The sequence below is a fragment of the Diaphorina citri genome, unplaced genomic scaffold, assembly GCF_000475195.1.
Source record: "Diaphorina citri unplaced genomic scaffold, Diaci psyllid genome assembly version 1.1 scaffold19, whole genome shotgun sequence".
In the NCBI taxonomy this organism is placed as follows: Eukaryota; Metazoa; Arthropoda; class Insecta; order Hemiptera; family Psyllidae; genus Diaphorina; species Diaphorina citri.
The window spans coordinates 5,327-73,041 of NW_007377457.1; the positions used below are offsets into that span (position 1 = coordinate 5,327).

At 37.7% G+C, this 67,715-nt stretch overlaps 3 protein-coding genes across 3 annotated transcripts; all 3 read left to right on the forward strand.

The window, feature by feature from the left end:
- Positions 1-22,944: 22,944 nt before the first annotated feature.
- On the forward strand, positions 22,945-24,508 carry LOC103508006 (nuclear receptor 2C2-associated protein). Its single transcript, XM_008472536.3, has 3 exons — positions 22,945-23,246; positions 23,721-23,811; positions 23,926-24,508. Exons 1-3 carry the CDS (start codon positions 23,209-23,211, stop codon positions 24,199-24,201), a joined length of 405 nt encoding a protein of 134 aa, XP_008470758.1. The 5' UTR covers positions 22,945-23,208; the 3' UTR covers positions 24,202-24,508.
- On the forward strand, positions 24,491-47,381 carry LOC103508252 (voltage-dependent calcium channel subunit alpha-2/delta-4-like). The gene is made up of 13 exons (XM_008472787.1): positions 24,491-24,497; positions 24,781-24,912; positions 25,256-25,551; positions 29,761-29,874; positions 30,413-30,626; positions 31,207-31,343; positions 31,626-31,766; positions 32,262-32,348; positions 45,448-45,546; positions 46,265-46,345; positions 46,627-46,701; positions 46,956-47,060; positions 47,259-47,381. Exons 1-13 carry the CDS (start codon positions 24,491-24,493, stop codon positions 47,379-47,381), a joined length of 1,611 nt encoding a protein of 536 aa, XP_008471009.1.
- On the forward strand, positions 37,141-44,230 carry LOC103508016. Its single transcript, XM_008472546.2, has 5 exons — positions 37,141-37,242; positions 38,220-38,350; positions 39,753-39,878; positions 42,834-42,956; positions 44,091-44,230. The coding sequence occupies exons 2-4, from the start codon at positions 38,243-38,245 to the stop codon at positions 42,945-42,947; spliced, it is 348 nt and encodes a 115-aa protein (XP_008470768.1). The 5' UTR covers positions 37,141-37,242; positions 38,220-38,242; the 3' UTR covers positions 42,948-42,956; positions 44,091-44,230.
- Positions 47,382-67,715: the final 20,334 nt, after the last annotated feature.

A 67,715-nucleotide genomic window follows, 5' to 3' on the forward strand; every position in this document is an offset into this window, starting at 1 on the left:
ATTTGGGTTTAGGCTCTAGGGACCTCAAAACGTGTTTTGGCACTAAAAACTGACCATCGAAAATTTGACCCGATTACATTTAGAGGTCAAGAGCATGATGGATCACGTCCTAATACCTAAGGCCTGGTCCCATTGACCTTTTGGGGCCGCTCGGGGGCCCTTTTTCAGGGAAGTTCTAAATAAGTAAGTACGTAAGTAGATAAGTAGTTCAATCTAGTTCATAAAGAGTGGAAAATGAAAATTAAATAAAACGGTAACCAAAAACCAATATTGGTTAACAACAACATCGAAACGAGGTCCTCTTGTAAAGTTTTGTAGAATCCTTCTTGTGTTACTTTTGTGTGTATTGTTCTTGTTCTCTTGGGATATTTTAACACTTGACATTTCAATATACAAGTTCGGGGACCCTTTTGTTACTAATTGATGGGCGGAATGTAAATTCTGACCACAGAGCTATTAGCAGGATTATGTGGCTCTCTGAAAACGAACCCATTATCTGGAGACCCTGAGGAGTAAAAGGTCACTACGAGGAATCAAGGGACAGATTTGGTTTTTTTTTTTTTTTTTTTTTTTTTTACAACTGGTTTTTATCTGATTTCTTTTTAACAAGCCTACAACAAGACGTTTACAATAATTAACAACAAAACATACAAACCCGAGTTCATTGTAGTCTGGCGAGAAACAAAACCCCAAAGTGTCAAATTTTATTTTACAAAAGTTACAACTTGGGTACGGACAATACATATGGATTTTTTATAACTTTCTATTACCTAAGCACATTGCAATCGGATGACAGTCGTGTGATGTTCACATCAGGGTTTTTTTTTTTTCCTTTCTTTTTTTTTACTTTAGATCTTTAGAATGATGTTCAAACGCAGCAAAGTGTGAAAGGCCATTACTTCTGGTGACATGGCAAGTTTTGTTAGGATGCAGTGTGTTTCTAGTTCAACTTTCAATATTACGAAGGAAGTAGGACAATTCAGACTGTAGATCTGTGTAGGTATACGCGAAAGTATACGAAGTAGGTACGCAGAGTGTATAATTTAACACTGGTTCGATTCCCGTTCGAGGCGGATTTTATCCTAAACACATAAGGTTCGTTCTCGAAACGGCTGACTTTCTCCTATCCTGTCTTCCTCCTCTCTTCGCTTGTACCTGGTCGTACCTCTGTAAGTAGATCATCCAATTCTCCCATCTCAGTTCGACCGCATTTTAATTACAAGTTCAACATGTCAAACCAAGTGCCAATAGATAACGCAGAAAGAGTCTGCTTTCATCTCCGTAAAGGTCAGCTCAGACTGCTTAGAGCTAGAAAGACATTCTAGTCTACCTGGAAGACTTTGTCATGTATCTTTGTACATAGTTATAGATAAGTACAGCTAAGTTAAACGTGTAGTAGCTGTGAAGATATGTATATTGGATTATTATGAACATTTCTAATGAAAAAAAAAGCGGAATGGAATAGCAATAGCGTGTTTCCAGCTTCAGCTTTTAGTAAGCTGCCCATCTGATACCAAATAAAACTCCCTGAGAAATTTCTTCTTGTTCTTTAAGAAGAAGCTTCTATCCACTCACTCTCCAGCAGTTCACGAAAATCAAAGCTTGTTTTATGGAAGTCGTCTGAGTTGCATGTTTTATGTCGATATAAGTTCTATGTGTATTCTACTATGTTTTCAATTCTCATTTGTTCTGTAGAAAATCAGCGCGCAATTTCAACCCAACCATGTGCAAGGCTGCCAAGACCACCATAGTGGAAGTAGAGGAGCTAGTCAATATAGGAGATCTGGATCCGGACAGTATTCATGTGCCTGGCATCTTTGTAAATAGAATAGTCCAGTGTAGCAACTATGATAAGAGAATAGAGGTGAGAAAAAAATTCTATCCAAGTTTTATCTTTTGTTACTCCAGTGTTAGGTTAAACTCGGAAATCAATTTCGGGTGCAATCGAAGTCTAAAAAAAAATAGCTTTTAGTAAACTCTAACCCAGAAACACTTACAAATTTCATAATTAGTTTTCATAATAAAATAAAATTATATTATAATTACATTACACCAGGCCATCCCCCCCCCCGTGAGTTGAGTTTTTGCGGCCCGCCAACTCTCTACCTTGGTCTCTTGCGGCCCTTCGGGTGCCCTAAGGTTGGACAACCCTGCTGTAACTTATCGTCCCGAAATCGTATGAGGTATTACAGAGGGAACTGTAACATCAGAGGAAAAAGCCAGCCGTTCCGAGAACACACCTCAACAGTTCAGAACAGCGTATACAATTCCTTTCAGGTTTCAGTGATGGGCACTTCGGGATAGAAGTTTGGCCATTTCTCAGCACTCTGAACGATTTTTCACTCCGGCCCTGAATATCTCCAAGGTGCTCCTGATTTGTCACACAGTCTGACGCAGACAGATTCATTCTGAAGTCCGGTACTACATGGGAAGGGTCTGAGAGGTACTTATTACTACATAGAGTACATAGTTAGGGGCTCTTACTGGTTTTGAGTCGGAAATAAAGAGGCTCTGAGGTTCAGAGCTGAAGACATATTGTGGAGGCAAATTCCAAATGCGGTCTTTGTAGTTTCACTTTTCAGCGTAGCGTCGACGGATGGTGCAACCGTAGGGAGAATCCGAACAGAAATCGGGACCTCTCATAACCTGACAATGATGAAATTCTAAATACATATGTACCCAATCGAGGGTTCGGTAACTTTGTGAAGCTTTATATGACATAGCACCAAGGCAAATTCCATCGTCATACACAACAATATTAGAAGATGTGAGTATAAGTATACCTACCTATAACTTGATTCTAGAAATGTGAAATGTGTAGCAAAAGTTAGAGCTTGGATCAAGAACAAAGCATTGCCGATCTGAAAACACCCAAACCAGAATCTCCTCCTGTTGGCCTTGATCTTTGAACTTCGGAGAGTTGGCTCAACCACTTTTCCCAGAGGGTATGAATGTTCTACCTACGTAGGAGTAGGTATCTATGGATATATTGGATATGGACTGGTGCCTACTAGGTAGGTATTTATGGATCTGCTAAGTAAGATTACTGGTACCAGAAATATGCTGGGCATTTTAATCCGAGTGTAAAATTAGACCGGTTTCCAGGCAGCACGGAACTTGGGAACTTTTCTTTGTAAAAACCCCGCTCTTAATAAAACCAGATTTAAAATGGATATTTTCAATGAATGATTTGTTTTGTTAAGTTTAAACTCTAAAATCACGAACCCTGGCATAAACCAGAATCTCCTCCCGTTGGCCTTGATCTTTAAACTTCGGAGTGTTGGCTCAACCACTTTTCCCAGAGGGTATGAATGTTCTACCTACGTAGGTGGAGGTATCTATGGATATGGACTGGTACCTATACCTACTAGGTATTTATGGATCTGCTAAGTAAGTTTACTGGTGGTACCAGAAATATGCCGGGCATTTTAATCCGAGTGTAAAATTAGACCGGTTTCCAGCAAGCACGGAACTTGGGAACTTTTCTTTGTAAAAACCCTGCTCTTAATAAAACCAGATTTAAAATGGATATTTTCAATGAATGATTTGTTTTGTTAAGTTTAAACTCTAAAATCACGAACCCTGGCAACTTTTTTCTTTCTTTTATCGTACCAAATTCGAAGAGAGAAGGCAAGGATAGGAGAAAGCTAGCCGTTCTGTTTAAGATAAAGGCGGGAAATGGCGGGAATCGAACTGACACCTCGCAACTTCGTTTTGTTTAGACTCGAAACACTATGGAACCTGGTAACCTACGGCAACCCAGCATGAAACATAACAACTGTTTTTTTTTTTTTTTTTTTTTTTTTTTTTTATTTTTTCTTAATATAAATTTATTTTTATGATATAAGATAAGTACCTATACCTACCTGGTAAGTATGGTGTGTTAGGAATAGGAAGGTAGGTAGGTAGGTAAGTGTAAGTACATATAACTCTTGAATTTTACGAATATCTATTCCAATTAAGAGAATACCCACATGCGGGCTGTGGTGGCTTTACGTACAAGGTATGCACATACATACCTATCCCAATTAATAGAGTCATCCCAAAACCTAATGTAAGCCTAGTACCAAGGTAGGTACCAAGTTACCAACCTACCAAATTCCATTCTACCAATCCTCCACAATACCAGGAAGGTCATCCACTCATCAGAACCAACATCAACCACTCTCTAGAGAAATCGCCTGAAAAAACAGGCAAAATATTTACTGAGGAATATTGAAAAAAGGAACATACCTACCTAAATAAAAACAAATTATAATAATAAAAAATAACAGCCTTGAAGGACAAAGGACAAACCGTACTATAATATGTCTCATTTAGCTTGAGAATTTGTAGGGCACTACTTAACTGAGGCTCCTGTGGTAGGGTTCAAATTAAGATGAGAAAGCCCGTGATGACTCCGTCTCAAAAATTCTCAATCTAAACCAGACAGATTATAGTTCGAAATCCTATCAAGTACTTGAGTAAACCGACAATACAAACACAATGGAATCATAAATTTACGAAATTTTTACATTTCTACCGACTTGAATTTTATATTATGGTTAAACCAAATTTTGAATATTTGGATAAGGAAGAAGGAATTTGATTCACGTACAATTTCCAAATATGCAAAATGACATGCAAATTGAGAGCCAAAAATCGTGTTACAATAGCTTACCATGTCTTGTTATTGTTTGAGATCAATGCAAATTAAGAGCCAAAAGAATTGTCTTACCATGTATTGTTTGAGATGCAAATTTACAAATCGATATTCATTGTACATACCTGAGAACAGAGGAAAATCACATATAATTAGGTATAGTTTTATTAAAATGTAAAATCTTTTGTAGGTTAAAACATGCTAATAAATTAGGGTAGAATAAAGACACCGCTTTTGCAGCAGTGTGTTTTATCAGCTTTAGGTGTAACCTTTATGCTTTAGGGACATTTCCTACTAGCATGTCAGTCCCATAAAGGAAAGTCAATTAAAATCGTCTGTACCGACATGTAAACAACTGTGGATACTGGATATAACATAACAAATTACCATTTTGCCAATAACTACTGCCTGTAAATACTATCGATCATTGGGATTCTGACTGAGTTACTTTCAGAATAAATTGTAGTGACCTAGGAAGCTACTCTGTAAGACCCAACTCAAAACAGCATCTTATTCAACATTTGGTCAGCCGTAGAAAAACGGTTTACCAATGCTCATCCATCTCCAAGAATTCCTCTAACTCTAAAGGACAGGAATAAAATGCCATGAAACTTTATCCTCGGTATATAATGAGAATCAGGATAATTCTAATTTTTTATGCGAGTCACCTAAATGGAATATGAAATGATATTGTGATCAGAATAGAGTGGTCACTTTGAACTTTGGAGACAAAAGTGCCTATCAACCATCTATTCTTCTTCTTATTCATCTTCTTCGTCTCCTCCTTCTTCCTATTTTCTTCATATTATTTGCTGTCGGTTTCTTCTCAAAAATGTGCTCATCATTTTTGTATTCCAACATTTCCAACTTTGCTGGTGGGCTCCTCCATAAATGACAACAGTTTGACAAGAATCCTCAAGATATTACTTAAGGTCACAAAATATCAAGGAGGGAAAGACCATCAAATGACTCACTGGAAAACTTCACTTTTTCAAACAGTTTCGTTCGTCCTTCCTGGCTTCCTGTGAAATTTGAAAAATGGCCCTAATAGGCTGTTTTGGATCCCAAGTGACCATAGATTCCATCAAGATAGAAGAGATTGAGGAGAAGGTATGTCGGCACTAGAAGTACTTTGATATTGTAATCCTGAATCCTACATAGCATCCTAGGAAGGAATTTTAAATCACCTTGCAATACGTTAGCGTATTGGTGCGTTTTGTACACCTGAGTTTGCTGAATAGATAATTAGGTATAGTTTTATTACAATGTAAAAATTAAGGTAGAATAAAGACACCACTTTGGAAATGGTGAGTTTCGTCAGATTAAGGGGAATCTCTAGAGGACTTTTGGGACATCCCATCCCTAAAAGACTCAAGTTCTCTATGGTGACTGGCATTTTAAACCAAAACTCTATGTCAATAACCTACAATCAATAAATTAAAAAACAAAAAAAGTTGGTTAGTAGCTAAACAATTGTACAGCAACTTAGAATTTTGTCAATAACAGACTATCTTTTCTACTCGTACCCCTACCAGGTGCCCATCATTCTTACCAAGTTTCAAGTTGCGTTCAGATAAAACTTGTCATGAACTATGTAGATTGTAGTAGCTCTAGCTCTAGGAGTAACTCAAACCGCTTCTCCTTTGCTGATCAGCATTTGGTTAGCCGTAGAAAAACGGTTCATCCACCTGATGGCCTTCCATCTCCAAGAATTCCGCGAAAGAACAGGAATAAATTCCATGAATCTTTATCCTCCATATAAAATGGGAATCAGGAGAATTCTAATTTCTAATGCGATTCACCTAGACAGAATATGAAATTATATTGTGATCAGAATAGTGGTCACTTTGGACTTCGAGGACAAAAGTGCCTATCAATGATCATCCATTCTTCTTCTAATTTTTCCTCTTTTTCTTCTTCTCTGTCGGTTTCTACCCAAAAATGTGCTTGGCATTTTTGTAGAATGGAATAGAATATACCTTGTTTACCCTGGTCGAATGAGACTAAAAAGTCCCTTTACCCCAGCAGTCTAAACAAGGTCTCGTGTATTTTATGGGTTTAACATGGTACAATACATAATTAATACAGTAGACCTTGCTTAGTTATAAAAAGAAAAAAAATAATAATAATAATAATGAGAAGGAGAAATGAGAAATAAATTAGTGATGGAGGTGAGATGGATGCTATAGTGAGGTTTGAAGGGATGTACGGAGAGGACAGGTGGCCATGTCAGTCAAGTGTACACACACACACACACACACACACACACACACACACACACACACACACACACACACACACACACACACACACACACACATACACACACGTATTCCAAATTCCAGCATTTCCAACTTTGCTAGTGGGCTCCTCCACAAATTGATGACAACAGTTTGACAAGAATCCTCAACCTCATAATGTCTAGAAAATTATCAAGAAAGAAATGAAATTTGGAAAATGTCTAATAGGTATTTTTGGTTCCCAAGTGACCATAGATTCCATCAAGATAGAAGAGATTGAGGAGAAGGTATGTCGGCACTGGAGTTACTTTGATATTATAATCCTGAATCCTACCTACATAGCATCCTAGGAAGGAATTTTAAATCACCTTGCAATACGTTAGCGTATTGGTGCGTTTTGTACACCTGAGTTTGCTGAATATTTGAGCACATCTGCTGATATCTTAGAGGTCAAGAGCATGATGGATCACGTCCTAATACCTAAGGCCTGGTCCCATTGACCTTTTGGGGCCGCTCGGGGGCCCTTTTTCAGGGAAGTTCTAAATAAGTAAGTACGTAAGTAGATAAGTAGTTCAATCTAGTTCATAAAGAGTGGAAAATGAAAATTAAATAAAACGGTAACCAAAAACCAATATTGGTTAACAACAACATCGAAACGAGGTCCTCTTGTAAAGTTTTGTAGAATCCTTCTTGTGTTACTTTTGTGTGTATTGTTCTTGTTCTCTTGGGATATTTTAACACTTGACATTTCAATATACAAGTTCGGGGACCCTTTTGTTACTAATTGATGGGCGGAATGTAAATTCTGACCACAGAGCTATTAGCAGGATTATGTGGCTCTCTGAAAACGAACCCATTATCTGGAGACCCTGAGGAGTAAAAGGTCACTACGAGGAATCAAGGGACAGATTTTTTTGGTGGTTTTTTTTTTTTTTTTTTTTTTTTGGTTTTTTTTTTTTTTTTTTTTTTTTTTACAACTGGTTTTTATCTGATTTCTTTTTAACAAGCCTACAACAAGACGTTTACAATAATTAACAACAAAACATACAAACCCGAGTTCATTGTAGTCTGGCGAGAAACAAAACCCCAAAGTGTCAAATTTTATTTTACAAAAGTTACAACTTGGGTACGGACAATAAATATTATGGATTTTTTATAACTTTCTATTACCTAAGCACATTGCAATCGGATGACAGTCGTGTGATGTTCACATCAGGGTTTTTTTCCTTTCTTTCTTTCTTTTTACTTTAGATCTGTAGAATGATGTTCAAACGCAGCAAAGTGTGAAAGGCCATTACTTCTGGTGACACGGCAAGTTTTGTTAGGATGCAGAGTGTGTTTCTAGTTCAACTTTCAATATTACCTACGGAGGAAGTAGGACAATTCAGACTGTTAGGTAGATCTGTGTAGGTATACGCGAAAGTATACGAAGTAGGTACGCAGAGTGTATTTAACACTGGTTCGATTCCCGTTCGAGGCGGATTTTATCCTAAACACATAAGGTTCGTTCTCGGAACGGCTGACTTTCTCCTATCCTGTCTTCCTCTTCTCTTCGCTTGTACCTGGTCGTACCTCTGTAAGTAGATCATCCAATTCTTCCATCTCAGTTCGACCGCATTTTAATTACAAGTTCAACATGTCAAACCAAGTGCCAATAGATAACGCGGAAAGAGTCTGCTTTCATCTGCGGAAAGGTCAGCTCAGACTGCTTAGAGCTAGAAAGACATTCTAGTCTACCTGGAAGACAGTCTTGTCATGTATCTTTGTACATAGTTATAGATAAGTACAGCTAAGTTAAACGTGTAGTAGCTGTGAAGATACGTATATTGGATTATTATAAACATTTCTAATGAAAAAAAGCGGAATGGAATAGCCATAGCGTGTTTCCAGCTTCAGCTTTTAGTAAGCTGCCCATCTGATACCAAATAAAACTCCCTGTGATAATTTCTACTTGTTTTTTAAGAAGAAGCTGCTATCCACTCACTCTCCAGCAGTTCACGAAAATCAAAGCTTGTTTTATGGAAGTCGTCTGAGTTGCATGTTTTATGTCGATATAAGTTCATCCGGACACGATATATTTTATTGGCAGTCGTAATGATTAACCCTTGGTTAGAAGAGTAGTTACTACTGGTTTTAGTCTGGTTAGCTCAGTGGTTGACGGACACTCTGGCTTGCCATTCAGAAGAGCCAAAGTTCGATTCCTACAGATTGGCAAGAGATTCTACCTAAACCTCGCTATATGTGCATATGCACAATTTTATTCAAGCACTATTCGGTTTTGATTCCTACCCGAAATGACCTTCATCCTAAACAGATGAGCTTCGTTCTCGGAACGACGGGCTTTCTAATATCCTGTCCTTCTTCTCTTCGATTTCGGAACAACAAGACCACCGTTGTTACAGTTCCCTATATCATAACTCGAAAAGAAAGCCATGATCACAGGCTAAATTTTAATCCCCAAGTTCCGCCAAGGGTTAATTTGACATTCCTATCCAGTATACACAGATTTTGCACGAACTTCTTTTTCTCACACGATGAAATACTAATAAAAATCCAATAATTAAATTTATATTAGAAGTGGTAAAATAATATTCTGTTTATTAAATTATGCCACCACAGTAATAAAGGAACTATAAAATTTCTTACTTGCTGGTAGGTATTTTGACGAAGAAAATGTTTATTTTTTTATTTTATTTTTTCTTAATATAAATTTATTTTTATGATATAAGATAAGTACCTATACCTACCTGGTAAGTATGGTGTGTTAGGAATAGGAAGGTAGGTAGGTAGGTAAGTGTAAGTACATATAACTCTTGAATTTTACGAATATCTATTCCAATTAAGAGAATACCCACATGCGGGCTGTGGTGGCTTTACGTACAAGGTATGCACATACATACCTATCCCAATTAATAGAGTCATCCCAAAACCTAATGTAAGCCTAGTACCAAGGTAGGTACCAAGTTACCAACCTACCAAATTCCATTCTACCAATCCTCCACAATACCAGGAAGGTCATCCACTCATCAGAACCAACATCAACGTAGGTGTTCGGGTGACACCGGATAGCCAAAAAAACCCATCAGTAATATCCGCTTCCTTCCTCACCAAACGGAAGATACCAAAATATACCTACTATGTACTGTCAGTAGTTGTATTTGATACTTCAGTATTGACAATAAGTAGGTACTGATACCTGCCTGATAAAATGAAGTTTGGTCTATGTTTTAAGGTGTGTCCACACATAGTTGCCCGGCCATCGATCGCTGTGGAGATTCTTCTCACTGTCGGTAGACAAGCGAAATCTGTTGTCGAGGCAGTATGGACGGTTCAGTCGACATCGATCGATGGCCGGTCGACACTGTTTAGACACACCTTTAGCTCGACCATTTTTTCTTCATTTTATTTGTTTGTTTGTTTGTTTGTTTGTTTGTTTGTTTGTTTGTTTATTGCACCAAAACTCTTGAACAGTTTATTTATTTCGATCAAATTTAAAAGGTCGGTTACTTAGTTACATATTCACAAGTTCCATTTGGTTTACAACAAAACAAAGAAGACTGAACCAGTTTTATCAGAGCTCGAGGCTATTTGACACCCCAAAAATCCCAAAATGAAGATACCACCGTAGCTTCTAGGTAGGAAATCTCCACAATAAGGACAAAACCATCGATAATGTAAACCATCGATACTTTCACCCGTGAAGACTTTATAGCAGAGGAACCCAACAGAAAGCCAACAATATTGAATGTAAACAACAACAATAAATCCATCGATCTATATCCATTAGACATATTATACTCGAAATAATAAAGGCCCTAACAATTAAATGTCTAGGGAATCCATAGGGATGAATGATGGCAGAAATCGTATCATTTCTCAAGGGATTCCTCACTTTTTGTCTCACAAGAACGTTTTAATAACAGACAATAAAATAAAAACAACCCCCGAGAAACCCTAAATAATAGACAAAGCTTTAATGAAATTCCAAAATTTAAGAATACCTAATCAAACTGGTACCTCTGGAAACGGAAAACCTAGCCAGGGTAGCCAAAGAACCCAAAATCTATGAGAACCGATTGAAAGATAGGCAGGGTAAACCCTTATTAGTTCATGGCTCAGGATAGTCCTATGTCCTATATGGTTCGAGATATTAAATGAAGAATTATTCAAAAATTCAAAGCGGCGGCAAGGTCTTCTAAAATTAGAAATGATATTTTTAGGTTTGAGGAGCATGAGAACAAACACTGAAATCCCTTGTATCAGAGTTAGGAACAAGATGTCTAACATGTAGATGGAGATCATTAGGGGATAAAGGTCGTGTTTCAGCGAGGATATGATGGGTTCACCTATAAAGATAGGAGCAAAGATCTTGTCAAGAATAGATACTAACAATAGAAATAGAAGGTCCTGTGGTCTGTTCCAAGACTTCCAAGAACGACTCTGCATATGATAAATAAAAAATTAATCTTTCCGATATGAAGAATGCTATCAAAATAGGTATGCAAGGTATGGAAATGAAGAAGTAATAAAATTAAAGGATGAGCCAATTTTATCAAGGAAAATTAAATTCAAATATTGTCTGCCATCAATCAATCTCATAAGCCAAAAAATAATCTTAAATTGATTAGTTTCCAATTTCCATAGGCCTCCTGCTAGTACAGTTAGGAATTTATCAATTCCAACTGAAAAACTCCCAGAATTCAATCAAAATATTAATCTGAATAATCACCATGCTCATGGGATTCACGTAATAATTCACATAATTGAGATAATAACTGATAAAATAATTCATACTAAATAATTCACGTAATAGTGGGTTCAATACCGAGAGAGGCACGTTATTTTTAAACTCAATTACGTCCAGGTTAGGTACAACTTACCAAGTACTTACTGGAAAGTATACCTACGTAAGTATTTTCTACTGAAATCATTTTCAGCCAAGTTCAAAACGAAAAATAATTGAACCAGATTAACCCTTTAGAGTGTTCGTGTACCAGTATTGGTCATCTCACATTGGAGCGTCGATCCATCGGTTACTGACTGACTATCGCTAAGACAGGTTAGGTTGAGCAGTACATTTTTGGATGCAATTAGGAGATTAATGGCCGATCTTGCCACTGAGAGTTAACACAGTGTTAAGGGTTTTCTTTGACGTCACCCATTTGATTTACACAGGCCACTTCTTTCTTGAAATCTGGATTCACTGAAAACTCTCTGTGGAAAGATCGGGCATTACTGTTTTAGTTCAACTACAGTTACAACATGTAAGAAGCAGACCTAGTGCCCATCTTGACAACTATCAAGTTTCCTTCCCAAGCCAGATCAAAGGGTTAAGAAAAAAATAGAAAATAATAACGGTCAAGATTTTGCGGTTCTGGGCAGGCAGGTATAACTGGTAGCTAATCCTAATCCATTATAAAATTCCAAACGGTCAAAGTTGAGTAACTCCGAATAACTCCTGCCAGCGTAGACCTACCTCATAATATGAAAAATGTAACTCGACCAACTTCATATATATCATAGGATTCATACAGTTTTCACTATAAGGTACCAAATCGTGTTTCGGAGCATTGACAATATTGACATGGTCATCTCTAGGAGGTGATGTATATTATTGCATATTTGAGGTGAGGTCGAGCAGGTAAGGACTCTTGGATGGTAGCTAACCACTGCGCCAGTTTAAGGTCCCGGGTTCGCATCCCACCATTGACCAATACATTTGCACTCATATCTCCATTGCAAACATTTCAAAGGGTTGTTTTCTGGTGTTCTCAAATTGTCCCACCTCAATAGGAAGTATTGTCTCTTCTCGCCCACCTGATAAGGGACATACTTCGGGCATGGTACGACACAGACCACACGAGTCTCATATAGCACTTGTTTCATTGCTACGAGATAAAAACGGCAAATACTCATCTTTTTTTTTTAATAAGGTAAGATATCAGATACCTTTCATACCAAAGTAGTAGTAAGTAACTAAGTACTTAATTTGAGTATTCGCATCATATATGCAATGATGACATAATGCACTTGGGTTATCTCATCTCAAGTACCTACTTGATGGAATTTGCCATGCCAGATCTAGTCAGATATCTTGAAGTTCCTCTTCATTAGCAAGTTTTGAAAATAACGTCTGAGTCAGACATACGGAATGTGTCTGAGTGTCAGAATTTTATACTTGAAGTATAATTTGTATACTTTGACGGTTCGAGGAGGTAGACACTTCAGAGAGTAAAAATAAATTAATACGTGTGTTAAGTACTTAGGTACTTGTTTACCTATAGCTGCATTAGGTACACTTAGTTAAGCAGGTACCTTGGTACCTACCAATAGATTTTCTTATTATTGATTTTTGAAGTAGGTATCCTAATTATTACATAGGTATCTCGAAGGTAGGTAGTAGGTACCTACATACCTAACTGCATCTGCATACCTATGAAATAAGGTGTAGGTATGAAATAGGTACCTACCTCTACCTACGTATGAAATAGATAGGTACCTAAACCTAACTAATAAGAAGAAATAGTGATACCTACCCAGGTGAATAATTTGTTCTCAGGAAAATCACATTTCCAAGGCATCTAACACCTAAGGTGTATAATCTCAAGTTAACTACCTAAAGTTGATTTTTCTTCCAAGAGTTACTTATACTTATACTTACACTGTATGACTAAGTACCTACTAAGGATTGTATTGACGGGGATTTCGCCCTCCATTCGACGACAAGCTAAACCAGCCTCCTCACATTGACCTCATCCAGCCATGAGTGGGGGCCTGGGAAAAGCCGCAGCGATGGTCCAGATGGTCATTCGTCCGGATACCAGCCACGTGCAACGTTGTTTTAACTTCAATGATCCATTTGGAACTAGTGCTTTCAAAGTGCTATCTCCGCTGGCTGGTATTTTGAAATTTATTTTATGGTAAGTACATGTTGTGATTTCTGGGGGTGTGTTTATGAACAGGGCTGAGATGAGCTCGGACGACGTGAGATAGCTGTCCCGGCGGCAATTTTTAAAATTCATTTTATATTTATTTTTGTTTGCTTTGTAATTCGCTTGTTTGTAATATCTAATTTAAATGAAAAGTATAATATAAACGTGCAAACTAAAGATAAAAAGTAAAAAATGAATTCAGATTGTACAAGTTGCGGAAAAAAAAATCAAAAATTCGAATTTCCCGCCAACTTTACACACAAAAAGTCCGACGATGTCCTACGATGGCCCTGTTCATAACCACGGCCTGAAGGACTCTGCTTATTAGGTAGGTAGGTCAGCTCCCATGGCGTAGAACCTAGCTGGCTTGGAGGGTAGCGCGCCTGCTTGTAAGCACTCGGTCTCGGGTTCGAAGGTTCGTTTTCGGAACGACTGGCTCTCTATCATGTTCTTTTATTTCGGGACAGTAATGTTTCCGTATTTACAGTTCCCGCTATCTCTCTCTAATCATCTCTCACACCCGTAAGTAGGTAACTATAGATTAACTTCCTGGCTTCTAATCCAAATCGTATCTCAGATAACCCTGTATATGCATTTCTTACTGCACTTTATAAGCTGCATAATGATGTCATGTCTTGCATTCGGAATGATATAACGCAATATTGAATCATCAATACACTACCCGATATGGTAGCAATACCATCAATGTGGTACTTTAAATGCATCAACCAAGTAGGTATTTAGTCCGAGTAACACAATTAATAGAGTATGTACCTACATAATACATTTAGTAGATAGGTAAATAGATAAGGAGTAGGTAGTAAGTACATAACACATTGAGTAAGCAGAGATAAGAGTAGGTAAGTAACACATTTAGTACCTAGGTAGATCTGCAACCTATGTAGATAACAGATTCAACACCTAGATATTTAGATATTAGATTTTATTTAGCAAGTACTAAATAGATAAAACATTAACTGCATAAATCACGTAATTGGCAATGCTGAGTCCTGGCGGAACAAATGCTAACGCGATGAAACTGAGCGTGATGTCCTGATGATGAACTACTCAAGGCTGCGAAACGTGTCACATTCAAAACTCAGAAACGTACCTACTAACTCTACTAACTAATGTACCTACCTGTGTTTCTACTCTCTTTAATATTTTTTTACTTTTTCATGTTGAAATCCGGTGATTTTAGCACATCCACTAAAAATTCACAATTTTTTTCTCCCTCTTTCCTCTATCCATCTCTCGCGTCCTTTCTTCTTGTCTGCCTTCAATCTTCCATAGGCATCACGAATCAACATTATTATAATATGGAGTTTTGCTGAATAGGTACCTACTGTCTACCTAGTACATTCGATCGCTTGGGGGATAAGGTAAATATAAGGGGAAGAGCTTAAGACCAAGGAGATTTATTGGTAAAGTGTTAAAACACTAACTTAAGTAATTACTAGGTACCTACCTAATCAGCAAAACCCGTGAACCAAATCTTCTATCTTACCTGGCAAACGGTTCATCCTCGACTTCATAATGGTCCTCTATGGGCTCCGTACAAATGAGCCGGGCCTTCTGATCCTCGGTCAGTTCCAAATAGCCAGGCTGTCCGGACACACAAATGTCGGAGCCCCCGCCTTTGGAAATGCTGACGTCGAAAATTTCGCGCATAATGCCCGCCGGATATCCTAGCGTCTAACCGGTAATCCGGATTTCGGCGCAGAGTAATCCCAGAAATAACTAAAGGCACCAAGAGTAATAAATTAAATTGACAGTATTAAAAAAGTATTGAATTAAACCAATAAAAATGAAATTAGACAAAAAGAAAAATTAGATTTGAGAAAAGAGGGTAGAACCAAGTTTTGGTCCTTGCGGGACGGATTTTATTTGAACACGAAAATGGAATGCCACACTGTTTCCGGTTTTGGTCCCGACAAAATAAAGCTGATTGGAAACATGGGGAGACTTTTAGCGGTGTAGGTACTAATTTGAAAAGCACTTGGAGGTTTGATTTGTTAAACTTTGGGCTGGTTCAGAAAAGGGGACAGTTTTAGAAGTGTAACGTTAATCTTTTAGCGGGATTTGGGATTTGAATTGGGATTATAATCCTTGACTTAAAATGGTTCAGTGAAAACTTTAATGATAAAAATGATAAAATAGTGGATAAAAGATACAAAGAACACCAATAAAAGCACTGTTAAAGTTACTTAAACGTGAAATCTATTTTTAAATGAGCTTGTAAAAATCAAACTATATTACCGGAAATTTAATGTTAGATTCCTGATATATTTGTTAGAATTTTATTCTTAAATGTGAACCAAATAAATTAAATTAATCCTATCAACAAAAGAAAGTAAAAATCGTCTAAAAGCACAATCTACAAACAAGATTTGAAATCTATTTTGTTTACATTTAGGTACTTAAATTGAAAAATAAATCCAACTCGCTGACACTACACTCGGGATAATTTAAAGCACTGCGTTAAAAACCTGAAAGAAAGTTGACGGATTTTCAAAGTAATTTTAAAAATTAAATTAAACTGTTTATTTATTAAATTAAAATTAAATAAAATGTTTTAAATTAAATCCATTGTTCGTCGCACAGAGCTGCCACGCTGATCATAAACGTTCACTCTCTTTGACGACCGAGTCAAGAATGAAGGAAAAGAGGGGAAGCGAACACATTCGAAGCTCTAGAAGTGAGGGGAGGGGAAAGTGGTACCACTTGCAGCTTGCAGATAATTATTTGCACTTTTGCAGTTTGCAGTGGAACTTCAGAGTGCAGCTGGCTGGTAGATGGAACTTTTTACCTACCGAAGTACCGACTCTTTTGGTGCTAAGTTGGTAACTTACTGATACTGACCACCTACAAAATTGTGTTGATATCTTTTTTTTTTTTTTTTTTTTTTTGGGTGGTTTAAAAATTAAATTTTATTAAAATTAAAGCACTCCCACTTATAATAAGGAACAAACTAAAATGAAGAGACGCGCGCCACGTTTCCACTGGCATTGCTACGCGATTCCTTTGATCCGGACCGACTTTCATCGGATAGAAGTCGCATGGTCGCACGACTGTTTTTCGTGTCGCGCGACACGTTTCCACTATGCGATTTTTGTCGCGCGACTCTGTCGCGCGACAAAAATCGCGTTGGTGGAAATCCACTTTAATAGGTAGGTATATTACCTGTAATTTTAATATAATGATCATAATAATATTATTAGGTATGTGTACAGTCACCTGTAGAGAGAAAAATGGGGTACTTAGAGAGCCCAGGCTGGAGGGGGGTCCTGGGCCCCCCACCCCCCCCCCTTAAATGTGGCCCTGCTTACATACGAGTATATTTAAGTGGCATAATTTTGGAGATTGAAGATGGAATTTGAGCAAAACGGTGAGTTTGGAGTTACAGTTAGCAGCCGTATAAAAATGAACAGAAATGTCCTCAAATCTGAATCATAAAAAGTTTTTAGGAGTCTTTAAAATACCTCTTATCTCTTATCCATGTACCTACTTGGAAATTCAGAATACTTTACCTACCTATCTAATAGGTATACCTACCTTGGTACCTATTTATTATTTGGTAACATTCTAGAAATACATTCGCGTCGCGAAATGAACATAACTGTACAGAATTTCAATTTGATATGAACAACACGATCAGCGAATTCTTTGCAAAGCCTTTCTGACTTGGGGGAAAAAACCTTGATGTAATCTGTTATCAAATGTATGACACAGAACTCATCATAATTATTATTAGGTGGGTATTACTTTTTTTTTAGGTTGCATTACATTATGAATTTATGACTATACAGTGTAGGTATCACTGCGATACATGCCATGGTAAGTATACCGGGGGGATCAAAATGTTTTGGATCCCACAGTGCTGTCATTGGTGGGTACTCAAATCAACTACCCAACTGTCATCAAAAGGCTAAGTGCACCCAATATGGCCAGCTTAACTCACCTACTGAAGCTAAGCACAAAGGAAGAAACACTTTGACCCCAACGGGAATTGAACATGGGGCATCCCATAGTAGGTACAAGCCACACGGCCACAGAGGTTATTATTTGATAGGTACGCTTTAAACGTCTGTGTATAACTGCTATAGTTTTTAGTGAGAGGGTTTTACCGTTCATTCGGCAAAAACTACCCGTTTCCTCACATTAGCCTCACCCAGACTGAGTGGGGCCAGGAGCCTCACCCAGTCTGAGTGGGGCCAGGAGCCTCACCCAGCATGAGTGGGGCCGCTAGCTCGATGGAGGTTGAATGTATAGAGGGAGCACTATATACTGCCTTTTCCTGGGGTATTTTTTGTCATTCTCCTCTTTTTTCCGAGCTTTGAATTTCTGAGCCACCCTGTTTGAGTCTATTATCTACGAAAATATGTAGGTTACAACACAAGGGGGATAACATAATGTACGAGGATATGTGATACACATTATAAACAATGGGATATTTATATACCTAACTACAAAAGTTAGTACAGGCGAACTTGGATGCATGAGAACTCAGAAAACTGACTACTCGTATTTCTTAGCGCCGACAATTTTTGAGTCTTTTCTCAATTAAAAGTTTCTTGATTAAAGAGATTTCATTTCTGAGCTGTTTCGTAGAGGCAACCCGTGGAAAAGAGTAGTTCTTATTTAAAAAAAGCTAGTTTTAGGACCAAAAATTAACTAATAAAGAAGATGAAGAAAATGAACTAATAAAGAAGATGAAGAAAATTTAAAGAAGAAAAATAATTAAGAAGAATTCCCTAAACGTACTCTAGTACTTAAAGGGATTTATTCCAAAAGAACATTTTATTGTTAATGTGATATAAAATAAACTTCAATATTATTATTATTAACGGATCTCAATATGTTTCTCGAGTATTTATTAGCATTTCAGAAATGTTTGATAGATTTGTTGTTTTCAATTTTTTGCAAGTACCTATGTATGTGGGTATGCGTGATTGTTCATAATAAATAAATAAGTAATTAACCAATGTGCCCAAATCCGCCCAGTACGACTGTACAAAACTTAAATCCCAAAACGTTCAAATTACGTGTATACGGGTTCTTTCATTAATATTCCATACGCTTTCTCATCTAAGTCATCTAGCACACACGAAAATTGCCAACTCCAAAAATAATTGTGTCTTGTCACAAAACTTCAAGTGAAGTTCTCATGTGACTTGGGACCCTAATGCGTTATGACATCGGCGACATGTATACAAAATAATGAACTTACAAAATAGTCATACCTACCTAATGAATTACAAAAAAAAAAAAAAAAAATCCCAGACCTTAAATTTCGAGTCAAACTTGGATGAGACAGAATCTTTCGCAAGATCGCAAATTGTTATCACAGATTGCAAACGTTAGTTTTCGCCATTTTAATAAGTTTTAATAAAGAGCCATGTTTACCCGGGGTAATTTAGTCAGATATAATCTTGTATCTTCTTGTTAATGAATGAAATGTATGAGAGCTAGGTTCATAAATTCTCTGAATCCTCTAATGCAGGTATAGGTAAATAGAATAGAGAGTCAACTAGTTAGTTAGAGGTTCAGAGAACTGTAAAGCTCTTTCATAAAGAGGACCCGTACGGGACCCCACTGACGTACCCAATAATCTTGTATCTTCTTGTTAATGAATGAAATGTATGAGAGCTAGGTTCATAAATTCTCTGAATCCTCTAATGTAGGTAGGTAAATAGAATAGATAGTCAACTAGTTAGTTAGAGGTTCAGAGAACTGTAAAGCTCTTTCATAAAGAGCACCCGTACGGGGCTCCACTGACGTACCCATATACCACCCCGGGGTCCCTGGACATTCAAGGGCCCCACAGGGCATATTCAGGGCCCGAAACGAATTTATTTTGGAGCATCCACCCCGAATTATTATATGGAGCTGGGGGCAAAAAAGTAGGTATACATCTCCTGCGGGGCCCTCAAAGGTACAATTCCAATCCTTCAGAAGACCTGAGGAACAGACAATCGGAATGCAAATCATCGAGTTGACAGCACAAAATCACTTATTTTTGTCAACTGATACCTACCTAAACGCCTACTAGGTACCTAAAGAAGGTATATGAGAAAGTATTTGTTACTTTTTTGAGATATTTTTATAAGTAGGTACCTAATATAAGGTATGTAGGTACCTACCTAGGTACATTACTTTCCTTACCTACAGGAAAGAAAGTAACGTTAACTTTTAATTTTACGTAATCTTTCTGAACAAGTTCTCCTACACTTTGGGCAAACACACAGGACAAGTGATTCATACAGAGCAATTAAAGTCTTAAATTTATACTAAACTGTTAAAATCTAACACCTTGAGATTTCTAAAGTTGCCAAATTTGGATTTGGTCATCTGGTGGCTCAGAGAGACAATTGACAAGCGAAAACACCTATCACAATGCCCAATAAGACAGTTTACCTGTACATTCGAGTAATAAGTATGGGTACCTATTGGGTATCTTGAAATTTTAGAAATCGATCGATCGATTGATTGATTTTTTTTCTTTTTAAATCCATTTTTAGGTATAATTTGTTACATACATAAGTAGATAATGAAACTTTTAGGTAATGAGTAAGGAAAAGAGTAAGATCTCTCTCTCTCTCTCTCTCTCTCTCTCTCTCTCTCTCCCTCTCCTTCCCTCTCCTACACCAAATTCCACTCGAAATATTTTCGCCATGAGACCCTTGAAATTTAGAATTCTAAATGAAAACCTCGTTATTCTTCGTCTAATCATCTAATAATTCTAATCGATGATCTTTTCCTATAATTATAAATTACAATAATTACCCAGACACAATTATGTCTCCCCCACTCTCCTAGTTAACCACCTCCAGTTGGATTGGGAAATTTATTTTCGACGAAATTTTCAAAGCGTTTATTCCTAACTTATTTATTAATATTGGTAGAATTTATAACCAAACGGTTTTTTTGGCTGCGGCAGGTGGGAGTCGAATGTCGAATGATCTATGGGTCTAAGAGTTCAAGGTGTACTACACACGATACGTCCACATTGGGCCACTGGGCACCAGTTCATTGTCCCTAGTCCAAAATGGATTTGGTTTAAAATAATAATGCTATCTATAAACAAGTTCAGCCAGCCTATATATAGTTGGAGCGCGTTTGCCTTGTAAGCGCTAGGCCGCGAGTTCGATTCCCACCCGGGGCGGATTTTATCCTGATGGAATGAAAATAGGAAACATCAGATTCACACACAGTTTCCTATTTGAAACAACAACCCCTCTATGTTCCTGTGGTGAGAAAACATTATACCTGTGCTGTCAAACATCTTTTAGACTGCGTCCGCTATGCACCTGTTCGTCCACTACAGATTTCACTACACATTGGATTGGATGGGTTTTAGTTCATACCTACTTCAGGACTTGTCGTGTGTAGACACCTTAACATTGTCAATATTAAGATTTAGGAATACCTATATTATCTTTGTATTGTCAAAGTTCGTTGACTCTTGGCTTGGAAGATATGGCTTTGCCAATTTAGTATTAACTTTAATAGCCTCATTTATTTGGAGGTTTGGACACCTTCGGTACAAGTCTGATTACCAAAATTTTCCCCATGTCTGACTTGCTCTATGTAGTGTGTAGGTATGACCAATATATTATATAAGAAATGTAGTTAGAAAAAAAAATAATGTATTTATTAGGTATAGGTACCTAATATGTATAGGTATGTACCTAAGTACCTACATAACTTATCTACCTATGAGTCATATTGATATTATTATGGGGACTCGTAATACAAAATCAGGTTTCATTCAACATCAAGTTTTCCAACATGTGTTCGAAATTTTACTCCAAAATTTACTTAGATACATATTATTAAATCAGAAACCTGTCACCCAAAACCTGCATTAAATTTGTACCTATGGTACCTACCACCCTACTTACTCGTACATGATACGGTATTGTTTATTGTATAGGTAGGTATTTTAATTTTACTAAAGTAGGTATGTAGGTGTAAATTTTGGTTTGCTATTCAGTTCCAACCAGGTAAGTAGAAAGAAAACCTACCTGAGTACCTACACCTACCTATGTCTACTGAACTTCCTGTTCAGTAGGTTAATAGACTGATAGCTACAAGCAAAAAGTATTAGGTAAAATTGTTTGAAATTTCGAATAAGTATAGGTACCTATACCTATCTACAAAAGCTCGAACACCACTTCCTGACAACACCAAAGTCATCCTTGAAAATAAATACATATACCTACATCTGAATAAATAAGTTCATTAAAAATAAAATAAAGAATTTTAATATTGTCTTGTAGGTAGGTACCTGTGTTAACGTTGTGCGATGTGCATAGGTATTCAGGCCATGTCACCTGCCCCATCTGGATAAAATCCGCCCCGGGCGGGAATCGAACCCGCACAATACAGCTTGATTTGGCCAGTTCCCACTTGTCGTGAGTTTCATCCGATTTTTTTCCGCGAATGTCCTGTAGGCCAATGGACCTATATTACCTAATTTAAATGAGAGTGTTCTCACTAGACCCGACACGATTTATTTTCCGAACGACAAGTAGTGGGAATGTACCCTCCCTCACTACACAAAAAACCCACTCTCAGGCTTAGGTGTAGGGGCAAACTGCCCTAAAAGTTGAGTTAAGCTTGTACGAATCTGGTAAACCTATAGGTACCTATAGATAAATATTTCTCAAGTAGATATTCAATACGACCTTGGACGTCCTTGAACAGTACAGAGCAGCATCTTCTGGTATTCATGGGTGGGTGACCTCTGTATAGTGGTTTTTGAACTTCTCCAATCGTCATTTAGTAGATTTTATTTTTCTTTGTGGATAATAAAACGGGAAGGCCTTTTTGTTTGAAACATTATTATTCTTTAGGACCTGAATCTCAAATGAACTCAATTTACCCTATCGATAAAATAATAAATTTAATAAAATAGAATAAAGTACGAATCTACAAACAGTAACAGAGTAGGTACAAACGTACCTAGCTACCTAGGCTCGAAAACACACGTGTTTGATACGCGTGGCGCTCTCTAGCGGAATTCCTAGACAACTGGTAGAAACAGCGGAAACATTTGGAATTTTTTTCCGGCGCGAAAATTTCAAATATTGGAGATTTCAAATTTTCTGTTTTTGAAACTGGAAAATTTCAAAAGTGTTTTCCTAGGTTTGAGTTTTCCTAGTTTTTCCAATTTTCAGTGTTTCTTTATTTAATAACGAGTAAAATACTGTGTGGTTTTGTATTTCAGTGTACCTAACTACCTACCTGTGTGAAGCAGTGTTTCATGAAAGTCCAAATTCAAGTCTAATGTCAAAATCACCTTCCACTGCCTCTACTAAGTGACCAATGATTATTCCCTGGTTAATTTGATCTCATAGTCTCAAATGTTTACTGCCTTACAAGATTCACAATGACATTTGTACTTACCGAGGAAAATGCTACAGTCAGGTAAGATCAGTTAACACACCAGCCTAACAACTACTAGATAGCAGACAGTATTTCCAAGGGGGTCAGTACTTTTACAGCAGTACTATTAGATACTGCCAATAAAACAGTCATGATTTACATGATGGTAATTATGCAGAAGTCACGTCCGTGGAAAAGAAAAGCTCCTTTTTGTATTTAACCTAACCCTATAATAACACTAATCACTGCTCTATTTGTGAAAACTCCTTTCTTGCGTTTACCTAAACCCTATATGATAACACTGGTCACTGCTTGTTTGCACCAGTTTGTTTGGTAGCAATATACCACGGATGTGACTTCTGCATAAGTACCTACATGATTAAGGATGGACTCTATTGTAGAAACTTCACTTTCAGCACTTTGTGCTCAAAGAAAGAAATGGCAAAGTAAGAGGTTTTTCTATTTTATTATTTTACAAGCTCATAGTTTATCATGTATTTCTCTCTCCTGTTTTAGAGTTAGTTCAGTTCTAAACAAGGATAATAAACAGTATGGGAAGAAATTTCTACTGGATGGAAATGATGAGTCTTGCTGGAGTTCTGATCAGGTATGTATTCTTCTTACACCAAAAGTACACAGTAGGTATACACATTACTCATATCTACAATTTACAAAAAGAAAATAATAATATTTAATGTTCAAATTTTCTCTCTTTGCCTAGGGCTCACCACAATGGATCAAGCTCGACTTCAAGCAAAAGTTCCGTGTAGTTCAAGTAGAGCTTCAGTTCCAAGGAGGTTTTGTCGGCAAGGATTGCCACATGAAATTTGACAATGATAAAGTTGTACCTTTCTACCCGGAAGATATCAATACATTACAGAAATTTAGTGTACCCGAGTCTATTGAGATGGGGTCGTTATTACTCATGTTCAATGCCAGCACAGACTTCTTTGGAAGGATTGTTGTGTATCAGTTGAATGTGGTTTGTGAGTCCTAGGGTTAAACTTAATTATTAATATTATAATTTTGCTCTTAATAATAATATTATAATTTTGCTATACCTAGGTGGAATATTCAATTTGTTTTAGTGTACTTCAGGTGAAGTAAACTAAAACGCTCAGTCCCTTGAAATTTGTTATAAACGATTTCTACAATAATTTATTGTAAGTAATATTTAGTAGTTATGTACAAAAAACAATGCAAAACTACATATGTACAAAAAGTATACCTAAGTAATATTACATTCTATTTTATTTAAAAATAAATCAAATTACCTACCCACCTCCATGGTAGGTACCCAAGTATATTTTTTGTTACACAAAATCCTAAAGAATTTTTCTTTGTTCTCAGCTTTTAATTCTCTCTATAACAATAAACTAAGAAACCTACCTACATAAGTAGGTATATGGTAGATTCTGTAGTTCCTTTGAATCTGATGAACAGGGAAATATTACTTACTATAAAAAAAAAAAAAAAAATCGGCGCAATTTGACGTCCTGAAAAGGCACATCGGCGCGACTAGATACTGCTACCGGAAGCTATCAATATGAATTGAATCAAATTATTATTATTTCAGCGGAGGAAGTGTTGCGAGTGGCCAAGTGGTCGGAAGCACTGAATGATATCTTCGTGAGTAACTATCAGGCAGATCCGTCTTTATCTTGGCAGGTATTTGGCAGCACGACCGGCGCACTGAGAGTTTTTCCAGGTAAATATCAAACTCACTTACTTTATAGACATTTGCATCGAATTTACTTTAAAGACATTTGCAAATTTCTTGATCAAAAGTAACAGAGGCCACTTGAAGTCGTCACTTTCCATCCTGATTGAAAATGGTAGTGTTCAAAAACCTGCCTAACATGGCTATACGTACAGTAACCAAATGAAAGAGCCAATTTCGTGATGTGGAGTGATAATTTCGATCGATAATTTCGATCGGTACCTATGTTATCGATATAACCTTCCACCCTCCCCGTACAAAGAACGGGTAGGTAACCCCGCTGGATATAATAGAAAATTTGTCAATACTAACCTTATATTTCTCTCTACAGCTCACCAATGGACCGACTTCCTCGATCTGTTCAAGCCAGAAGGTCGCACGGATAACATGACAGACCTGTACGACTGTCGTGTTAGGGAATGGTACATTAATGCCGCTGCTTCTCCCAAAGACATGGTCATCCTACTGGATAACAGCGGCTCTATGATGGGCCAGCGGCGTGAGATAGCACGACATGTTATTAACAATCTATTGGATACGTTGGGCAATAATGATTATGTTAATGTATTGCAGTTTACCTCGGTGTGTAAGGAGGTGGTGCCTTGCTTTGCAGATATATTGGTGCAGGTGAGACAGTAGATAGAGTTAGTAATGAACCAGATAGAGTTAGTAATGTAACCAGATAGAGTTAGTAATGTAACAGGCAATGGAACCTATGGCTTTGCTTGTATGTCAGAAAATGTAAACATTAGATCCCAAATATCAACCAAAATGTGAACGGTTAATTTAATAATCACTCCGGCCTTGTAAGCGCTAGGTCACGGGTTCGATTCCCGCCCGGGAAAGCTTTATCCTAAACAGATAAGGTTCGGTCTTTGAAGGCCCGGGTTTTTGCTAACATGTCCTTCTTTTCTTTTTGATTTCTGGCCGATAAAACTTTCATTGTTAAGGTGTGTCGGAACATAGTCGACATCGATCGACGGCCGTCGACCATGAGTGGACACAGCTTTATAGTTCTCTCCATCAAACCTCTAGGGGGGGAACACAAATAGTTAAGTAAATTAGATAGGAAGGAACTTCTCGGTGAAATTCAGACCAAAAAAAAAACCAAGTCAACAAATGGCGATTTTTCTTACCTCTCTTACTTTGTCCAGTTTGGTGACATGAGTAGCAAATCCCCATAACTCCATTCCAATACGATGGGCCCATGCTGCAACCCTGGAATAACAACAGATAGGAGGTCAAAACCAGCATGCTACGACACAGACCACACGAGTCTAATGTGGCAATTGTTTCATTGCTACGAAATAAAAACGGGGGTAAAACACTCATCTTGAAATAATGAAAATCGAACTCGATCGTTAAACATAATCCTTCCATTCGCCAATTTGGTAGTAAAGTACTTTTAAAAACCATACTTGCATATATGGTAGAAATGTCTCGAAATATCAAACCAGGATTAAGTAAGGTGACCTAGTAACACAAAAGTTTCGCCATGTTGTCACGATATTGCGACAAAACAATTCCAATGGCAAAAAACACACCTACCGTAAAAAAGACAGGAAATTTTCTAATTAGAGCTAGGTATTCATAGTAGAAAAAAAGGTGAAACTTACTGTTTTTGGTCGATAATGTGGTTGGTTTGGACAGTATCGGTAAGCTGAACACCTAGTCCTAGAATTAGGAGTGACCTAGTAACACACAAGTTTCGCCATGTTGTCACGATATTGCGACAAAATAAAACTCCAGGCAAAAAATACACCTACCGTAAAAAAGACAGGAAATTTTATAATTAGAGCTAGGTATTCATAGTAGAAAAAAGGTGAAACTTACTGTTTTTGGTCGATAATGTGGTTGGTTTGGACAGTATCGGTAAGCTGAACACCTAGTCCTAGAATTAGGACGGACAGCAATAGTTGGAGCCTCATGTTGATCGCTTCATAGTTGGATAGCGACTGATAAAAAGTTCAGATAGAATAGAAAGCGCACCAGGGATCAATAGAGTAAGGCGCGCAGGTCCTAAGGCGTGCAGTATTGTTCAATGCATGAAAGAAGTCGGTCGGGGGGAAAATGTACTGTGGGTTTGATTCCCACCCGGGGAAAAGTTATACTAAACAAAAATGAGTTTCGTTCTTGAAACAACAGGTTTTCTCCTGCCCTATCCGCCTTCAATGTTTGATTTCGGGTCTTCAATACCTTCAGTTTCCTCTATTAAAAGAAAGTATAGATAGGCAGGTGCATAGGTACATCCGTACCTATTGTCTGAGGCCTTTGATTAGTACAACGAGTTCCGAGATTAAAAAATTATTTAAACCCATACTGCAATCTGACTTCTTGAATAAATGAGACAATAAAGGTACTCTTCTGCTTCCTCTATTTATGGATGAGGAGAGGGAGAGGTGTAGAGGGGATGCAAAGGCTCAAGAGGTGGTGGGTGGTAGAAGGGGACACTCAGGTGATGAAGAAGGGACTCGTGGGTGGTAATGGGGGTCGGTGGGTGGTAAAACAGGAGAATAATGCGTGGTAGGGGGGCGGGTGGGTGACTGGGAGGGGGGAACAGCAGATAGGATAGGTGATAGAAATAACGTTACATATTGATAGCTTCCGGTAGCAGTATCTAGTCGCGCCGATGTGCCTTTTCAGGACGTCAAATTGCGCCGATTTTTTTTTTCGATCGATTTTCATTTTTTCAAGGTGAGTGTTTCACCCTCGTTTTTATTTCATAGCAATGAAACAACTGCTACATTAGACACTCGTGGTCTGTGTCGTAGTATGCTGGTTTGACTTCCTATCTGTTGTTATTCCAGGGTTGCAGCATGGGCCCATCGTATTGGTATGGAGTTATGGGGATTTGCTACTCATGTCACCAAACTCGACAAAGTTAGAGAGGTAAGAAAAATTGCCATTTCCTAATTGGTTTTTTGGTCTGCATTTCACCGAGGAGTCTGTAATTTGCTGCACTATTCGTGTTTTTTTTCCTTCTCTCCAGAGGTTTGATTGAGTCCCGAAATCAAAAAGAGATTTTTGTAGAGGTTTGATAGAGGGAACTGTAATAACTGAAGCTTTATCGTTCCAAAATCAAAGAGAGGAGAAGAACAGGACAAGAGAAAGCCAGCCGTTCCGAGAACGAACCTTATCTGTTTTTCTGTTTATGATGAAATTCGCTCCTATCAGGAATCGAACCCGCGACCTAGAGCTTACAAGGCATTCGTGATTATTAAATCAACCGTTCACATTTTGGTCACAGAATTTCACAGAGGCCAGAGTGGAACATGTGGATCCTGAAGCATTACTGGCGAAAATCTCCAAGAGTATTGAAGACATGATGTTTAACAAGATCAGCGCACTGAGGGTAAGTTCAACTTGAATTGATAATCTCCATCCACCCCTGTGGCCTCTTCTTCTTTTACTTTGTCTTTTTCCACTCTAGTGGGGTCGACATTTTTAATCAACCTCTTCCATGCGTCTCGGTTTTGGGCGTGTCTGATTTCCAACTTCTCGAATTGGTAATCTAATGCTCAGGGAAGTGTTACATGAACAATCCCACCTTCGTAAATCTGCTTTTCATTCTACGCGCAGAAAATATTGACAAACAGTAGGTACTATGGTTTTCCCCCTCTTTGATTGGAGTAGAAAGTGGAGGGTTTAAAGTCGTTCGTGGAACAAGCTCAAGGTTTACAGGGCCTTTGGGGGCCCCGCACATGCACCTTTTCTAAGTGAGTTATACTGTTAGGTTTTGAAAATTAGTGGATAGTGCGGAGTTTGCTATGGCAAACATCCTTTCTTTCCGTGAGATAGAGGATATGGTATCCATCTTTGGAAAATTTTTCGACTTACCTACTTTTTCTGTTTTCCCCCCCCAGAGGATCGCCCATACCGCTGAGACAGTTACAGAACATATAGATGAAAATGACGACGTATCCTCCGTATACTACTGGAATGTGAACAATATAACCAACCTCATTGTAACTAAGGAGAATAGCAACTTCTATAACTTGGCAGTCAATACGTCTCTATCGTCTGTACATGTACCTACGAATGTGTATTCCAAATGTAAGTACAAAACTGTATAAATCTAATGGAGGAGTTGCAATTGGGAAAATATTATTAATAAAAGGTCGATTCCTACGTAAAAAGTTGTGAAAAATCCAAATCTGAGGTCAAAACTCCGAAAAAAGGAACTTTAAAAGGTCGAAAAATCAATTTTTAATTGCCGTCCTAATGAAAAAGTTCGAAGAGTTGTGACGTCAGATTTCACGTCAAAATGCGCAGAAACGCTTGCGCACAAGGCAATGGAACCTATGGCTTTGCTTGTATGTCAGAAAATGTAAACATTAGATCCCAAATATCTTGGGATCAGCTCAACTCCATCCACCAGAAGCCCACTCCGAGGCTTAGGTGTTGGGGCAAACAGCTCTTGAGGATGGGTTAAGCTTCTATGAATCTTGATGGTATAAAAAGCAACCTCCATGGCCTCAAATATCTCGAGATTTGTTTCACAGAATTTCATTTAAGAATATCAATTCAGCCAGCCTAGTGAGCTTAGTTGGTAGTGCGTCTGCCTTGTAAGCGCTAGGCCGCGGGTTCTTTTCCCGCCCGGGGCGGATTTTATCCTCATGGGATAAAGTTCGTTCTCGGAACGGCTGGCTTTCTCCTATCCTGTCTTCCTTCTCTCTTCGATTTCGGGACGATAAGACCATAGCAGTTACAGTTCCCTCTGTCAAACCTCTTAAAAAAAAAAAAAAAAATAAGACCATAGCAGTTACAGTTCCCTCTGTCAAACCTCTCAAAAAAAAAGAATATCAATTAATTTATATTTTTTCTTTTCCATTTCAGGCAAACTTGGCCAATGTACGGGAATTGAAGATGGGAGTTGAGATGATAGGCGATGCCAACAACATTGCCAACTTTACTGTAGCTCTTACTCGGGCCTTTAACATACTGGAAAATGTAAGCAATGGATCATTTGAATTATGCTGTGTCGATCGGTAACTCTAATGCCAGACACTCACACTCAGACGGTCTGACAGACCGCGATCTATCAGACAGTCAGAACCTGTGTGACGGAAAAAGCTTGAGACCTAGGTCTGTCATACGATCTGAGCGTGAGTTTCTGGCATAAGCCCGGGCAGTTCGTTCCATAAAATTCAATTTTCTCTCAAAAAATGGGAGATAAATTTTTTGCAGACACTTGAAAAGTTTGTGCAAATTTTCCAAAAGTTTTGATGATAGAGGGAACAGTAACTGCTAAGGTCTTATCGTCCCGAAAGCCAAGAGAAGATAGGAAAGGAGAAAGCCAGCCGTTCCAAGGACTAACATTATCCGTTCAGGATAAAATCCGCCCCAGGCGGGCATTGAACCCACAACCTAGTGCTTACAAAGTAGACGCGCTACCCTGCAAACTAACTAGACTTTATAACATTAAAAGAAAACTTCCTCTTTATCTTCTGGCGATATTTAAAGAATGTTAACTTTTTGCCCGTTTCAGGCTCGGAATGACAAGAAGACAGGGGCGGACTGTAACCAGGCCATCATGGTGGTGACAGACGGAGCATCTGAGAACTACAAGGAGGTGTTCGAAGAGTTTAACTGGAGGGGACAGAATGATTCTACCCTCTGGCCTGTGAGAGTGTTCTCCTATCTGGTAGGCAAGGAGGTAGCAGACTATAGAGACGTCAAGTGGATGGCATGCGCCAATAAAGGTAAAAATGCATAAAAAAATCTCTAGGATAGTCTCTAACGAAAATATAACATAGAAAATGGCAGCATATGCCATAAGAACCCAGCAAAGAAAAAAAAAGCACTAAAGTCAATTCCTGAAAACTCGAGTTTTTGGATATACTGCTTTTTAACTAAGTACTTAGGACAGATTTGAATGCAACTCCTAAACTTCAACTCCAAATATCTCGAAACGAGGCATGTGTGGCTTAGTCCGTTCTTCCTCTTGACCCCTCAAATTGTGAAAATAGATCCCTCTTCTTGATTAGTCCACAGATTCAGCAGATCGCATCTAACCCTGAAACCTGGATTTGATTTCTAAAAATATGATTTTCTTCTTAGCTTGGGGGTAAACAACTAGTAATCAAGAAAGAGTTATTTTTTATCATGATTTGTTCAATCACAGGTTACTATGTTCATCTCAGTACTCTGGCAGAAGTGAGGGACCAAATCCTAAGCTACGTCCCGGTAATGGCATATTTCCAATAATACGATTTTCTTCTTAGCGAAGTTTGGGGGTAAACAACTAGTACCTGATTTGTTATCATTTTTGTTCAAACACAGGTTACTATGTTCATCTCAGTACTCTGGCAGAAGTGAGGGACCAAATCCTAAGCTACGTCCCGGTAATGGCACGCCCCCTTGTACTGCAGAGGAATGATCACCCCATAGTGTGGACCCCTATCTATGCTGATGTAACGGTAAGCGGGGAAACATTAACCCAGTGGTGTAGTGGTTAGCGCGGTGGACTTTGAATCTGGAGGTTGGTGGTTCAAGTCCAAGTCAAGTCATAAAACTGAGTGTATGTATTAAGCGGGGAACGACATTTGTGACAAGCATTTATGCTAAACACAATTGAAATTCCTTTTTCATCCAAATTATCTAGTTTCATCTACAAAATTTTCTGTTTTTCTTTGAGAAAATAGACCCTTAGAGGAGAAATAAATTTCTACTTCATTATCAATTATTCTATTCTATTCCAGGATCCGAAGTTGAGTGATTGGCTATGGGAATTGAAGGAGTGTGAAGAGCAGAGGGAGAGATCTGTTAGTTTCAGAGCGAATAAAATAGCATTCCGTAATGCCACACAACTCAAGAAACGAGCTGAACGGATCATACGCAGGGTAAGACGTTTCGTAGCATGTCTTCGCCTACGGGAGCGTGTGCCGTGACGTCAAACTTTACGATTTACCGGTATTTTTTAAATCGATTTATCTCGGTATCTAGAAGTCGTAGAAGAAAAAGAAAAATTTTTCGTAGCATGTCCATCCCGTAGTATGTCCCTCATCAGATGGGCCGTAACTGTAAGAGACACAATACTTGCCATTTAGGTCCTGGGTCAACACGAGAACACCAGAAAGTAACCCGTTGAAATATTTGCAAATCGAAAAACGAATGCAAATTTGTGTCGATGGTGGGATTCGAACGCCGGACCTTCTGCATGGCAAGCAAGCACGTTACCAGTGGGCTAACAGTGCCCCCATTTTATTTCCCTTATTCTGAGTTCTTCAGTTCACTGAACAATTAGTTTACCAATCTTGTGGAAACTAGATAATATGCATTTCATTATCTCGTTAATTAGTTTACCTATGGATGGATACATGTTGTTTGCTTTTCAGTCGTATGATCAGAATAGTCTGAGAGTGTCACCCTACCGACTCCTCACCACGGTGGCCATGCCTGCGTTTGATAGACGACCACGCATTGTAAGTACATTATATTCACCTACTTATCTGGTTTACAAATAATGTTACATATATCTAGAATTTTTCTGTTCCAATACTTAACCGTTACAGATAGTGTCGATTCAAGATGTCTAAATTTTTGAATATGGTGAAGTTTTTCAGACCTAAAATAACTACTTGTACACTCCATTTTAGATTTGAGTACACACACTTGGTAAAACAATTCAAACAATAAAAAAGAGTTTTAAAGATGGAAATGATTTTTGATTTACAAAATTTTTGAATTTATTCCCATGTGGCAATTTTGCCTCTTACGGCATCGTCAGTGAGATCTTAACAAACCCCTTTTTCAATATTATACACTTTACATTTTATTTTAACTTCATTTTGCAACTTTGACTTTTTGAACAGAATTTGACAGAGCGAGTTCTAATCAAGGAGGCATATTGGGCATATAAAACGCGAGAGGTATTCGATAGATCCATCTCAACATAGTAGACAATTGCCTAGGTCTAGAACTCTAAACTTTGAATAGTCACCCCGTCATACTAGATATCAAATTTGTTCCATTTACCCCAATACTTCTAGAAGTTAGCCGCAGTAAATACTTAATTATAATCTACATTTTCTATTTTATCTACCGATTTCATTAACTACGTATATGTATTTTCTCTTTGTAGACATGAACAACCAACATTATCTTACAAGTACATAATTATGTCCTTTTTTTTATATCAATTTGATATCTTTGTTTCTAGTTTCTAACTATGGGTCCAATCTCGTTACCAACTTTTAAGCCACTTTTGCTGGGCCGATTGATTTTTTTTTTTTTTTTTTTTTTTTTTTTTAAAAGATGAGGTTTTGCATTAGGGTAAGATTCAGTTCAAACAATTTTTTTTTTTTTGGTTTTTTAAAAGATGAGTGTTTCACCGCCGTTTTTTTTATTTCGTAGCGATGAAACAACTGCTACATTGGACGCTTGTGGTCTGTGTCGTAGCATGCCCATCCCGTAGTATGCCTTCCATCAGATGTGAGAAGAACATTAGGTATACAACATTAGGTATACAGAAGAACGTTAGGTATACAACATTTTGTTGGTTGTTTATGGAAAAAAAAAAAAAACTAGGCATTTTTACTGTGTGTGTCTTCCCAATGTTTTGTTAGCTACTTTGGATTTATCTACACATATTATTTGCTATTGGCTATTGGATTGACTTTAGTCTCAAAGTGTGGTTCCAACAAACATTGTTAGCCCTGACAAATAACCATAGATAGATAAGGTAGAATTATAATAATTATTTTTATCTATGGTGTGTGGTGAGTATGGTGGAGCTGAAAGCCTCTTGACAATTTTCGTGAACATCACAGCGTTAGTTTTTGTTTTTATCCTGATATTTCCACCACTGGTTGTTACTCTATTAAAGTAGCTACTCCTACTCTATTGTCCTCACGAGGCTGACTGGACGCCTTTTTTCAAGCACGGCACCGAAAAAACGTTACATTACGTTATTATTATTTTATTATTATTATTATTTATTTATTTTATTTTTTATTATTATTATTATTTTTTTTTGAAGTTAAGCAAGGTTTATATACTTTTCTGTAAACTTTACCTATGAAATATATAAGACCTTGTTTAGACTGCGGGAGTAAAGGGACTTTTCACAGTCTCATTCTGGCAGGATAAACAAGGTATATTCTGTAAATGTGATTTCTCAATATTTAGCCTTAAGATACCATGTATCTTAAGGCTAAATATGGTATCTTAAGGCTAAATATTGAGAAATCACATTTACTGATCTCAGGTACCATAAACTTTGTACAAAACGATACAGGTATATTGTATTCTATTCTATTCTACTTCTCCCTTTCTTTCTCCATTCCTTCCGAAACAATCCCTTCTAGATATATTTTCCTTTTTCTCATTCTTTGCTAGTCTTTGGAGGGTACGTGAAGTCTGGGTTGTAAGCGCTAGGTCATAGGTTCGATTACCGCCCAGAGCGGATTTTATCCTAAACAGATAATGTTCGTTTTCGGAACTGCTGGCGATGGCTTTCTCCTATCCTGTCTTCCTTCTCTCTTCGCTTTCGGGACAATAACACCTCCGCAGTTACAGTTCTCTCTATCAAACAGGATAAACTGTCCGGCAAATTAGTAATTTGTCCACACTATTGGGCATTTCTGTTGAAAGATTCGTCTAAAGAGACAACTATGATTTGAATGTTGAATGTGGAACACCGACTTACACATGATTTATAAATTTGGGGTTTTAAAAATTTTGGTTGACAGGTTGACACTGCTAAAACAACCAGGTAAAAAAATTTGGCTGAGATATTTTTTACTTCTACCTAGGTTTATATCTATTTAGTGATTTTGCAAAAGCTCGAAATTCTTACTGAAACAGTCTTCAGATCTCCCGATTCCCTCTTCTCTTCTCATTCAAAATCCCATTCCATTCACTCTCGGATGTGTTGGCCACAAAAACCACCCCACCCTAACACCCACCCCCATCAAAAGACCTTTGTTCTTCCCCTCCCTACCCCTCCAATTCCGTATATCTTTCTCTCACCCTTTCTTTCTCCTCTCTCTATCTTTTTATCTCCCTTCTCCCTTTCTTTCTCCATTCCTTCCGAAACAATCCCTTCTATCAGTAAATGGGTTTCTTCAAATTAAATTGATCCCAAGGGCAAGGCAATGCCTAAACCCTTGACAAATGGAGTGTGCCTGAAGGCATGAGGGACTCTATCGGACTGTAGAGACCTTGCTGGAGGGTGGTGAACGGAATCATAAAGGCGAACTTGGCATGGGTGTTCCTCAGAGATAATTTAGTAAAAGTGATTTAGGTGACTTTTGCTGAGGGTGACTTTTGCTGAGGGTAGTTTTTCTTCAAAGAGTATGGGCAAATTTTTCCTCAAAAGTAGCTTGTCATAGATGATTTTTCAGCAAAGGTAACTTCTCAAAGATAAACTTCTATGAGTAATTTTTCATGGATAAACTGTCCGGCAAATTAGTAATTTGTCCACACTATTGGGCATTTCTGTTGAAGGCTTCGTCTAAAGAGGCAACTATGATTTGAATGTTGAATGTGGAACACCGACTTACACATGATTTATAAATTTGGGGTTTTAAAAATTTGGTTGACAGGTTGACAACACACGTCACAACATGAGAAACCCAATAATACCTACCTTACGTTATTCCCTCATACAGTATGTCTCAGAAGTCCTGTACACCACCTCATCTTTTGAACGGGTAGGAATTTCGAATTCTGGTCGATCCTAGGATTAGGAAAAGGCATATGGCCCATCTAAGTGGTGCCATTGAAAATCTGGTTCGAACCCGGGGAGTGGCATATTTTGGACAAAAATGGCCACTTGAGAAATTCAGCAAAAGGCATATGGCCCGTCTAAGTGGTGCCATTGAAAACCTGGTTCGACCTCGGGAAGTGGCATGTTTTGGACAAAAATGGCCACTTGAGAAATTCAAATGAGAACCCATTTTACTTTCTATTACTAAAGTACCTATAGTGAAGCTAGTGCACTTCGTTTTTGACACATTCTTCTATGCCTTCCGCCTATGCCCAAGAACAGAAAAGTTTTTCAAAAAATTTCGGCCCCAACCGGAATTCGATAACCAGGTAAAAAAATTTGGCTGAGATATTTTTTACTTCTACCTAGGTTTATATCTATTTAGTGAATTTGCAAAAGCTCAAAATTCTTACTGAAACAGTCTTCAGATCTCCCGATTCCCTCTTCTCTTCTCATTCAAAATCCCATTCCATTCAATTCAAAATTCTAATCCATTCTATTCTTACTTGAACATTCTTGTTGAACGCATTGTTGCAGTGGATATGAACGGAGCTGAAGTTTCGGATCTCATCAAACTCGAAGTGAATTTCCAGGAAAAACGAGAAGCCATATTACTTTCTATTACTACCTATAGCGAAGCTAGTGCACTTCGTTTTTGACACATTCTTCTATGCCTATCCGCCTATGCCCAAGAACAGAAAAGTTTTTAAAAAAATTTCGGTCCCAACCGGAATTCGAACCCAGTTCTTCCGGTGCTCCAAACCACTTGTAAGCCACCCTGTATGAATATGCTTTCGCTCCAGGAAATTCTTCGGGAACGAATCGTTTCGCCATCCTACCCAGCCGTTTCCTGGAAACAGAACCAAGAGGAGAAACACATGTTAGTAGGAAACACCTGGAAGACCGCGTCGCTCCGGTCGATGTAACGTAACCCTTTCATCCCGACTTATTTTCGGACCAGAATCTTTCATTTTTTCTGATCAGGTATTATTATTTGGGCTATAAATGAGGACTCTACAAAGTTTCATATTCTATTCTATTCTAATTTTAATGATCAAGCATTGTATTATTATTTGGGCTATAAATGAGGACTCTACAAAGTTTTATGTCCTCCTAGGACTACTGAACAAAGATCGATCTGGAGACAAAACCCTTTTAGCCAAGTGAATTTTCCTGACGACTTTACATTAAAAAAAAAAAACACTGATTTGTAATTTGTAATTTATTTGCATCAATAATTAATAATAATAACAGTGGTAATACAATATGATAAATAACTTAAACTATGAAATAGACTTTAAAGTCAATAAAATGTGCCATTTTGTGTATTCTTTTTTTTATCTTAATTTTTTTACGATAAGGTGATGACACATACATATATCCCATTTTAAAAATCATGATCCTCTAGGATGTATTGTCCCTTTAGGGGCGAAAGGGTTAAATTTACCTACCGATAATGGTTAAGATTTACTGATTATTACTTTATTTATTATTTTCTTATAAATAGCCAAACTTCGTCGCCTTCTGGGTTACAAATCCGTTTTCGATCGAATAGTTCCAGATTATTTCCCCCCCCCGTAAATCGTGATTTTTACAAAATCTTTAGGGTAAGTATTTTTTTTTTTTTTTTTAAGTACCTAGGTATTTTGTGTGTTTTTTTTTTGCAACAAAGGTTCAAGCTTGCTTTAAAAAATGTTTCCTAACATTTGCGCAACTGTTGCGCAACAAAGTTTCAAGCTTGCTTTAAAAAAATGTTTCCTAACACAAAAAAACATGTTTCCTAACATTTGCGCAACTGTTGCGCACCATAAGTTCGAGCTTGTTTTATTTTATTTTTTTCCTAACACAAAAAAAAAAAAATGTTTCCTGACTGTTGCACAACAAAAGTTCAAGCTTCCTTCACAGCATCCCGCATCTCTTTCAATTCCTGGGATAGGGTTACAATATCGTCTTCTATGTGATCCTGCGCCTGTAGAACCAGGGGGTCATTGTTTACCTCTCTGATAATTTCGTCCATGTGATGCAACAGCGCCCTCTGTAGTGCCGCCCCTGATGTTTCCTAACATTTGCACAACTGTTGCGCAACAAAGGTTCAAGCTTGCTTTAAAAAATGTTTCCTAATATTTGCGCAACTGTTGCGCAACAAAGTTTCAAGCTTGCTTTAAAAAAATGTTTCCTAACACAAAAAAAAAATGTTTCCTAACATTTGCGCAACTGTTGCGCACCATAAGTTCGAGCTTGTTTTATTTTATTTTTTTCCTAACACAAAAAAAAAAAAATGATTTAATTATTAATATTATTGATTAAAGATTAATTACCTAATTAATTACTATACATTAAAGCCTGGGAGAAAAAATATTGAGAAAAAATATTAACCAGGGCCGTAATAAGCCATTTCAACAAATTTTTCGATAAATCGACATTTTTTTCTCTTGGAACATTGTGTTTAAATTTTATTTGTTTATTTATTAATTTTTTTTTAAATTTATGTATATGTAGGTATATTTTTAGTTTTTAAGTAAGTATTTATTTATTTAAATTGTTTCTAATCCCCTTCTGAAAATCTGGCCTGTTTTTCTTCCAGTTTGTCTGTTCTTGTCTGTCACCATGTTCTTTTTTAATCTGACGGTGGCGCTGTTTAGCGTCGCGATCCTGAGCTCTTTGGTCGCGGTGAGAGGCGACGACGCGGAGGAAGGAGCATTGAATCAGTTTTCGGTAAGTTATCGACGCCGCTAAGTGCGCGAACGTTAGGTCCGTCTCAAATAGGAAGCATGCGGGTTCGAGTCTAAGTCAAGTCATAAAATTTAGCGTACCTAGTGTATTGAGCGGGGAACGACATATTTTGTGACAAGCATTTATTGATGTCTTTCCAATTTTTAGCCCCAGATTTATATTTTTCATATTTTCATATATTATAGTTTTAACCTTATACCTACCCTCTTTCTGTGATCTCCTCTAGGTCTTCTGTGTTCAGTGTACCTCGTAGTTTAGTGTTTAGTGTTTCCTGTAGCCCTGATGATGGAGGGAGTGCCTCCGAAACATGTCGGCTTTTAATAAATAAACTATAATAATTCTTTGAAGTTCTGCAAAATATATCTGCCTTTTTGGTTCTCGTTATCAAGTTTACAAGCATTTATGCTTAACACAATTAGAGTCCGACTCTGATTTACTGAACTTCTGTTCTTTTCAATACTGTTTTTCTGTTTCCATTGTTCATGTTCAACTTTCTTATATGGTGTTAAAATATCCGTTCATACGATTAATGTAATATATACAATTAGAATACTTTTTATTCTATTCTATTCTATATCTTTACAACACTTGTTCTGAATCTCTGTCTACAGACTGACCGACAGAAATCCAACCAGGACATAAAGAAGAAGAAGAACCATCCAATAAATAAATAAATCTCATCAGAGGTTAAATTTAGCCTATGAGATGTTTTTATTTGTAATTAAATTTCCTAAAATAAAGTAACTACTTGTAGGTTTTCGAATTTAAAAAAAAAATACATATATATTCTATTCGTAAAACCTCGATTATATCAACTAATTGGGACCGAGGGTAGTTGATATTATCGAGCTTCTGTATTTTTGATATAATCGAAATTCCGTATAAAACAATGAAAATAGGGCCAAATTTAGTGGTACAAAAGAACAAATTGGGAAAGAAATACCCTTTTATTTTTAAATTAAATAAAAAAAAACTAAGAAACAAACCAAAAACACACCTTTGATATTGTTTTCTTCGTCATTATAGTCTCATTATTTGAACACTTTCGATGATCTGTTTCTCTGATAGAGTAGGATTTCCTTCAAATATGCTTGGGAAAAACCCAGATTTTTGGAGTTGATATAGTGGAAGTTGATATAATCGAGATTCTACTGTATTTTGATTCTACGTGTATTCTATTCTACATCATTCTATTCCAGTGGCGTAGCGTGGTCTAAATTCAAGTGTAGGGCGTGTAGGGCTCATGCACAGGTCTACCAAGTCCCATCACAGTACATGCCATTAATATTTATGGGCATTAGAGTGAACTTTTGAGTTGTATGGCCGCCATACATACACGCTACGCCACTGTTCCATTCTATTTTTATTCTATTTCTGTCTGCAGACTGACTTACAACAAACCGTCCAGGATTTGGAACAGCTGGTCCAAGCTCTGAACAAATCAGCTGTTGCTACTCAATTCGAAGAGAAGTTTAAGAAAATCTTGATTGACCTGGTGAACGATGATAAGGTATGCTCCTTCCGTCTGTCTTTTGTCTGTTAGGCCTGGCTCCAGCCCTGGCAGGTGGACCTGATCAGGTCTACCTGATAGCGAGTTTCTGGCCTTAGAACGGAAAATGAACATTGAATTATCGGCCTTTTTTGGAGTTTTTTTTATATTATTTATTTTTTTTTCAAGAGGTTTGACAGGGGGAACTGTAACTGCTAGGGTCTTATCGTCCCGAAATCGAAGAGAGAAAGAAGACAGGATAGGAGGAAAGCCAGCCGTTCCGAGAACGAACATTTATCCCATCAGGATAAAATCCGCCCCGGGCGGGAATCGAACCCGCGGCCTAGCGCTTGCAAGACAGACGCGCCACCAACCAAGCGAACTAGGCTGGCTTTTCGGAGTTTTGACTTCAGATTTGGATTTTTCACAATATTTTCCCGTAGGACTTGATGTTGTATTCACCAGCGGCGGTAGCCCGTTGAATGCACCAGTTTCCCATGGATCACTCAAGTTAAGTAACGTTGTGCATGGTTAGTACCTGGATGGATGACCATCTGGGGAATCGCGTGCTGCTGGGTTCCAGGCTCCACTCAGGCTGGGTGAGGTTATATTGAGGAGGTGGGTAGTTTGTCGGCGAATGGAGGGCAAAACCCCTCATCACGAGAAGACCTAAAGGTGGCGTTCCGATCCTAGCTGCCGGGTCGCGCGACCGAGCTGCCTGGTCGCGCCATAGAGGCAGCATTCCAATCATCGCGACCGAGTTATCAAGTTTACAAGCATTTATGCTTAACACAATTAGAGTCCGACTCTGATTTACTGAACTTCTGTTCTTTTCAATACTGTTTTTCTGTTTCCATTGTTCATGTTCAACTTTCTTATATGGTGTTAAAATATCCGTTCATACGATTAATGTAATATATACAATTAGAATACTTTTTATTCTATTCTATTCTATATCTTTACAACACTTGTTCTGAATCTCTGTCTACAGACTGACCGACAGAAATCCAACCAGGACATAAAGAAGAAGAAGAACCATCCAATAAATAAATAAATCTCATCAGAGGTTAAATTTAGCCTATGAGATGTTTTTATTTGTAATTAAATTTCCTAAAATAAAGTAACTACTTGTAGGTTTTCGAATTTAAAAAAAAAATACATATATATTCTATTCGTAAAACCTCGATTATATCAACTAATTGGGACCGAGGGTAGTTGATATTATCGAGCTTCTGTATTTTTGATATAATCGAAATTCCGTATAAAACAATGAAAATAGGGCCAAATTTAGTGGTACAAAAGAACAAATTGGGAAAGAAATACCCTTTTATTTTTAAATTAAATAAAAAAAAACTAAGAAACAAACCAAAAACACACCTTTGATATTGTTTTCTTCGTCATTATAGTCTCATTATTTGAACACTTTCGATGATCTGTTTCTCTGATAGAGTAGGATTTCCTTCAAATATGCTTGGGAAAAACCCAGATTTTTGGAGTTGATATAGTGGAAGTTGATATAATCGAGATTCTACTGTATTTTGATTCTACGTGTATTCTATTCTACATCATTCTATTCCAGTGGCGTAGCGTGGTCTAAATTCAAGTGTAGGGCGTGTAGGGCTCATGCACAGGTCTACCAAGTCCCATCACAGTACATGCCAGGCCCCAGGCGAGAATCGAACCCGCGGACTAGCGCTTACAAGGCAGACGCGTTACCAACCAAGCTAACTTGGCTGGCAGTCTCCTCAATTTCAAACGATCAATAAGGCGAGGCGAGGGGCCGAAATGTGAGTTCTGTGGTAAGATCGGCCATCGGGCATAAGTAACTGACATTTCAGTCTCATTCAAGGAATTAAACAAGGGAGTTCTCGCCTTAAGGAGTTTAATTCCTTGACTACCTGTGTATTCCTATAGGTCTAAGGATTCTAGCAGGATTAACCGGCAGTTTTGTCGACGGTGTGAGGTCCGCCTTAAGGAGTTTAATTCCTTGACTACCCGTGTATTCCTATAGGTTTAAGGATTCTATCAGGATTAACGGGCAGTTTTGTCGGCGGTGTGAGGTCCGCCTTAAGGAGTTTAATTCCTTGACTACCCGTGTATTCCTATGAGTTTAAGGATTCTAGAAGGATTAACGGGCAGTTTTGACGACGGTGTGAGGTCCGCCTTAAGGAGTTTAATTCCTTGACTACCTGTGTATTCCTGCAGGTTTAAGGATTCTAGCAGGATTAACGGGCAGTTTTGTCGACGGTGTGAGGTCCGCCTTAAGGAGTTTGATTCCTTGACTACCTGTGTATTCCTGTAGGTTTAAGGAACAAGGAAGCCTTATGTCTGTCACCAAACTCTCTCTCTCTCTCTCTCTTTCTCTCTCTCTCTCTCTCTTTCTCTCTCTCTCTCTCTCTTTCTCTCTCTCTCTCTCTGGCTTGACATCTTGTTATATTCTACAATGTTCTCTCTCTTTCTCCTTCCCTTTTATTCGCCCTAACTCTCCCTATTTCGATCTCTCTTCTTAATTCGCAATCCCTCTCTCTCTCTCTCTCTCTTTTCCTCTTTTTCCTCCATTAGCTTTCTCTCTCCCTCCCTCCTTCTTTCTCCCTCCCTCCCCCTCTCTCTCTCTCTCTCTCTCTCTCTCTCTCTCTCTCTCTCTCTAACCTCACGAATAGGCGACCACACTGCTCTCAAAGCGACTGGGCAGCGCGACCCAAATAGAGCAGCCGTGTCGCGCAACCAGGCAGCTTGGTTCGGAAAGTACTTCATAAGAATACATAGGAAGCAGTAGGCAGCGGTCGCACAGCTTGGTCGCGCGACCCGGCAGCTTGGTTCGGAAAGTACTTCATAAGAATAAATAGGAAGCAGTAGGCAGCGGTCACACAGCTTAGTCGCGCGACCCGGCAGCTAGGATCGGAACGCCACCCTCAGTTGTTAAAAGTGAACGTTAAACCCCTATACCTCTAAAAATCGTTACTTTCCATTACCCAGGTACAAGACACTCTGGCTGCACTCAGGAAGGACTGGAAAGCTCTGAAGCAAGATCTTCACAATATCAACAAGGCACGCGGAGAGCCTGACATTTTCGACTATGGAGTCAATTAAGTCGGCTGAGTAAGTTCCACTGTATTGCGATTCAAAATTCCAAACATGCTCCGAGAAAAACAATTGAAGCATAAATTCTGGGACACCCTGTATACCAAGGGGTTCTAGCTGGGAGACGTTAAACAGAGAGTAGAGCGGTATACCAGCCTGAAATTTCCCTTGCTAAACAAATAGCAAAGGTTGAGTGCGAAGGGCATCCACGCGTCATTTTTGTAGCCAAAATCAGATGTCAGCCCAAAGCAATCACCTGAGGACTGATTGAGAGGCTGACGAAAAACGCCGACCCCGTCTGTACACGGGAAAAGGCGAAGAAGAAGAAGAAGAAGAAGAAGAGAAGAAGAAGAAGAAGAAGAAGAAGAAGAAGAAGAAGAATGGTCACAAAGTCTGCTCTTCTTCTTCTTTTTCTTCTTAGCCTTTTCCTATTTAAATAGGGTCGGCGATTCTTGTAAGTCTCTTCCAGGCAGCCCTGTTGTGTACCTCATGTCCTGATACATTTTTCTCACCCAGGTCTTGATTCACACAATCCATCCACCTTTTCTTCGGTCTCCCTCGCCCTTTTCTCCCCCTCACTTCCATTCTCTCAACTCTTTTCCCTATGTAGCTCTCATATCTTCTTTCAACATGTCCATACCACTGCAGTTTCCTCTCCTGGATCTTTCTCGACACTCGCGTTACCTTTATCCTATCCCTTATGACTTCATTCCTACTGTCTGGCTAGGGGACGTTAAACAGAGAGAAGACTAGCGTCTGGCTGTGAGACTATAAACAGGGAGGAGAACAGCTAACCCTAACCAGCCTAGCAAGCTGGCAGTTCCTCAAAGGGTTCTCTCTGCTTTAAAAGACCAAGGACAGGTCCTCACGATGGTTGACTGCGGTTCAGGACGAGCGAGCCAATTTAACATGGCTAGAGCTAGAGACCCATCACCCCGGTGTATAGCAGATACAAAAAGACATCTTTTCTTTATTCTGCTATCGCCATTCGGCGAAAGCTACAACAACAACAACAACTTCATTCCTAATACTGCCCAACCTTGTAACTCCACAACTCCACCTCAACATTCTCATTTCTGCTACTTCCGATCTCTCTTCTCTGCTTGTCCCTGCTCTAGTCCAATCAAATGGTCTGGTTGCTCTTGTTTACAGGGCAGCATGAAAGTTCAAGCAATAATCAACCAATCAACAATCAGCATTACTCCAGAATTTTGACACCTATACGTTAAGAGTTTGTTAACCTGTTATACGCCAACTAGAAACCAATAAAATTATAAGCCAATTAGTCCTTAGTTTTTTTTTTTTTTTTTTTTTTTTTTTAAACCCTAAAATTTAAACCCAAATTTTTCGAAAAAAAGACTGAAACTTTGGATTTAGGCTCTAGGGACCTCAAAACGTGTTTTGGCACTAAAAACTGACCATCGAAATTTTGACCCGATTACATTACTTTCCTTCCTATAGGATAAGGAAAGTAAAAACACACACAAACAAGAACAATAATACCTACCTAATTATTGGAAACTTACCTATTCCAATTATTGGAATGCTACTTTCAACGGAGAAAATTTGGTGATCTTTCGAGAACACTCAGATTCTGATCGTCAGACCAAAACAACAAGGGAGGTAGGGGTAGGCACATATTTAATCTACCAGCACTTTTTTTCCCTTCTTCAAGGTAATGCTAAATTCCCAACTTGTACATTTACAAGTTAGGTTGTGGCTTGGAAATATGCTACATATGTAGGTAGGTACCTTCCTTCGTAAACACAATACATACTCGAAGTCTGGCGGTAGATAAGGTAGGTAGGTGGGTAGCTAAAATAACGCGGTAGGTACCACCCCCTCCTCCTCCTCCTCCTCCTTTGTATGAATTACATTGAAAATTCCAGTCTCTCTCTCTCACTTACCACACATTTCTTATTCCCCTCCTCTCTCTTTTTCACACACAATACACACTCAAAATTATATCGTGTTTTTTTTTTTTTTTTTTTTTTTTTTTCGTAAGTTCCAGTAGCATAGATAGATAAGGTAGTAGAACCAAAGAAAGTTACGATAGATGACGTTAGGTTCTAATTTAACTTAATTTTTATGGGAATCACATTTGGTAGACCTTCCTTTATTGTGTGTCCTATTTAGATTCGGTGTATCCTTCAATTGATTGATTCATATCTCTTCTAGATATGCAAGACTTTGGTAATTTATAAATGAGTTTGATATACTATTAGGTAATTGAAGAATACCCCTCTTAGTTACGCTCTAAATATTTACAACTTTACAACGCCCCATATTACAACGCCCCATATTACAACTTTTGAATTTTATATTAGTTGTCAATATTAGTTTACTATATTTAAATATTAGGTACATACTGAACTAAACTAGATTACATAGTTAAGTTTACAGCATATAATTCTTTCAATATGATATTTCATATCAATCTAGTACATTTGAAGTAGGTCATAGTAAATAACGTAGTTCAATTTTCCTTCGCCCTCTCCCCTCTCAACAGGTACCTTGTTATAAGGTGTGTGCTAAGCATAAGAGCTTCTTGCCGTTCCAAGAACCCAAAGTTCGAAACGCCTTCTCGAAAGAGGAAGAAGAGAAACAGGTCAGACATGTCACGTGCGTGGTCTCGGAACACGAATGCTCGCTCGGGCTTTTCTCTTTTTCCACCATTTCCAGACTTTCTAAACAAAAAAGTTGCACATGCACATAACATTTGCATGAAAAACTTTGGAATGCTCTAAAATTCTGACATTAATTTTGACAATCCTTACTTTTTCTTTGTTTTTGGTTAATTTGGTTCAACTGTTGGCGGGGTCATTTTGTTGTCTTATAGGTCAAACTATTTTCAATGGTTCCTTCTCTTCTTCTAGTCTTTGTAGTTTTATTAGTCTATTGACTTTAGTTTGAATCAAGTAGTGTCTTTTCAAGCTTATTTCGTAGTTCACTTTTTAGTTTGCATGCTTTGCTATTTAGATGTGTGATTTTTTCAACTTTTTCTATTTTTTGTAGTAAATGTTATTAGATGGAATTTAGTTCGACAGAAGTTCCAACTTCCATCCTCTCTGGAAGTATGGAAGTTATTATTTTTATTTCTCCCGAAGAGAAATTGAAATTTTCTTTTACGGTCGGGTAAATCCCCTTTAAAAAAAGTTCAATAATTTTCCAGAGTTATTTTTATACGGCTACCTGTTTGGTTTGGAACCCTATAGTGGTTTGAGCAAATAATGAAGAAGTAACGATTTTCTAGAGTTTCTCATGTATCTATATCTAACAGTAGAAGATTTCTGTCTTACTAATTTTATTATTTGGCATTATTTCAGGTTAGCGTGGCGAATCTTCTGGGGGTTGCTGCAATTGATGTACCTGACACGGAATTCAAGAGAGCTCTGTTACCTCATGAAGTAAGTATAGAGTAATCTACAGTAATATATAGTGCTTCTTTTGCTATATTGGGAAAAACTGGTTTATTTGTGACTTTAAGATTTAAAAAAATAAAAGATTTAAGAAAAATCATTTGTATATTGTTGGCCCGACGAAGCTGGAAAGCAACAAATTTTCTAGACTTTGTTGGAGTCATCTATGGTATATGGGAACCGTTGACGTTTTTACTATCCGAGTTATATTTTTCGGACTGTAAAATAAATCTTGTGATTCTAAAACTGTTGATATGTTTGGTTTTCAGCTTGGAGTGAATGCATACGGTTTCATTGTAACCAACAACGGCTTCATTCTGGTACATCCTGATCTTCGCAGCATGGTAAGTTTACACCTCTCTCGCGATCTTGGTCAGATGATGGGAATCTGAGTATTCCCGAAAGCTCACCAAACTTTCCTTAGTTGAATGTCGAATCTCAATTGGCTTTTTTTTTTCATTTGTGAAGATTCTTTTCTAATTTTTAACGGACGAAGGACATATGAAAAAACAAATTCTTGAATTATATAATTATGTATCTGTGAAGAAGTTATGCAGTGAGAAAACCTCGTATAATAATGTGATCCTTATGTCTTAAGTTCCAGGGTATATTGAAGCCGAGCTACAACAGTGTGGATCTGACTGATATTGAACAAGTTGATGATGATAATGGACCTCGCAATTATACCAAGAAACTTTTGGATGTAAGTTACAGATATGAATAATGAGACCCTTTCCTAAGTTGAGGGTGTCAAAGTCTCTTTGGGAGAAAAACTAAGAAGTTAAAATAGCCGGGCCAAATACAATCTTTTACAAAATGGCCCAAAATATTTTTCCCCTTTGATCATTGATTCACATTTAGGGAACTTGTTTTCGATTCGCACATTTTCTCGTTTTCACAGATGCGAGCTGACATTGTGAATCAGGAAAAATCCAAAATGGAGCTTCCAGTGAAATATCAAATGGACGACATGGTATGCATTCTTTCTAGTTGCTTTATTCTTGGCTATACGCTTGTCACTTGAACCAAAGTTTGCTATTTAGCTACAAATTATACGAAAGGACTGTTATTGCTATGTATTTTTAAATGCTATTGCAATTATTTTTAAATAATGTTAGATACTAGGTTTTTTTTTTTTTTTTAAAACAGGTCTTGATTATTGTTCCATAAAATGTAATGTTATTACCAATCAAATATATAAGACCTTGTTTAGACTGCGAGAGTAAAGGGACTTTTCAGGCCTATGCTGGTAGTATAAACAAGGTATATTCTATTCTATTTTCAAGTACTAAATAATGTTACTATTTTCAAGTACCTATGTATTACAAGTAAGAATGTATTACTATCTTCAACTTCAATAACCATTTTACCTATTATTATTATTATTATTATGTTAAGGCGGTCTCTTCCTGATCCCTAATGTGCCGCGTCCATTTTAGTTTAGGACTATTGCACTGCCTTTGCAAGTCTCTAGCTTGTACCGTTCCCGAGATATTGTTAAATTACACCGAAAACCGCCAAAAAGCGGTAAAATGCCGCCATGGATTCCGGATATTGTCGCTACTAAGAACACGGTCATTTGATATTGCGGTCTGACACCTTGCGTTAACCCTTAACCCGTCTGTTAAACCACTATGATCCGTCTGTCAAACCACCTTCGGAGGAATTTTCTCTCTCAAATTCTTTGTGGTAGAGCAGGGCTTTTTCACAACTTTTGTGGATATCACAACATTACTAAATGCCTTCTTTGGAATCAATTTCCGTATTTCAATAATCTTTTTACCCTGGTAATGCCGCCACTGGTCGCTACTCGATTAAAGTAGCTAGTAGCTACTCAATTGTCCTCACGAGGCTGAGTGCACCCCGAAATCCAAGCTTACAGCCGAAAAAACTTTAACCCCGCAGTATATTTTTGGTTCCCAGGCTAAAAAAAAAAAAAAAAAAAAAAAAAAACCCCCCCACAACCCTCACGTACTCATTTGGACCGATTGCAATACTTTCATTACTAGTATAGCTCCGCTATACTGTAGTAGATAATAGAAAGTAAAAAAGGCTTAATTAAAACATTTCCCTTACACCACTCGAGGGAACCACCTTACGGGGCATGATCGAAATCACAAGAAGAAGAAGAAGAAGAAGAAGAAGAAGAAGAAGAAAAAAAAAAAAAAAAAAAAAAAAAACCTCGCCAAGTCATCTAGTCATCTGATCTGAGTAACTCGCGGCGAGCGGCGACAAATAAAAGGTTGGCGACTTCTGAGATGTATCCGTGATCCAAGTCTCAAAGGGTTAATTATTAGGAAGTTCATCGTACGTCAGCTTACATGAAAATAGGGCTACAGGGTATAAATAGGGCTATATAGGGCTCAACTATAGGGCTTCTTAGACATGAAATAAATCTTACACTATACTTACGGTTAACAGACCTTATATATGTTTAACCTCCATCTTGTGGAGATACCCTTACATGTTGAGCGACATTGGCAAAACTGTACAGTGTTGCCAACAAGTGTCCTCATTTTTTTTTTGAGAGAGAGAGAGAGAGAGAGAGAGAGAGAGAGAGAGAGAGAGAGAGAGAGAGAGAGAGGTGAGAGAGAGAAGAGGAGGTAAATCTTAGTTCTCATAGCGAATAGCTTCCTAGTGCCCAAAAGACCCAAAAAACACAACCCAGACTCAAAGTTGTGACTTTGCAGAGAAACGAATGAATTTCTTCCATATGAAAGTGGATCACCGAATAGTGTAACAGAACATTTAAACAATACCATGCTGAATCTCTTAGTAGAAGAAATTTAGTGCTGTAGAGATCGAATGAATGAGAACTTGGAAGAATTCGAAGGGAAAATAAGAAAAGACCGAATGACAGAGAAAAGATAAAGGCTTTTTTTTAAGAGGTTTGACAGAGGGAACTGTAACTGCTAAGGTCTTATCGTCCCGAAAATCGAAGAGAGAAGGAAGACAGGATAGGAGAAAGCCAGCCGTTAGACGATAAGACCTCGGTAGGTATAGTTCCCTCTGTCCAACCTGTCAAAAAAAAAAAAAAACCTTTTTTCAGGCAAAATTTTTGCTTCAAATTTTCAGTCTGGTCTACAGTAAAGGAGAAACATGAGGCCCCCCGGGGGGGGGGCCCTCGCCCAAAATGCGGCCCTGGGTGAAATCCACCCTTGATTTGCATCTGTGTGGGAAAAACTAGCCTTCAAATCTCGAAACTACCCCAGTATTTCCCAGTCTAACGGGTTTTCCTCCCTCCCAACCCTTTTTCTCCCCCTCTCATAATTTCCCTCTCAAATGCCCATTTCAAGGGGGGAGAAAAAGGGCGTATTGGAAAAATGCTGCTGCGGTATGCCTGGAGGGGCCAACGAGGGAGAAAAGCTGTTCAGGTAAGTTAGCGGTGCAAAGTTTCCCTCGTCCGAGGGATTTTTCACCTTGTTTGTGGGATTTTTTTTTTTATTGTTTTTTTTTTCACTTGAGAAATTTTCATTAGATTTTTATTTAAAAAAAAAACAAAAAAAAAACAAAAAAACAAACAAAAAAAAACAGATTTACATCATCCTGTGTGTTGAGGATTTTTTTTTCTACTAAATCCCCTTTATTTTTTATCTTGTGATAGGTAAGCTTAATAGGTGCTTTGAATCCCGGCTGCGGGCGGATTTCATTCTAAACAGATACGGTTCGTTCTCGGAACGGCTGGCTTTCTCCTATCCTGTCCTTCTTATCTCTTCGATTTCGGGACGATAAGACCCTGGCAATTACAGTTCCTTCTATCAAACCTTTTTTTTTTTTTTTTTTTTTTTTCTCTCCAAGAGGATTTCCCTGAACTATTATTTTCTACTGACACCGTATTCTCTCTCTCTCTCTCCCTCTCTCTCTCTCTCCTTCTCTCTCCAAGCCACTTAGTCTCTTCCTCTCCTTCTTTAATATTTCTCTCTCTTCCTGGTCTGTCAACACCTAGATACCTATCCCCTCTTCTCTTTCTCCCTCCCTCTCTCTCTCTCCCTCCCTCTCTCTCTTTCTCCCTCCCTCCCTTTCTCTCTCTCTTCTCTCTCTCTCTAGGTATCTGTCTCTGCAAAACATTTATCTCAATAAATTCCTAGAGAGAGAGAGGGACAGAGAGAGAGAGAGAGAGAGAGGCTATGATATCCTAAAAGTCCATCAACAGTGTTTTGGAATGAATTCTAATTTTCTAATTAAACTAATGGCCTGAATTTCAACAATAATAGAATAGAGAGAGAGAGACAGAGAGAAAGAGAGAGAGAGAGAAAGAGAGAGAGAGAAAGAAAGAGAAAGCAACAGAAGGAACGAGAGAGAAGGAAGGAAAAAGAGGGATAATGGGTGAGAAAGAGGAAGAGAAAGAGGAAGAGCTTTCTCTCTCTCCCTCTCTCTCTCTGTCTCCCCCCTCTCTCTCTCTCTCCCCCCCCTCTCTCTCTCCCTCTCTCTCTCTGTCTCTCCCCCCTCTCTTTCTCTCTCTCTCGTGTGTGGGTAAACTAAATCAATGAAATTTTGGAAAACAAAAGAGCAATAGGTAGGTGTACCTATCTTCTAATAATATATGTTGGGTAATAGGTAGGTACCTATAGGCAATATTGTATTTTAGCTAAATTCCCTTTATTATATTTATTTATTTATTTATTCAATTGAATACTATATACCTATCATTTTTTTTTTTTTTTTTTTTTTTTTCAAAAAATTTCGACATTTTTTTCTCCCCGAAAATTCCCTCCGCCACCCGCCCTGCGTCAATTTGGCAAATGCGCTGTTTCGACCTCCCCCCTCTCTCTCTCTCTCTCGCTCCTTCTCAGCCAAGTTCATTTTCCATTTAATTCGGGTTCGATTCTCGGGCGCCTGTCGATCTTTTGTTTGTTTACGTTTTTCGTTCTTTCGGGTTTTTCGCCCAAAGTTACCATTCTGTCGTGGCACTCGGAGTGAAATTTAATTTTTGAAAAAGTTCTTTTTTAAAAAATATTTTTAAAATAAAACTATTTTTTTTGCAGTTTAAATAAATTTATTTAAAAAATTAAGACTATTTTTTTCCAAGTGGAAATAGTCGTCGAAAAAATAGCTTTTTTGAACGAGTTTTTACAACAATTTGAAATGTGTTAAACGAAAAAACCGTGTGTTGTTTTTGTGGTTAATGTGAGGAGTTATTTGAACTTATTTGTGAAAACAAATATTGAAATAGTTGTGTTTTAGTTTTTAATTAATTAACAAAATAAATAGGTGATAAACAGGTACTCCTTAGTTTTGCCCAGGTGTTTGTATTTTGTATAGCTACAATAATAATAAAAATAGATACTTACCTACTATTTTCTAATAAATACCATTTTCCCCCTTAAAATAGACCGGTTGAAATTTTGGTAGGCAATTTATTTCCACCAAAAATAATAAAATTGATAATATTGATATTCTAATGGTGGATTTCACCAATGACTTAATGAGAGATTTCCGTCATGAGAGAATTTTTAAACGGCCAAAAAGGAAGTTTTAATGGTCCAAACAGGAGTTTTCAAAAACTCCTCGTTTTTGGATCACTGAAAACTTCTTTTTGGATCATAATTTTTGGATGATCAAAAAATCTTCCATTAATGAAATCTCTCAATAAGTCATTGGTGAAACCCACCATCATTCTAATGACCGAATCTAGGAAACAATAATAACCTATACCTATGAATGTAGATAGGCACCTACATACATACTTATACTTAGGTACCTGCCAATACCAACCCAATAGTCCCAATACCATTTGTAGGTTCTGAAAGGGTTCTCCATAAGTAGGTACCGCAGATCGGGGTGAATTGTCATACCCACTTCAGTAAAGTACCTATAATTCAGGGATTTCCAACTTCTGTGTCTGTGCGGGCCACATGCTACATTGGCACTTCGCGGGCCACATACACAGGGGGAGCAGGCCCGTATCCAGGATTTTATCGAGGGGAGGGTGTGGATGCTCCACAATTTCGGAGTCCACCCCATAGAAAGAAAGCAAAAATGAAGTCCGATGATAGGACCCTCCCGAAAAGCTTCGCGGGCCACAAAAATGGTCTGGCGGACCACATGTGGCCCGCGGGCCGCTAGTTGGAAATCGCTGTTATGGGTTCTAGATGTAGTTTACCTGTAACATATTTGTATTATAGGTTAAAGGCAGTCTTTTTCAAGTTTTATTACTTACCTACCTACCTACATTCTATTCTATTCTACCCTGCATTATTGGAGTTTATTACCGATTGGATTTCACTCGTAAAGTAGGAGGTACTTCTCATTAGTGGATTAGAGGGTCCTATGTGTTAGTGGATCCAACGTTGGCAGTACTGTGAGGTAAGTTACAAAAACTTATTATTATTATTATTAATTATATTTACTATTAAATATTATTATTATTATCATTATTATTATTATTATTATTATTATTATTATTATTATTAATGTTATTTACTTATTATTAATTATTATTATTTTATTATTATAATTATTAAAAAAAAAACAAGATTTTTACAGAGATATGATAGAGGAAATTGTAACTGCTAAGGTCTTATCGTCCCTAAATTGAAGAGAGAAGGGATACATGATGGGACAAAGCCAGCCGTTCCGAGAACGAACATTTATCCGTTCAGGATAAAATTCGCCCCGGGCGGGATTCGGACCTGCGGTCTAGCGCTTACAAGTCAGACGCACTACCAACCAAGCTAACTAGGCTGACTAAACAACTTTCCTAACACAATGGAAAATCAAAGTACCTACCTTTCAAAAGAGACCCTCGACCCACCTGCGGGTGCGGTGATACCCTAACCGTGGACCACATATTTAATTGCCACACATATCTACAAATACGCTCCTCCCTCCCCTCACCACCAGCCCTCGATAACAACCCTGCCAACATCGATTCGGCCTTAATGTACCTGAAGGCCATTGGACTATACACTAAGATCTAGGTAAACAGGGACGGCGCAACGACACAAGAGTGTTAAAGCGCCTAACTAGAAAAAAAAGTACCTACCTAGATTACGAGTAAACCAAGAAAGGATTGGATTCCCGCCCGAGGACAACCTTTATCCTAAACAGAAAAGGGTCGTTCTCGGAACGGCTGGCTTTCTCCTATCCTGTCATTTTTTTTTCAACTTTATTTTTACTTTAGCTCCGTAAAAAAATAAAAAAAAAAAACTTTATCGTCAGGAAGGTAATTTTACTTCGGGAGCCGGGACAGGTCCCGGAAAACTTGTCTGGGAAAAATAACTACCTAACTTCCTAGATATCTATGTATATACCTATTACCTATGTACCTATAGGTAACTACCTAACTATGTAGGTAGGTATTTGGTACCTATATAAAAGGGACAACTTATGCAAAAGTTTATCAATTAAATTAAAATAAAAAAACTTGGGAAAAAAGGGATCGAGAGAGGGAGGGAGAGAGAGAGAGCGAGAGAGAGACAGACAGACAGAGAGAGGGAGGGATGATGAGTGATTTACTTATCTAAGAATTAGAAAGGGTGAAAGAAAGAGGGAGAGAAGAAGAAGGAGACATAAAAAGTTAGTGGAAAACGGAAGAGAGAAAAAAGATAGGTAAGAAGATGAGAGAGAGGGAGAGAGGGAGGGAGAGAGAGAGGGAGAGAGAGAAAAAGTAGGCCATTTTGATTTCAAGTACTAACTATGTACTTAAACCTGTCTAGTCGCATTTCTTTTATTTATTTTTCTCCTCCTCCTTTTTCTTATCCTTCTCTATCTCCTTTCTCTCTGTTTCTTCTTGTTCTTCTTCTTTCTTTATTTTCAGTAGGTTTTCTCCTCTTCCTTTTTCTCCTGTTTCTCTTTCTTATCTTTCTTCTCCTTCCCTTTTCCTTGATCGTCTTTCCTCAATTATCTCTATATTCTTCTTCTTCTTCTTCTTCTTCTTCTTCTTCTTCTTCTTCTTCTTCTCCTCCTTCTTCTTCTTCTTCTCCTTCTTCTTCCTCTTCTTCTCCTTCTTCTCCTTATTCTTTTTCTCCTTCTTCTTCTTCCTCTTCTTTTTCTTCTTCTTCTCCTTCGTCTTCTCTTACTCCCTCATCGTCTTCTCGTCCTTTACTTTTGCTACGTTCGCTTCCTTTTTCCTCCTCCTCCTTCTTTTTTTACCTCCTTTTCGTCTTCTTCCTATAAATAACCCCTAAGTTGTGTGTTGTCTGTAATTTTTCTGTCACTTTCCCCTCCACTGTGACGTCCCCTTCCTCACGTTTCCCCCCCCCCACCTCCCCTCCCCCTCACGATGAATGACGTAACCCAACTGGGACGATAATACTAACCATAATATCGTTATGATAGGGGAACTATGGGCAATATGAGACACCTTAGCGTAATATGGAACACGTAGCCGATAATACTAACCGTAATATCGTTATGATAGGGGAACTATGGGCAATATGAGACACCTTAGCGTAATATGGAACACGTAGCCGATAATACTAACCGTAATATCGTTATGATAGGGGAACTATGGGCAATATGAGACACCTTAGCGTAATATGGAACACGTAGCCGATAATACTAACCGTAATATCGTTATGATAGGGGAACTATGGGCAATATGTTTCCTTTTTCTTCGTCTTATTTTTCTTGTTTTCCTTCTCCTTCATTTTCTTCTTCTTCTTCTTCTTCTTCTTCTTCTTCTTCTTCTTCTCTTTCTTCTCCTTCTACAAGGAACACTGTAATTTTTCCGTCACTTTTCCCTCCGGTGCGACGCAGAACTGTAGTTGGGGTCCCATTTTACCCGCACTTCCCCTATTAACTCTGACGGATTGACGAGGTCTCGGAGAAAGAAATGTGTCAGGCCAGGTCCCTTGAGTATTGTAACGTGTGCTTCCCCCTTGAGGGTATACTTAAGGGAGCACGGTACATCATTATTCAGTACCTACGTCTTAAGTAGGTAACTTCTTAGTCATTCAATGTGTAGGATGAGGGCTCGGTCAGCCCAGTTTAAAGTTTTTTCCGGCCCCACCCTAACTCTGTCCTAAGTTCGTTCTCGGAACGACTGGCTTTCTCCTATCTTCGATTATCTTATCAAAAACCTCTTGGGGTTGTGTGTGTGTGTGGGGGGGGGGGGGCAGAAGGGTAAGATTATGAAAATGATAATATTTTCTCAAGCAATGTGCCGTGGCGCGCTTCGCCTGTAGCGCGGGCCATGTTAGCGCGGTGTGTGTTGTGTTTTTGTTTGTTTCGTAAAAATTAAATATTTTTATTTATAAATAATATTCTAAAGGTGAAACCTCGTATAATTTGTACAGGGTCCGACCTGGGAATCTTTCTGTTATTAATTCTTTATTATTCAACTAGTGGTTGACCCGTCCTTTGTACGGGATCAGCGTGGCATAAGAGTCATAACTTTGAGGTGCTGCCATTTTGAATCGGGATGGGAAATTTTTAAGTGGTGCTGTATGTCCTTAAGCATGCTAAAACCATTTCTAGGAGTACTTTTTCTAATAAGTTCATGATTAAAATTGAATGCCCTTGTTTCAGTAGTTACCTACATATGTAAGGTAATATTTACAAGCTCGGTGCGATTTTTTGTTGTCCAGACACAAAATGAAACATTCCATTCCATGACTAATCAGAATTCTCATTTAAGTTCTATTCAATATTTTTTTTATTAGGTAATATTTCTTTTCTTACAATGCTAAAATTATTGTTTAACTTTTAAATTATCAGAGTATTTTTATAATATATTATACCTACAAACAATTATTTCATTTTCTTGTATGAGATAGTATTTTTATTTTCAAAGTATTTTGGATTAAAACCCACCTATATGTACTTCTAAGGGAGTAGACCTACTCATGATGTCTCACGAAATTCTATTTGATCTACATATTTTAGCTATTTAAAATGTACATATAAGTACTTACACTAATTACTTATCTATAGTTTTATTTTTATCTACGATAATAATTCTTTTCTTACAATGCTAAAATTATTGTTTTTTTTTAACTTTTAAATTATCAGAGTATTTTTATAATATATTGTACCTACAAACAAATATTTCTATTTTCTTATATGAGATAGTATTTTTATTTTCAAAGCATTTTGGATTAAAACCCACCTATAGGTATGTATGTACTTCTAAGGGAGTAGACCTACTCATGATGACTCACGAACTTCTATTTGATCTACATATTTTAGCTATTTAAAATGTACATATAAGTACTTACACTAATTACTTATCTATAGTTTTATTTTTATCTACTTATGTACCCTATATTGCTTTATTTTATTTTCTGTACTTATTTAAAACAAGTACTTATAATTTCGCATTCCCTAAACCTTTTTGTTTATAAAAACAAAACAAAATTATTGGCTTTGTAATTGCCTGTAAAATCGGGCGTAAAGTCAACCTATTGAAAAAAAAATAATAATAAATAAATAAAAAATGATAGGTGATTTTTCAACATTGTTTATTGGTAAGATATCATTTGTGTACTTTCCTTCCTATAGGTAGGAGAGAGTAAAAAAAAAAAAATCCATCACTGCAATATTAGCTTTAAAGTATTCTGTGTGTTTTTCTATTTCCGTTTTCACAAATAAATTTCATTTTATATGCATTCAAGAATTTCACATTTTACAAAAGTAAGTAAATCCTTTGTTTTTTTACTGATCCTTTGTTTCTGTTTATTTCCCCTTTGTAGGTCCAACATAGGTACAAATTAAATTAATTTTTAATGGCTAGGACCACAATCCTTGGTTTAAGTTGAATTATTGAACTGTACCAATACATAAGACCTTGTTTAGACTGCGGGAGTAAAGGGACTTTTCAGTCACCCTCTGACAGTGTAAATAAAGTATTTTATATAGAACTATCTGTGCCAAATACATAAGACCTTGTTTAGACTGCGAGGTTAAATGGACTTTTCATTTCGGTCTCATTCTGGCAGGATAATACGGGGTAGGTATAATTCTATTCTAAGAATTTCAAGACGTTTCCGGAATTTCATCTTTCACCCCGTTGTTTTTTCAAAATTCATTTGGGGTCGGTTTCCCAAATTTCAATCAGTCATAATCAGATAAATCCTTCAACCATTCACTAGGTATTTATGCCAAAACAGATATGTGTGATATGGCAACAGGCGAAAATAAATTTCACTCAAGACCTAAGAGTTTAACAGGTACCTACATAATATGTGAAATATGGCAACAGGTGAAACTAAAAATTCACTTCGCTCACTCATTTGAGAATTTATTTTATGACTAGCTGAATTCCGTCGCTTCGCTCCGGAATCCCGCTAGTTCATCCCGAGGCATGGCCAAACTTGTGGAAAAGGCATGGCCGAACTTGTAGTTATCAAACTAAAAACATAAACGAAACTCAAATATTAGGCGAGCGAGGAAAAGTTTTCTATCCCGCAGTCTCTGCACTCTGTGTATTTCTTATGGAGATTTCAGCGATCAAAAATTGATCATATCTCAGGATCGGTGTAGATTTTCGCAAAATCCTTTCTTATTGCACACCTAGACCATAAAAAGAATATTCCTACCAAATTTCAGCTTTCTAGGTGGTGTGGTTCTCGAGATAGAGCGATCAGTGTGTGAAATGTGAAATGTGAACTGTGAATGAGTGAATGGATCTTGTTCTTATAATATAAGACTAGCTGAATTCCGTCGCTTCGCTCCGGAAGCCCGCTAGTTCATCCCGAGGCATGGCCAAACTTCTGGAAAAGGCATGGCCGAACTTGTATTTATCAAACTAAAAACATAAACGAAACTCAAAAAGTTGGTCGAGAGCGGAACATTTCTCTCCCGCAGTCTCTGCACTCTGTGTATTTCTTATGGAGATTTCAGCGATCAAAAATTGATCATATCTCAGGATCGGTTTAGATTTTGGCAAAATCCTTTCTTATTGCACACCTGGACCATAAAAGGAATATTCCTACCAAATTTCAACTTTCTAGGTGTTGTGGTTCTAGAGATAGAGCGATCAGTGTGTGAAATGTGAAATGTGAATGAGTGAATGGATCTCGTTCTTATAATATAAGATATCTTATATTATAAGAACGAGATCCATTCACAGTTCACAGTTCACATTTCACATTTCATAGTTCACACACTGATCGCTCTATCTCAAGAACCACAACACCTAGAAAGCTGAAATTTGGTAGGAATATTCCTTTTATGGTCTAGGTGTGCTATGTCACCCTCAGTACTCTTCTCAACAACCATAAAAAAATTCATCAAAATCGGTCAAGCCGTTTTTTTTCATGAGAAGAGGACAACAAAAGGTCCATCAGAGTAACAGCGCCGTAACAGACAGACATACATGTACATGCTTCTGTGTATGCAATATGCAACAATTTAGTCGAATTTCGCGTTATTTTCATAGTATAACTTCTCGCTGTTTCTTATTTTCAAAAAATGTTAATTCTTTTTCTACGTTTCTATTGAAAATAATAAAGGCTCTCTAATTTTATTTATTAAGATAAGATAAAATTCCATACCTGGCTGGGATTGAAGCCGGCGTGGGTTGTTAAACGGAGTTTAAACTCACTTTGTGAATCCGGTATCCGGCCAGAAGCCAGAAAATGAAAAAAATAAAATCACCTACCTAGGTACCTGAAGTCGGTCGAAAATCAGGGTGTAACACACTTTTGTTTACGCCCTGTATAAGATAATGGCTTTACCCGACATAATTCACCTTTAGACATTTCTCTCTCTCTCTCTCTCTCTCTCTCTCTCTCTCTCTCTCTCTCTTTTTCTCTCTCTTACTTTTCTCTCTCTCTCTCTCTCTCTCTCTCTCTCTCTCTCTCTCTCTCTCTCTCTCTCTCTCTCTCTCTCTCTCTTCCACAATCTGATATTTTTACATGCTTCACAATAATATTTATACATACCATTTCTCTCTCTTCTCTCTCTCTCTCTCTCTCTCTCTCTCTTTCTCTCTCACACACACACTAGAAATTCTGCAATCTTATTCCGTTCTTTTCAATTATCATCATGTAGGTAGGTATTCTCATTTACCCTCTCTCTTACTCTTTCTCATTCTCTCTCTTTATCTCCCTTCTTCCCTTTTTATCCCTTTCTCTTTTCATCTCTTTCTCGGACTACTTTCTCTCTCTCTCCCTCCCTCCCTCAATTTTCTATCTTTCTCTTCTTCTTATTGCTTGTACTTGTGCTTACCTTTCACCTTTTCTCTCTCTCTTTCTTTCTATCTCTCTCTCTTCTCTTCCTTTTTCTCTTTATCCCTCTCTCTGTCTTTCTCTCTTTCTTTTTCTCTCCCTCTAGATCCTTTTCCATCTTTAATTATTTTTGAAAAGCTTTCTTTCTCTCTCGCTCTCTCGCTCTCCCTCCTTTCTCGCTCTTACTTTTTATCTTCTTCTCCTTTTTCTTCCTCCTCCTCCTCCTCCTCCTTACTTTCGTCTTCCCTCTTCTCTCTCTCTCTCTTTGTACAAATCCTTTGTACAATCAGTATGCTTAATATTAATAGTTTTTTACGGCAGTCTCTCTCTATCTCTCTCTTTCTTCCCCCCCTCTCTTTCTCTCTATCTCTCTCTTTCTCCCCCTCTCTATCTCTCTCTTTCTCCCCCCTCTCTTTCTCTCTCTCTTTTTCTCTTTCTTTCTCTCTCTCGCTTAGACTTCTTCCTGTTTTTTTTCCTTCTTTGTCTTCCTCTTTTCTTGCATTATGGTTCTCTCTCTCTCTTTCTCTCTCTATCTATCTCTCTCTCTCAGTCTTTCTCCCTTACTCTCTTAGTTAGAGACTTAGGAAGTTGAGACTCATTAAGAGGTACCTATGCTTAAACTTTGCATTCTGTCTTTCTCTCTCTCTCTCTCTCTCTCTCTCTCTCTCTCTCTTCACGTACTTTTTTCTATCTCTTTCTTAATTGCATATTTCTCTCTCAAACAGTCTTTTTCTCTTCCCTTTTCTATCTCTCACTTCTTCTTTAATTTTCTCTCTCTCTCTCTCTCTCTTCTTTTTATTTTCTACTTCATTTTTTAATTAGCTACTTCTTATGCTTATCATTTTAATAAATTGATTTTTTTTCTCACTCTTGAGTGTCTCTCTCTCTCTCTCTCTCTCTCTCTCTCTCTTTTCAATTCTACTTTTCGTTTTTTCTCCTCTTTCTCTCTCCCTCTCTCTCTCTCTCGCTCTCTTTCTCTCTCCCTCTCTCGCTCTCTCTTTCTCTCTCTCTCTCTCTCGCTCTCTCTTTCTCCCTCTCTCTCTCGCTCTCTCTCCCTCCCTCCCTCTCTATCTCTCGCTCTCTCTCGCTCTCTCTTTCTCTCTCTCTCTCCCTTTCCTTACATAGAAGTTAGTTATTCTCTTCATTGTCTCTCCCTTTTCTTTCTCTTTCTATCTCTCCTTCAATTATGTTTTACATAATTCAAATTATGTTTTTCACACTGAGAAAAAAACTAGGGTGCCGGCAGCCCAATCTGGTGACTGGATGCCGGCACTCTAATATTGAACTCTATATCGGGAAGCTCGACACTTTTTTTTTTATTTATTTGTTTATTTATTTTATTGTACCTACAAGGAAACAAAATTTTGCATAGTACAACGTCAGAATATACTGTACCTAATATACAAAATAGTATAACAACCTAAATCAGGGGGAAGTAACCCAATAATAGAGTTCTTCCACCCTAAAAAAAAAACTCACCATTTTTTTTTCAGTGTAGAAGTGTAGAGTGTTGATATTTTTGTACTCTCAGTTCTTTAAGTACCTACTTAAGTATTTATGTAGGTAGGTATTTAAAATATTAAGTAGATTTAAGTAAGTAGGTATCATTATTATTAATATTCTTATTCCTATTCTTCTTCTTCTTATTATTATTATTATTATTAATAGGTAGATAGGTAGGTATTTAATATCATTTAGAAAATCTTTGTAGGTATTAATTTCCTTTGTGCAAGCTGCAAGCTTATTTTTTTCTCAAGCAAGTATTCATACCTACCTATCCTGAAACAAAAACACTCCCTTCCTCTCCCTCTCTCTCTCTCTCTCTCTCTTCCTTGTTATCTCTCCCTCTCCCTCCCTCCGTTTTCCCTGCCTCTATCTCTTTCCGTCCCTTTTTTTTCTCTCTCTCTCGATCTCTCTTTGTGTCCCTGTCCTTTCTTTTTACCTTGGTCTCTCTCTCTCTCTCTCTCTCTCTCACTGTCGTTTGAATATTTCTCAGAATTTTTTTCTCTCTCTCTCTCTCTCTTTCTCGCTTTCCTGTCTTAAACATTATTGTGTTTCATATTTTTTGTCTTTTTTTTCATATCTTTTTCTCTCCCTCTCTCTCTTTCTCTCTCTCTCTCTCTCGCTCTCTCTCTCTTGTCTAGTTTTTTCTCTCACTTCTATATTGCTATTTTTTTCATCTTTTTTAATCTCATTCCCTAGGTACCATTTGGACGTTTGTATTTTTTCTCTTCTTGTTCTTCTTATTCTTCTTCTTCTTCTTCTCCTTTTTTCTCTTCATTTTTTTTCTTCTTTGTTTTTCCTCTTCTCCTCTTTACAACTTACTGAAACTCACAACTTGGTTCTTTCGTTCAATAATCAATATTACAACTACAGTCAAACCTGTCAAATTGGGAATCCAAGGGACCGACAATTTTTTCCACCAGGTTTCCTTATTGCAGAAGGGTTTCCCAATCACAATTATCAGTGAAGGTGTCACAATTTTCCCCCCCCCTTTTATCCAGGTTTGATCTTTGTCAGGTCCTATACCTGGCAGGTTTGACTGTGCTAGCAAACAAATAATATTAGACAGGTCCCATAACTGAACAGGTTTGACTGTACTAACATAATAAATTAATTAATAATATTAGACGGGTCCCATAACTGGCCAGGTTTGACTGTACTAAAATTACAAATAATATTACTATAGCTCCCCTGTATGGTTTTGGTTCCCAATGACAATTATAGGGTCACAATTTTCCCCCCTTTTATCCAGGTTTCCTCTTTGACAGGTCCCATAACTGGCCAGGTTTGACTGTACTTAAAATTACAAATAATATTACTATAGCTCCCCTGTATGGTTTTGGTTCCCAATGACAATTATAGGGTCACAATTTTTTCCCCTTTTATCCAGGTTTCCTCTTTGACAGGTCCCATAACTGGCCAGGTTTGACTGTACTAAAATTACAAATAATATTACTATAGCTCCTCTGTATGGTTTTGGTTCCCAATGACAATTATAGGGTCACAATTTCCCCCCCTTTTATCCAGGTTTCCTCTTTGACAGGTCCCATAACTAGACAGGTTTGACTGTACTAAAATTACAAATAATATTACTAAAGCTCCCCTGTATGGTTTTTGTTCCGGTTCATCAATTCTTGAAGTTTTTCCATTCGTCGACTAACATGGTTATGCCATCGGTACCTACCCTTTTTCCTTCCATTATACAGGGTGAACACGACATTTTTTTTCCTCTATTTTTTAATTTTCTTTTTCTTTTATTGTGCCTCTATCTGTTTATGAATACCTAATTGATTTTGAAATACAGAGCAAATGGTAGATATCGTAATAGAAATACAAAGATGGTATTTTGAGTTAAAAATTTGTATTTTTTGAAGAGGGCAAAGGAAACTGTGACAGAGGGTCTTATTGTCCCGAAATCGAAGAGAGAAGGATCGTCCCGAAAATCGAAGAGAGAAGGAAGACAGGATAGGAGAAAGCCAGCCGTTCCGAGAACGAACATTATCCCATCAGGATAAAATCCGCGGCGGGCGGGAATCGAACCCGCGGCCTAGCGCTTACAAGGCAGACGCACTACCAACTAAGCTAACTAGGCTGGCAAATTGACCTTTTTCCAGACAGTTTTAACAATGTTCAATGACCCAAATCTATTGACCCACTCCCAAATCTATTGACCCACCCTGTCAATCGAACTCGTTTCTCTACTATTAACCTATTTTCCCTCCCTTAGGCACCCGTATGTATGCGTTCTCTATTGTAGTTTCCCGCAGTATCCTGCTATTATTTCCCTCCTCTATATGATTGTGATTCCCTATTTCCCATTTTCAGTGGAGTGGTTTGGTGCTTGTAAGATCCTTACATCCGATGAGTCCATTGTTTCCTCTCCAAATGGATTGGAGGTTTTGATTGCCATCAGTGGTAGAGACTACATAAAATCAGTGGGTTTTTGGTGGGAATCAGTTGGTGAATTGGTTCTACGAAAGCCCGAAATACCTATCCTTTATTTGTTGAACATGTAAATGCAGTTTCTTTGTGTTATTATGTCACAACTTTGGTGCTCACTGCAGCATTGTAGGATTTTTTCCAATATCTCAATAATCCTAAAATCCAATGTTTACCTACCATGCTGGCACCGGTCGCTATGCGCATTTATATGTCATAGCTACTCATTTTCCTCACGAGGCTGAGTGGGCCCCGCAACAGCCAGTCACGGAATCAATCATTTGCATGATACAAATTTCTTGACCCCGCCGAGAATCGAACCCGGGTCTAAAAAAAAAAAAACAAACAAACAAAATTAATTACCGAGGAGAAAAGAGTGAGTAGGTACGACACTGATCTCTGGCCTGTCCGTAGATTCTGGATTCTGGAAATAGAAAAATAAAAAAGTTGTCTCGTTAGTGTAATAGTAGTAGTAATAATGTCGTTAGTGTAATAAAGAATGCTTCCATTCAACTTTACGTGAAACAATTAGGCCAGAGTTCTACACCAGGGCAAAAAAAAAAAAAAAAAATAAATAAAAGGAATTAAGCTTTAAAAAAGATATAAAAAAAAATATAGATTTTAAGTGAGAATACAAGAGAATATAGTGGAAAATTAGGAGCGGTAAAAATAAATAAATAATAATGTAATTAATTATAAATAAATAAAAATAAAATAACAGTCAAGTTGTCTTGGTTACCTGTTAGTGATGCTTTGTGTTAAACTTTTTGTGGCACCCATTACCCACGGGCAATACGGCAAAACAAATCAAACAAACAGCCAAACCAACACAGATAAACAAAAAAACAAAGAGTTTGTCCTTGAAAAAATAAAAAGAAGTGGTGAAACGGAAAAAAAAACAACCTAAAGGGAATTGAACTAGCTTAAAAAAAATCCCAAAATGACAAATGACCCAAACCGGAGAACCAGACTGTGTGGGAAATGTCCGCACGAAAACAAGAGGGAATAAAATAATACAAGTCTGGGAAAAAATAACGGTACGGGGGAAAAAATATTGTACAGGGCCCGGAAGAAAATCTGTGCAAGAGGGAGGGAGATCTGTACAAAGAGGGAATAAAATACAAGTTGGGGCGAGGGAAAAAATAATGATACGTGGGGGAAAATATTATGGATAGGGGGGAAGGGAAATCTGTGCAAGAGGGAATAAATACAAGTTGGGCGAGGGAAAAAAATAATGGTACGTGGGGAAAAATATGGTATAAGGCGGCGAGGGAAATCTGCGCAAGAGGGAATAAATACAAGTCTGGGAAAATACATAAACGGGTACGGGGGGAAAATAATTTTATGGTATGGGGAGGGAAATCGGTGTGTTTGATAAATGCAAAAACGAAAAACTAGAAAAATAAATAAAACAAACCAGAGAGACAGGAGAGAGAGAGAGGAGAGAGAGAGAGAGGAGAGAGGAGGAAACAGAGAAAAACAGTCGAAAAAAGTTTACAGAAAAATAATTCGGTAGGAATTTACAACCTAGAATGAAATTAGAATGAGAGAGAGGAGGGGCGGGAGAGAGAGGGAGGGGGGGGGGGAGAGAACGAACGAATAAATTTTAATTACGACTTTTTCTTTTTCGAATTAAAAAAATATATTAAAAATTAAATATTCATTTTTCTTCAAGTTGGGCTTAGGAATTATTATTATTATTATGAAACTCAAAATCACCCCTTTTTCCATCCCTTGAATGTAGGTCTTTTATGATGCACTTAATACCTAGGAGGAAAACATTAATAAAAGGTAAAAAAAAAAAAATGATGGTTGAAAAAAGAGCCTTCATAGATAAAAGTTCAAAACGCAATTTCATTGCAGATGCAGAAATATACATACCTATTTACCTATAGGTACAGACTGACGTGGTCAAACGACTACATACACCCTATTTCGTACTTTTTTTTGGGGGGGGGGATTTCGACCAGCCGTCTGGCAACAGTGGCAACATAGCAAATCATACTTCATAACTTCACCAAATCACCAGCTTTTCAGAGTTTCAGGTTTCAGTTTCAGTTTTCGTTTCGTTGTGATACCAAACAGTCAGGTTCAAGTTCTCTTGTGTCCTTGTGTAGTTGACTACTGTAGTTGTGAACCAAATTTTACCCACGTGTCGAGCTTAGTGTCTATCTTTTTTACTTTCTATTACATAATATGTACTTAGGTAGGTATTTTCACTTTCTATTATTATTATTTTTTTTGTGAACTTTGTGGACCTCGGTGTAAATACATATAAAGCTCAACTCATGACTTTCCAGTTCCAGGTAGGTAAGTCTTTGTAGGTACGATTGTTTGCTTCATATTTTCGTATTTACTATCTTAGAAATAATTAAGTTCATAGCATTTTCCCGCTGATCCAAACACTAATTTGTCTTTTTTCATTTCTGTCTGTTCCAGGGTTCACCTTGAATAAATAATTAACATAAATTAGGAAATTAAGATTAGGTAGTTGGTAATGAAAATCCACCAATTAAAAATTTTGGAATTTCAATTTTTGTAGTCTAGAAATGTGCAAGAATCTCTTGGGTGACAAAGGACTAGAAGAAATAGGTAGTACTTAAATTTTGAAATTTGTCTAACAAAGTTCAAGTACCTACCTATTTATGTAGGTAGGTACTTAATTAAATATTAATTAATTGGTTCTTAATTTGAGTTATTTATCTACCTACATTCTCAGCCTCTTGAATTAAAATTTCAAATACTTTACCTACTTCACATTTAATAAAGAGTTGAAATAATTTAAGTAAAAATTTCTCAAACATCCATTTTTTTACTTTCTTTGTACTTAGTTACCATTTTATATCGATCACTTGTCAAATTTTCAATTAATCAAAATATTCACAGTAATTCTCAAGTGTTTTACTGATTTTTTTGTTGGTCTTTTTTCGTGATCTAAGATATTGGAGTTATTGGGACCCATGTCCGACCCCTGTGGTAGGGATGTTGCGATATATCGAAAACCGATATATATCGATATATTTTTCGTCGATATATCGATATATATCGATATATTTTTTTGCAGTGTTCTCTGCATCCTGGGCACTGGTGCAAACTATACATTTTGAAATTTGGGAAATGTCCGGGTTTTCGATGGAATGTCCGGGTTTTTGGAACCAAATGTCCTACTTTTTAAAAATTTGATCTGGAACCCTATTCCCGGGGGTCTTGAAGTCCTTCACCCGTCACGGTCCCCTCGAAGGCCGCGGACTCCAGTTTGGGAAGCGCTGTTCTATTCTATTTATATTGTCATTAGGAAAGTAGACAACCCCTACCTCCTAAAACTTGAGTTTTACAACCTTCCCTACCCAACGATTACACCCCTATGATCTAAAAATAGCACCTTTACCCCTCCCTCTCTCCCTCTCTTTCCCTTTCTTACTCTTCTCCCACTTTCTCTTTCTTACTCTTCTCCCTCTCTCTTTCACTGTACTCTGTCTTCTTTTTCTTCTCCTTTTCTTTCTTCCTCCTCTCTCTCTTCGTTTACCTCCTCTCCTTTTCTTTCTTCTCCTTCTTCCCCTCTCTCTTCTTCTATTTTTTCTGTCTTCCTGTCTCTCTCCCTCTCTCTCTCTCTCTCTCTCTTTCTCTCTCTCCCTCTCTCTCTTTATTTCTTGCTCTCTTCATTTTCCCTCTCCCTCTTTTTTTAGTTAGTAGGAACGTATTGGGTATAAAGGGACCTTTCACTTTAGGTAGGTAGCTAGGTACCTAGTAGATACTTTCTACCTTAGCCAGCGGTTCCCAAACTTTTTGGACCCCAGTTTGGGAACCGCTGACCTAAGGTATATATTTTTTTTTCTATACCCCCTTTTCTTGTTTGTGAACGCTTCGCAGCCCCTTTACTGTATTTTATCTGGTATTCCCGGGGGGTCTTGAAGTCCATCACAGCCCTCTCGAGGGGAAGGGGGGGGGATGGACCCCAGTTTGGGAACCGCTAACATAAGGCATTTATTTTCATTAGTTGTAGCTAGGTATGTATTAGAGAGGTGTGTAGACGGTTGCGAAAGAAAGAGGTTAGAGAGCGAGAAAGAGAGAGATTTGGAGCGAGCGCGCGAGAGAGAGGGAGAGAAAGAAGGAACACTTTCTTTTTCTCTCTCTCACTGATGGAGAGAGAGGAGGAAAGGGAAAAGAAAAGAGAAATAACAAAAAAGGCAGAGGAACAGAGTAAAAATGAACAGAGAAGGGAAAAGGAGGGAGAGAGAGAGAAAGAAAGAGAGAGAGAGAGAGAGAGAGAGAGAGAGAGAGAGAGAGAGAGAGAGAGAGAGAGA

Excerpts from the sequence above, each read along its gene's own strand:
- LOC103508016 (XM_008472546.2), top strand. The coding sequence starts at position 38,243 with ATGTTCTTTTTTAATCTGACGGTGGCGCTGTTTAGCGTCGCGATCCTG. Across the intron at positions 38,351-39,752 it reads GAGCATTGAATCAGTTTTCG|ACTGACTTACAACAAACCGT; the intron begins GTAAGTTATCGA and ends TTCTGTCTGCAG. Across the intron at positions 39,879-42,833 it reads ACCTGGTGAACGATGATAAG|GTACAAGACACTCTGGCTGC; the intron begins GTATGCTCCTTC and ends TCCATTACCCAG.
- LOC103508252 (XM_008472787.1), top strand. Across the intron at positions 25,552-29,760 it reads TTGCAGATATATTGGTGCAG|GCAAACTTGGCCAATGTACG; the intron begins GTGAGACAGTAG and ends TTTCCATTTCAG. Across the intron at positions 32,349-45,447 it reads TTGATAGACGACCACGCATT|GTACCTTGTTATAAGGTGTG; the intron begins GTAAGTACATTA and ends CCCTCTCAACAG.
- LOC103508006 (XM_008472536.3), top strand. The coding sequence starts at position 23,209 with ATGACATTTGTACTTACCGAGGAAAATGCTACAGTCAG. Across the intron at positions 23,247-23,720 it reads GAGGAAAATGCTACAGTCAG|AGTTAGTTCAGTTCTAAACA; the intron begins GTAAGATCAGTT and ends CTCCTGTTTTAG. Across the intron at positions 23,812-23,925 it reads CTTGCTGGAGTTCTGATCAG|GGCTCACCACAATGGATCAA; the intron begins GTATGTATTCTT and ends CTCTTTGCCTAG.